The following is a 69,915-nucleotide window of genomic DNA, read 5'->3' on the forward strand; positions in this document are numbered from 1 at the left end:
ATTGATACTTGTTTTTAGTCAAGTCACCACACGTATGATATTGTTTATTTCCTGTTTAAACAAGCAAGCAAAGCAGTCAAACATTTCATTATTTTACACAACTATTTTACAACAATGTACCGAATGATATGAATAGCCTCTGCTTTGTTCTGTTGGCGACCTTCTTAATAATGACTCGTTTTATAGTTTTGTCTTTAGTTGAGAATTTTTCCTTGGTATCTCGTTGTCTGTCTTGGTACCATTGGGATGAGTGTGCGTCGGGAGCGTGTTGTACATATTTCCACGAGAAAAAACACTGCTCGTTTGGGTTTGGACCTGTGCCGAACAATGACCTGGTCAATAAACTCTCTCACTTTCATTAATATTTTTCCAAGTAAGTTTCTTCCTCTCCATTCGGATGGAAATAAAATGTTTGGATCGTGAACAGATAAGCCAACACTCAAACATGTATAGTATGGACTGGCCTCCACAAAAATTTTAGGATAATTTTGAATGAGTGCTTTTTTCAAATCCTCTGACTGGCTGTACTTGACCCACCCTGTCGTACAGCGATCGAAAGTGGTATTTCCCTGCGTGGACTTCATCAGTATCAGTTTTTTGGGTCAATGAAACATGATATTGACATCATGAATGGTCAGTAATTGACAATTAAAGGAGAGTGGTCTCGTAAGGCGTCTATACAATATATCTCAACATTTGGTACATATCAAGTTTGGACCCGTGAAGATCCGGGGTAGGATAGGTCTTCAGCAACCTATGTTTGCCGTAAAAGCCGGGTGACTATGCTTGTCGTAAGATGCGACTAACGGGATCGGGTGGTCAGGCTCGCTGACTTAGTAGATGCATGTCATCGTATCCCAATTTCGTGGATCGATGCTCATGACATTAATCACTGGATTGTCTGGTCCAAGCTCGATTATTTACAGATCGCCGTCATATAGCTGGAATATTGCTGAGTGCGGCGTTAAACAACAAACCAAAAAACAACAACTTGTCAAATGTTATTTTACGAACAACGTCACAACTGAGTTCATCCATGTGCGGTGATTTAAACCTCTCACACCTTTACCTAGTCTCTTCTGTTCAAAAAAAAAATAAAGAGTCTAATATTCTATTAGCCGTGTCAACATTAGTCTGTCTTACAGACCCTGATACAAATATATATCAAATACAGCCCATGCAAGTCTATAATGTTTGGCAAGTCTAGATCACTGTAGTCTATGTCAACATCTCCAAAGGTACATGCTTTTCTATAGCGTTCCTGTCAAAGTGTAAAGTCATCGCTTCTCATCTCTTGATGCCACTGCTGTGCAGGATATTCTACATTGGATGAGAAACTCTCTACATCTTCCGCTCGCTATACCACCTTGGGACGTAAAACCATATTTCGACGCAAAACATCGGAAAGTAAAGAATGTACCAAACAACACACATCTAAAATTACTACGCATGAAGATCCGGGGTAGATTAGGTCTTCAGCTGCCCATGCTTGCCGTAATAGGTAACTATGCTTGTCGTAAGAGGCGACTAACGGGATCGGGTGGTCAGGCTCGCTGACTTGGTTGATGCATGTCATCGTATCCCATTTGCTTTAATCGATGCTCATGATGTCAGCCCATACTCGATTTACAGATAGTCGTCATACAGCGGTAATATTGCTGAGCGCGGCGTTAAGAGAGTTACCCCCCTTACACCATTGACAGACAAGACTGTGTGGAACGTGGCCAGTGAATTGTTTGCAAATGTTGCAATAATATAACGAGATTCACTGGGTGGTTATATAGGTAACATATAATAAAAAAAACATATTAGGCCCACCTATTGTTACATTTGTACCCTGAACAAAGTCATCCTGTCACTTCCATAATGGCTTAAATTCCGAGGTTTTGTCAGGCTCCCAAGAGACGAGTCACTCCGACGACACTGGTACACCACGAGGACCCTTGGTGTAAATGTTGAACGTTTAAAACTTGCAGGTGTTTGACTTTATTCGTCTTTCTTAATTTGATTATTTCTGTCTTGACGATAGTCGTGCTTACAAATTGCAAATGAAAAAAGGAACTGTGTTAAAGAATTGAATTTATGAAAGTTTTGTCTTGTTATTTCCTTTCTTACAAATGGGCGTGGAAACGTGACCACATCTTTGGTAAAATGAACCATCATGACAAGGGTACCTTGAAACCAATGATCGGTTTCGCGGCACCCCATGTCATGGATGCTGCCGAAGAAGGTAAGCACGCGCTGTTGTGCTAACGACAGATCGGTTGGGTCATGTGCTGATTAAATGAGGTCCTCCTAAACACTGATTTAAAATAAATTACCTTTCATGTTACAATGTTTATAGATATTTCGTTTTGTAAGATTTGCGTGGTGCTATGCTGAAATCCATTCAATAACATCAAGCAAATCTCACAGAACGAAATGTTTATCTCCTAAATGATGCATACAAATTATACTTATTATAAATTATAATATGTCAAACTGACATATTAAATATATGGGGGAGTATTTCTGTATTTTATACAAACCTATACTCAGATAAACGATGTTCAATAAAGAACCATGACATCCCTGTCTGGTAAGATATCTTTATTTCGGTGTGACTGTCTGAAGCTTTTGTACCGCAAGAAGAAAATGGAACACCTGACCAATAAATTAGATATGATCCGACGAGGTTCGAGGATATCCAGTTGCCGACTTCACTCATAATTGGGGTCCCATGAAGATTCCGGTTTAGAATTGGTCCTCAGCAAACCATACTTGTAAGAGCCGACAAACGGGATTGGATGGCCAGGCTCGTTGACTTGGTTGATGCATGTCATCGTATCCCAGTTGCGCAGTTCGATGCTCATGATGTCAATCACCGGACTGTCTGGTCCAGATTCGATTATTTACAGACTGCCGTCATATAACAATTGTTATATTTTGGGAAAACGCTTTCTGAGTAAAGTACATATTCTCGTTCGGATCCTGGACGGGACTCAACACAAAAAAGTACGAGAGGCTGTACTTTACTATGAAAGTGTTATCCCAAATATAATATATGTTAGATTTAACCTCTACCTATATAGCATTGAGTGCCGTCCTATAGCTGGAATATTGCTGAGTGCGGCGTTTAACAACAAACAAACAAAAACAAACACTAAAGATGGTATTAACCATGAAATCGAAAAATGAGCCCCAAGCAATGAATCGAAGTCATTTGTTGATAATGTATCCGTTCAGAAAGTCACGGTATTACGCTAACATCTTGTCTTGGTAAGCTTTTTGAGAAAAATCTACTAAAAAGATTAGAAACGCGGACATCCCGAAATGCCTGTAATTTTCCCGAAATGTTGCAGTACGTTTAGCTTTAGGAAAGAGCACGGTGCTGTCATGTCGCTATTTACCCCCATTGAATGTGTGCAAAGTTATGTTAACAGGGGATCATGTATAAGTAACGAGAAAGCTTTTGATCGAATATGGCACTCGGGTCTCTTCGTAAAACTCTATCATCTTGGTATTAGAGGCAAAATGTGGTCTCTGTTACATCACTGTTGTACTTCCATGTATGTACTGAACACAACGTTCAGTATAACGGCGAGCAATCTGATGTATTTGCTGTTAGATAAGGTATAGGTCAGGGTAGAGTTATCTCAGCTTGGCTTTTTCTTGTGTTCATAAATGACCCCATAACTGAGCTTCGGCAGTTAGATACAGGATGCTGATGATACTACTCTTATCAGTTCCAGCCCCAAAGGTCTACAATCAGCCTTAGATACAGTTGTTAATTACGTATCCAAATGGCGATTAACCTATAATGCATCGAAAAGTAAAATTGTTGTGTTTTCATAAAAAGAAGCAGTTATTGTGTAAGCATGCTTTTCACTTATGAGATTATGACATACCTTTGTTTGATAATGTAAAATATGCGGGTGTTGTTCTGCAAAGTAAAGCGTACTATTAATTCTCTCCTCTCTGTTGGTCTAAATAGTAGAGAATTACATCAGTACGCAAGTATTATTATATGGAAAAGAATGATTTTACCAAGGTTTTTATGGACGTTATTTATTACCGCCTCTGCACAGTAAAGATTTTGAATCAGCTGAAATCACCCAGCGTTACTTTACCAGGATTGTACAAGGTTTTGACAACGTTCTCCCACTGATGCCACTATTGCTAGGACTCTGGAGCATGGTTGGCTATATAGATAAATGTAGACTACAACTTCTTGGGCGTCTCTCCAACAATTCATGTGTCTCAATTTGTAAAACTGCGCCACTGGGTCACTCTATTATTTTCCATAACAATAATTTGCACAGTTTATGCGGAATGTTGCTTTCAACAGCTGAGAAATTTAACCTATTTCATCATGTATTTCACAACGTTTACACAGGGGAATTCCCCGCGAAGAATAAGGTTGTATTAAATGAAACAACTACCCACGAGGAAGAAGTATTGAAATATAAACTATCATGTTGAGCTGACCTGTTTCGATATTCTAAACTTACACTTACTCCTCATGTGTTATACAGCATTGTAATAAGATTTCCTGAATTGAGAGAAAAAATACTGTATGTAATAAGGATTGGATCCAGAAGCAAAATATCTAAGGAATGTACATAATGGAATAGTTTTGCTCTTGATTATTACTATCATGTCATATTAAACTCTGAATGTCTACTTTCAGAGAGAGGTGTATTTTTTTCCACTCCAATTGATAACCGTGATGGTCTGTGTGGGGCTCAGAACATTTCAATCAGCTCTCCTGTACATATTCCACAGAGTTTGTGGAACAAATGCCTTGTGGAGTTCACGAAACCTGCTTATTTAAGGAAGATCCTACAGACATGTGTACCAATGTACAGTTTCACTTTTCATAATATTTTATCTCAACGGTTTTATTCCAAACATCTGGCCAGTTGACATTTAGTTAGCTGTTGCAGTTATTGATCCGTTCTTGCGTTAAGCAGATCATGTGACCAACTTTTTTTTATGACTGACTGTTACATATTGTGCACACAATTTCACATGTAATGCTGAAGACCTTTTTAATTCTGTCGTAGACATATAAGACGGAGATGGCCATAGATGGACATTTATTTTCACAGCAGACTTGTTTCAGACCACCGGCTCTGAATAAAACCAGTTACCTTGAATTGGCACAAACTTCTAGTTGTTTTCTCGGACTCCGAGTAGTTATTGATAACAGAACCTGCATATGCTATGCTCGATTTTATAAATATCGTTTCTCCATTGACAAGCATATTGATGAACAAAGACAAGTGAGTGAGGACATACAGATACAATCATGGCGATCCTATGTCAGGCACACACACACACACACACACACACACACACACACACACACACACACACACACACACACACACACACACACAGACGTATACACTAACCACTAAATTACATTTCAGCTTTCAGTTTAGAAAACAAACTTATGAGATATTTACACGGGTCTTCATATATCCAAGAATTATGAATTGAGTTAATCCTAACATTACAGGTACACTGGTGAATTATTCGTGTCACATACAACGTTATACATATTCCTGTAAACTTCACGTTTCATATCGTGATGGCAAATTGCAATAGGATCGATATACCACCATGAATCATGTTTGTGATAAATATTGTTTTTCGTGTTTTTATGGAAAAACAGTGTCAACAGTGTATGTGTGTGTGCTTCAACTTTATACTTGAAATTAAACGTACCTATTACCCGCAGCTCACTATAAACACTTGGACAGGTGGTGCCAACTGATGATTCACAATCAAACTCCTGCATCTACAAGTGACAAAATCCATTACTGTCAACATCAGGCCCGGGAAGGCACTTCTATCTACGTGATTTACCATCACGAGTTCGCCCACTCAACAACGCCATCCTATCCGTTATGTTAGGCATATGGCATCTAATGGCGTTGTTGTTTTTTTGCTTAATGCCGCACTCAGCAGTATTCCAACTACATGGCGGCGATCTGTAAATAATCGAGTCTGAACCAGACAATCCAGAGGGACACATGATCCGCCTACAGGAGGTCTGAATACAATAGTCAATCAAGTGGTAGGTATTCTTTTGGCCAAACTTGGGAGTAATTGAGCTGGGTTTAACGCCAATTTAAACAATATTCCAGTGATATCACAGCCCATGATCTTAATGTAGAAGGAGAACCCGAAGCGATGCAGGTCTGTACCACTTTGGTAAAACCCACCAGCATGGATATGGGGCTGACAAACCAAGAAACATAATCGGGGCGAACAGGGATTCGAACCCAAAATCAGGCATAATTATTTTGAATACGATCTTGCTCACTTTCTTAAAATTGGATCAGATATTTGATGAAAGAAACACCATCCAAATTTCGATATCTTACTTGACAAGACGACCTGGTGAGATGGTCCAAAATAATACTATAATACCAACAGAAACACAGAGTACATCCAATTTTGTTTCCGGGCTATCAGTCGTCCCCATACACGCATGTTTAATAATATGATTTCCTAATGTATGAAACAGCAATATGTATGGTGGCCGAAAGGGAACATCGCTTTCTCTCTCGCTCTATCACTTTCTCGCTCTATCGCTTTCTTTGTTGCATTAAGTGTTTAAGAGGTCGCCTCCTGCCTAGGCAATTTCGGATGACCTGTCCCTCTTTGTGTGAGTAGGGTACACATATCTATTGTGAGTTTGGTGTTCACATAATTTCTGTTTTTGTATTGATATGATTTCTATTTTCTTATATTGAAATGATTTATAGCAATATTCCCTCTTGGCCACTATATAGGTCGCATGTCTTATGTGTTTCTATACGATAAAAAGTATGTACGTAAAACAACATTAATGAATTGTTAAACCTGACCTCAGTGGGCGGAGGCTGATGTGGGTTTTAATCATAAAAGAGAGCTGAGATTTTTCCAGTCACATTTCAATGGAGGGAATGTTGAAATTTTTTCACTATCTACTTAAAGATAATTTAACTCTACAGACGTGGGTGCTTTTATAACAATCTACGGGTTGCTGTGTGAAAAAGAATTTGATTGATTTATGGCCCTAGTTAATTTTATTGGATCCTCCGCACCAGGCCAAGTTATCAAAACAGCAAATAACACCGCGCATGAGCGCTGAGTAGTACGTACTTCCTTAAAAAACAATAGTGTTCTCCTGAAAACAAGGTTTAGGTTATATGAATGTTTATTCTGTTTACGGAGTAGATGTCATCAAAGTGGAAGTCCTCACCCAAGCTATGGTAATACTACCGGATGTCCATTATGTAATTTCTAGTTTTTGGATGAGAAATTGTGCTCAGTAACCATAACGTGGAAATAGATAGTTGATTGGTTTTATATTCCAGTTGGTATTTCCGCTATTCAAAGTGTGCAGTGAGGCCGTCTTATCAACAGTCATTTCTGAGACATAAATGCAAAGTTTAATTAATTAAGTCTACTCTCACTTTTTTGCATTTATATTTAACTCTAACGTTAATTTCAAGATTTACAGTACATGCTATTTAAAAGAAGTTAAAGAACACCCGATTCTTTCATATGACTATGGTTAGTCGATAGCGAAAGCAATAGAGCGAGAATGCGAGAACGCGATATAGCGAGAAAGTGATATTTCCCGTAATGCCGTACATTAAAACAGTTTTTGCTGATATTTAGTGATCTATTCCTGTAATTCTCACCGCTATTTTTTTAACATCTTTTAGTAGATAAATATGTTACAAATACATACATAACATTTTCTCGTTTAGTTTGTATATTCACACGTGTTTATTTTCTTGTAGTGCAGACAACAACAGAATAGTAACTGTTCATATTTTCATTTTGTTCATAATACCCCCCCCCCCCCCCCCCCCCCATCAATATCTTAAAACTGATGTAAAAAAGAGATCATATATTGACAAATAGTTGTCAGTTTTATCAGCCACTGTTTGTATTGTTTGCAACGTTCCAAAGAAATACTTTGTCGGTCATTAGATTTGGAGTTGAAGCCGAATATGTGCTCGTCCGATTTGGGGATCACAATTATATTGATTAAGATGCATGTACATTATGCAGACAAAAGTTATACATGTACACAGTTATATTTCCCTTACAAAATACAGAGGGACTAGACATATGTCTCTACCTTAAGTCACATATACGACTTTCAAGAGCGTCATTATAATTAACCCGTAACCCCATTCCTTGGACAAAAGAAATGTAATGTGTTGTAAATATTAATATTTAAAAACAACTCGTTTCTTATAATTACTTTCGATCAACTGACTTCGGGAATTAAATTTAATGCTTAAGTGCTTGTAAAATAAAGTTTAACTTTCCCGCCAGGGGAGACAGGAATATACATATTTATGTACAATTCTCTATCCATTTAAACTGTATGGTTAACAATTGTGCGTTCTGATGTGAGTTATGTAGTTATCTACTACATGTTTGCACAGACAATGAGTCAGACATACACACAAACAAATTTTTGACAAAACTATACTTAAGATATACACAATATCTTACAATGATAGCTGATTTAACATATGTTATAGACAATCATAGTAATGCATTTCTTATTGTTATCAACTTTAACCATGTGGCCACACTGATTAATATGTCTCTCCATATGTGTAGTTTACACAAGTACACATATCAACTGTGGTAACACCACAGCGATGGGAGCGGTGGAGTAGCCTGGTGGTTAAAGCGTTCGCTCGTCACGCCGAAGACCCGGGTTCGATTCCCCATATGGGTACAATGTGTGAAGCCCATTTCTGGTGTTCCCCGCCGTGATCTTACTGGATTTTTGTTAAAAGCGACGTGAAACCATTCTCACTCACTCACAGCTGTGTTTATCAAATTACTATATGCAAGTACATATACTTGTAGATTTGCACAAGACAAGAGACACAATTCAAGTTAAACATACATCAAATTTTAAAAAGAATATTTACGGACAACAGTATGACACACTGTAACATCATATTCTACCGAAAATAAGTTATAGAACACCCAAAATTATTAGATTGTATTTTTTATTTGCAAAACAATCAGCCATGACTAATTAACCATAGTCTTCTTAACTTCTTTTGAATAGTACATTATTAGATTTTAACCTGATTTATTTAGAGCGTATTGCAATAATCTGCTTCGCGCTTTCGGCGTGATGGTCACATACAACTGAATTGGGCTGTAAATCAATTACATTTTACGCAAAACTCTGTGGATTGTTTTAAAATCACCTACGTCTGTACAGTTAAATTATCTTGTAAGTAAATAGTGGGAAAAGTTCAACATTCCCTCCTAATTGCAGCAGATTTCACATGCGGACCCCATAGTGGTCAAGAGGGGATATTTGCTTAACCGCGAGAAAGCGAGAAAGCGATGTCCCCTCTCGGCCACCATAGATATGCACCACGACATCATATACCCTGTTGTATTGATCAGTTCCTGCACTGACAACACAGCTTGTATCGGATGCAGGTGAAATAGAGAATTCAGCTGTTGAAATATCGATTTATCACCTCGGGGTTCAAAAATGTTATGTTCTTGTAAAAGTATAATATTCTATCCCAGACCAAAACTGAATAACATTGTTAAGTGAACTAAAAGTTGCATTTTGTGAGAAAGATTCGGTTTCTTCACAACACTAACAAAACGTTTAAACGCCTTCTCCTTTAGGCGTTTTGCTTAGCAAAGAGGAAGGTTATCATCCTGGACCTCCTCAGCACAGATCACAAACCCCTTTCTCACCTCCTTTATATGAATGACCTTGAACGTCTTGCCAAAGAAGAATCTCCTCCAAGAAACCAGGTCCTCCTTGTCGAGTCCTTTTCTAATGATATCGGCATGTCCTTTGGACTCGACAAATGCAACATTCTTCATCTGAAACGTGGCAAGGTAGAAGAGGGACGATCAATCAGTTTACTTGGGGGAGGGTTAATGGACCATCTCGTGGAAGGTCAGACCTACACTTAGTTAGGGATGCAGATTAGGGACAAACTCCAGAATTCTCATATCAAGGGAAAACTTCGGGTAAATCATTTTGGTGTTGTTGATTGGACGAGACAAGAAATTCACGGTATTGACACACACGAAGAATTATGTCAGATGATAAATCCCACCACCCTCGCTTTTCCCTAAATCGCTTATATACTATCCAAAAAAAGAAACGCATAGGTGTTCCTGACATGTCAAAACGAAAATAATACCTATTGTATTCATATTATCGTCAAAATATGTATCAATATTGGTAAGAGCATCAATTAACACACTTCCGTTTGCAACAAATCGATTTTGCTTAAAAATGTTGACTTTGATGTGATTTTTTGAGAATGAGTAAGAAATGCATCGCCACAACGCAACAAGTGGCATCTTGCACGTTGAAATTGGGCAGGAAAAGCATGCAGTGTTTGGCAATAAAAAGCAAGCTTGCTTTCTGAAATAGGTATTCGTTCAGAAGGTGTTTCCAAGCCAAATGAACATGCCACGTCTTGATGCTGCCACAAGGAACATCGCCATTGGAAGACTGCAGGCTGGAGAGTCCCAATCTTCTGTTGCCCGACGTCTGAATGTTAGCCAAAGCACAATATCACGGCTTGCAGCTCGCTACAACCAAACAGGCGCAACAAATGACCGTCCCCGTACATGGAAGACCTAGAGTCACCACACCAGCCCAGGATCGCTACATCCGGGTCCTCCATTTGCGTGACCGTACTGCTACGGGTGAGAGCACTGCAGCCAGGTCGCCAGGACTCAAAGGGTATCAGGGCCAGAATGCCGAGAGAAAATGGACTGAGAGCCAGGAGACCCTACGTCATGAACGTGCTACGTCGTCACCATCGTGCTCATCATCTCCGTTGGTGTAACAACGTGACTGCCTGGAACCTTCGCAAATGGCGACGCATTTGGTTAGGCGATGAGTCCAGATTCCTGTTGCAGAGACGAGATGGTAGGAACCGGGTCTACAGACGTGTTCATGAACGTTATGTCCCTAACTGCGTGCGTCAGATTTGGTGGAGATGTGGTGGAGGGAGTGTGATGATGTGGGCGGAAATATCCTACACTGATCGTACCGATCTTGTCCACGTCCAGGGAAACCTGACGGTTGTACGTTACAGAGACACCATCCTGCTACCACACCTCCTGTCAGTCATTGACGTCCAATGTGAGATTTTCCAGCAGGACAACGCCCGGCCCCACACGGCACGTGTCACAATGACCTTTTTCGCTGCTAACAATGTCAACGTGCTCCCCTGGCCGTCCCGTTCCCCAGATCTTAACCCAATAGAGCACCTGTGGGATGAACTTGATCGCCGTCTCCGTCAGCGTCAACATCAACCCCAAACTCTCCAGGCACTAGCTGCATTTCTGCGTAGTGGCGGAGGATTCCCCAGGCCGTTATCCAGCGTCTCATCCATTCCATGACAAGGCGTGTGAGAACTGTTATTCGTGCACGTGGTGGGCACAACAGATATTGATACTCCATTCACGTTTGAGGAATATTGTGACTGCCTTACCTCAAGTTATAGACATCATTGTATAGACATTGATCTCTCCTAAACGGATGTAAAATTCCATGTACTCAAGTTCAATTCCTACCAAGTTATTCATGTTTGAATATACAACATTTTCTCAGCAATTATGAGGTTATGCGTTTCTTTTTTTGAATAGTATATTTACCAAAAATTAATAGGAGGGCTGGTTTGATTTAACGAGGAGGCTCTTCATGAAAAAAATGCTTTGTGCACGTTTGTACAATCTGACAATCTGGGTAATGCAGAAGGCTGTAGTGTTGGGGAGTCCTCACATTCTCTGAAAAGTTCTGGGTGGGTTAGATCTACTAGGCAGCGATTCCTGAGAGAAGTCCAATTCGCTGTCTGGGTTGCGTGTAGAGGGGGCAAGGGCCCTGAGATGAAATGAGCCGGTCTGTGCCAGGATCACCCAAATCCTCTTTTCTGTATTTTTTGTTATAATCTGTACATAATAATAACAATCATAATAATAATAACATCCTCATTATGCAATTTTGAATCAAAGTGTAAATATGAAATGTAGATTATGCAATGAATTCACGTTGTCGCTGGATGTCTTCAGCGACATAATGGTGTGGCTTTAATTACCGTCATGCTTTGTGATTTTGACTCAAGATCCGTTTATGATATGATCCAGAATATGTAGAGGGCGTCATGGAAAATGATAATTCTTTGGAATAAACCCGAATACAGCCTAAGCCCTTTTCAGGCCAACAAACCTGGTCTTGTCCTTTGAATCCAATGCTCTGTCCCTTTTTACACTAATGTGATTGACAAGAATCAGGAAAACAGTGTAAATATGAAATGTCACACTTGCAAACCAAGTACCAAGTTGTCTGACTCCCCATTGTTCTCGGTGCCTTACGTTTTGTACCTCCCAATCTGTTGACTGACATAAGGAGGTTTGCTGGCAGGAACACAACCCTTCTGACACTCTGGGTAATGCAGAAGGCGGCAGTGATGGGGAGTCTTCAGAAAGTTTTTGGTGGGTTGGACTGGGCAGCACATCCTGTGAGAAGTCCCATTCGCTGCGTGTGGAGGAGGCAAGGGCCCTCAGCTGATGATTAGTCTAACCAGCCCGACTGTGCCGGGATCACCCATATATTGAACCATTGAGGCCTTGTAACCCTGATCAAACAAGTTTTGAGCAAGAATCGTATGACGCTCTTTAGAAGATTGTACCTTAAAAGTTGTGAAGTATAAACACCAAAGGCTGTAGCTGCTGGAATATTGCTTGACATGAATGAGTGAGTGAGTTTGGTTTTACGTCAATTTTAGCAATATTTCAGTAATATGATAGCTGGGGACATCAGAAATGGGCGTAAAAGACAAAAAATCAGTGATGACACCAGGTGTTCGCAAAAAGGGCCCTGCTCTACAGGATGCACCTGCCACTCACACAATTTGCATAGGAAAGTTCTCCTGCAATGCAACATCCAGACAACCAAGTGATGGACTATAATTGACGATATGTCAATTTAAATTACGTCTGCTGTGTACACGTGCAGATATTCTGCTGCTTATTAGCAAAGAAAAACACGTTTAAGAAATATGTTGGTGCCTTCAGTTGCATATTCAGGGGATTAATCATGATAGGCGTTACTTGTGTGTACCAGAAGCTTATCTCTCTTGGTACCTTTACCTTGCTTATTGAAGTGAACATCACTTTTAGACATTACTTTAATCAGTCTGGTTTGCAGATTTTGATGCAAAATCAATAAACTGGACAGGATGCTGACATACTCTTATTTCCTTGAGACGAGCTGTATAGATGGAAAACTTCAGAGCAACAGCATGCATGTTTGGAGTATGAATCATCACAGTCATGTTGGACACACTTTTCATTGGATAAAGACATCTGATGAGGAAGTAGGGGAACTGCTTTAGTCAGTGACAATCTTCTTGTCTCAACTCTGGCCAACATAAGGATGTGAGGATCACCATATTAATACATAATAGATTTTGATAACCATCATCAGAACTCATGTACAGTCAGCCTGGGTTCTTATTCCAGCTGTTGATCAAGATAGTACAATCTGTGTGTATCTCTGGAAGTACGTGGAACAATACGAGCATCAAATGCCATAATAGTGCCAAATGCCGTTGGCACTTGGTTGTGGCAAAAAAATCGCTATGGCCGTCTGTTAATGTGTTCGAATTAGTTCTTCTGTCTTTGCATAGATGATGATGTATAAGACGTGGTATGTATGAAGGATGAAATTCTTCAACATTGGGATTCAGTTGCCGAATCAAAACATCAGTCTGATTACCTTCTCGACCAGATGGAAACATCCAATACTCGTGGCCTAACATTGCCACTAACTGGACTATCAAACACGTAAGCCTGAACATCAAAGACAGTCGGATAATCAGGGGTGTATTTGTATTTCATGTCTGTTTCTGCTACATCAGAATATGCCCTTTCCCTGGCTTGCATTCTGGTAATTTCAATGTCCGGCTTAAGTTCCTGAACTTTCTTAGATTGTTCCAACATAGATTTCTCTACAAATAGTTCGCCTGAGCTTGCTTGTTCCTTAGCACAAGCAAATCTAGTTGAGCTAATAGAATTCCGAGATGATTAAGAGTTCCTGTGAGAAACATAATCTATGATTCTCTGTCCGTCTTATCAACTGTTCCACTTTATGGAAGTCGCTCTTCATGTCGCTTATTCTCAGCATCTCGCTTCTGCTGTAAAAAAAAAGCTGATTTCGCTTCCTTGTGATAGCTGCAAGAACACCTCCCTTTCTATCCTTTAGCATGCGTATTCCCTCTAAGCTTGTCCCTTTTCAGTTCGTGTCCTTGTACGAACTGACCTTCTCCATAATCCGATTCTGGAGTGTGTGATTTCAGCACTTTCACTTGGACATTCAAATACCTTCTACGAATATATATTTGCAACAAAAGCGCAATCCATTTTTCACATTACTTAAAGTTAAACTTGTTGGCAAAAGCGTTCGCTCGTCACGCCGAAGACCCGGGTTCGATTTCCGACATAGGTACAATGTGTGAAGCCCATTTCTGATATTGCTGGAATATGGCTAAAAGCGGCGAAAACCATACTCACTCACTCACTCACTTATTGGTCAAATTCCTTGGTTTTGATTCTGCCAATTCTACATTCAGACTCGAGTAAAGAAACAGCCCAGTAAATGGGGCGCAATTGATGCCAATGGGGATACTGACTTTTTGCCTAAATGTCCTGTGCCTAAATTTCACTTAGTTGGTACCTATGAGGAAGTGCTGCCTTTCACATATTATTTCTCAAACAAATCCTTTGATTTTTTACAATGGAATGGTATAAATTCCACTTGTCTAAAAAACTCTCTGTGAATAAAAAGAAAGTCCTTGAATTGATGTGTTTAGGATTATTGTGAATCTTTCACCTACGTCTTTGTTTAGGCTGTGTGGTTTCAGAGTTTTGATCAATGTTCTTTGGTCGTGTCTAGTTTGCATTATCATCATCGCCCTGACAATCAACTGACATGGCAGAAACACATGTTGTGAAGAGTCACACTAGGTATGGGTAGTAAGCAGTAGGCCGGGTGACATCAAAAGTTATGAACGTTCTTATGTATTAATGTGCCACAGTGAATAGAATCATGAGAATAGAGAAAATATGCATCTATTCGATTGTAAAATGGTGCGATTTTAGGGTGTGTAAGAAACAGATTACCCCACTTGTGCCTGTCAGATACCATTTATCTAACAAATCGTTGTTTCAAAACGTAGCTAACTCGTTTATGCAGATAAATGGTATCTGACAGACGCTCCTGTAGTAATTTCTATGTTTTTGGTTCCTAGAGTCAAGTAAAACGTTGACTACCGCTACATGGCTTTGGCAGATTTATTAGTTAACATACTGGCTTTATACATGTATGTGACAATATCTGAAGTGTTATTTCAACCAAGATGTTCGATGAAAAAAATAATGATGGTTACATTTCTAGGCCCTAATGGAAGGAACAAAAACAAACGCACCATGTTGTTGTTGTTGGTGGTTTGTTGTTTAACGCCGCAACTATCAATATTCCAGCTATATATGACGACGGTCTGTAAACAATCGAGTCTGGAACAGACAATCCAATGATGCATCCATCCACGCAATTGGGATCGATGACGTGTAAAACAGCAAGATTTTGGATGAAGTTGGTTGGGAGAGAATAAGTTTATTCCAATTCTGTTTCCAATTGCTTCATTTTGTGCATTCTGCCAATGACAACATCACAAAACAAGGAGTGTTCATGCTACGTTTGCGACAGATGTAGATTTAGGCGTGATTGAATAACAGGTGATATATAATTTTACAGCTGTGTGTCAACTATTGCACTCTTACAGTACACATTCACACCCGCCTTAAATTCAGTCCATTATCCAGTTCACACTTATGCTGTATAAAATAAGCATTCAAATAGTCTTGAATCATAGCACTTGGTACAGGGCCGCACAAGGTAAATAAATTGGCAAAGATGTTCTTTCATATTATCTTATGATACATGTATGGTATGATTGTCCATCGAAAGAAACTTGTTCTCTGAAACTATTCTACTAGGTATAAGGTTCCACTAAGGATTAATTATTATATCTTTAAGTAACATTTTAGAACCTGCAGTATCAATGAAAATTAAAGCGATGAAACCATTTCCAAATTCATAACAAATGTCTACTTTAAGCTGAGTCCACTGAACTGCCTATTTGACCAGATGACATCAGAATACCTATATAATCTATATACCTGAAGCTTAAAGGTCAAATACCCTTGTTCTGACCAGTATGCTTACAGAAACAGATCAGCAAAGAAGAGAGCACAATTGAAATCAATGGAGATGCATACTTCTTGTCTAAATCTCCTATCCACAAATTTGTCCAGCCTTTATACTGCAGGTTTAACGCAAGAATGACATCATGTAAATAAAGTACATTGAGAAGAATACAAAATATTTAGAAACGCATGTAATATGCATGTGGCACGGTGTTCAAAGGTTTGCACACGAGATGAGCACCCGTTGAGCATCCATGTGCAACGAGTGACCACCGGGCATGCCATACATGTAACACTGGACCGGGTTTCGGTCGCATTTGACAAATAGAACAATGAACAGTGAGATGAATCGGAATTTTGTGCATGAAACCTTAAACATAAGGTCGGCCCGTCTTAATTAGGTTTTGCTTGCTTGACTAAATACATGAATGATTCAACTAGGCTCCAGACGGTGTCGGCCCGGTTGAGCCACATATGGTATTCAGGAGGAAAATTCATGGTTGCGCTCCCGGGACCAGTAAGGGCGTAGTCTTCACGGGCATAGGCGATCGGCATCCTCTGCATAAACCGAAACACTGTCTATTCCATCTTCTATGAGTGTTATCAGATATCCCTTCATCAATAAGTAGCCCTTAGGTCCAGAGGACACTGATAGCCTCTTTCTTCATTAGACACACTGGTACATATTCCTCGTTTAATGTTCTGAGGTAAACTTCTTTTGGTGTGGCTGGGATGAAAGGGGGAAAACTTGAGGTACTGGTACAGTATCCACTCTAGTGTCATTCTTCATAATCTCAGTGTCAAGATTTAATTTGAATCCGTTGTTTAGCAGTGTCCTAAATGTATCTCAATTGTCATGAGTTGGATGCTGCCGCTTGTTTGTGATTCTAAAAGGGATGCAAGGTTTTGCAAGCATCTATCTAACACACATCATGAAAACTTTCCAAACTCTTGAACACATTTTTTAGTCACAACATCTGCAAACCTTCTTCTTGATATCACAGGACAAATGTTACACATGTTGGTGCCATTTTCGAACCCATTGCAGCCCCTTTAATCTGTTTGTAGATATTTCCTTAAAAGTAGTAAGTATTGTTTTGAAGTATAAATTCAATACTCTCGAAGTTTCAATTTAAATCATAAATAGACAGAATGTGTCAAAAGTATGTTCAAGGGAACGTTTGACACTATATCTTGTGGGTCAACCCCTTAAAGAATAGAGGCACCAAATTCCCACATGCCTTCCGTGAAAAGTGTCAATGCTGGTCGTAAGAGGCGACAAGTGTGATCAGGCTCGCTGTCTTGGTTGATGTATGTCATCGTATCAAAATTGCGTGGATCGATGCTCATGATGTCAATCACTGGGTTGTCTGGTCCAAACACGTTTATTTACAGACCGCCGTCATATACCTGGTGTTTTTTGTTTGTTTTCTGATTTTTTCAAGTTTCATTAATTGATTCACAAGTAATTACCGTTGCGAGGGACACTGGTGACTTTGTCCTCTTGTTTATATACTAGTATACGGTGGGCCTTAGCATTTACAATATATTTATGAATTGGCTACAATAGAATGTCAACAGGAATCAGCTTTTTTTCTTGTCTTCCTTGCTTGTTTAGAGTCCTTATTAAAGAATGAGGTATGGTTGTGTGTATTTGCAGAGGATTTAGAAATATACTCAATGACAAAAGTTCCCGTGACACCAATATTGTAGTGTATTTTTCAAAAAAAGTAAAGTTAGGTTTTCAATATTGTAGTACGTGTATGGAATCAAGTCACAAAAACGCAACTGCTACAGAAAAGCATGCAGTTCATGCAAAAGTTGACTTTTATGCAAGCCACATGCATTTCACTACCCACGAATAGGTATAAAAACATGTGCGTTAACGTGACTCCATATGATTTGTTTAGCATCGTGCTGACAACAACAACTCAGAAAAACAACAACATTACGCAATTATTCAACATTACGAAATGCGTCTACGAGCCATATGCTTGAAGCAGGATCGAGTCAACGTGATGTTGCAAGACAATTTAACGTCCACAGAAACGCCATTATTAGTTGGGTGCAGTACTACAGGACCGCTCCTGGCTTCTGATTGGTCGAGAGGGCCACGTGACCTCTGATGACGTCACTTCCGGTTTCGGTTTGGTCACGTGACTGCGCATGCGCGCAGGGCATGATGGGTCCTGCGTGCGCTTCCAAGGTGGCGGCACATCCGTTTCCGGTGGCGTGCGCATCCAAGATGGCGTCGCATCCGTTTCCGGTGGCGTGCGCACTTCCAAGAGGGCTGCACATCCGTTTCCGGTTGCGTGCGCCTCCAAGAGGGCGTCGCAGCCGTTTCCGGTGGTGCGCGCCTCCAAGAGGGCGGCGCATCCGTTTCCGGTGGCGTGCGCACCTCCAAGAGGACGTCGCATCCGTTTCCAGCGGAGGAGGAGGGAAGGGAAAAAACCCAGAGAAGCGGTCGTAAAAGGTGAACAAGATCGACAGTGTTGTTCTTAATATAGAAAAGGCAGTGGTGGTGGAGGGAGGAGGATTGAGGAGGGAGGAGGAAGAGGGAGGGAGGAGGTGGGTTCATTGTTTGGGTTTGAGAGTCGTCAAAGCAAAGGATGAAAGCGTTCTTTCGGGAGAGATTGGTGGCCCTGGAAAGGGCCGTTGGAAAACAAACTGGAAACCGGAAACGGCAGGAAACGGTAGGAACACTGGAAAAACTGGAAACGATGGGAAACTTGAAAAAACAGTGGAGCAGCATGCCCCCATGCGTTAGTCACTTTGCTCAGATGATCTATCTTCTTCATCCTCTACCACCATCTCATCCTCGGACTGAAGGTGTCGTCGGCGCTTTGAAGAGTGTTTTCTTGAGGGGCTTCTGTCCCGTTTTCTTTTTACTAGGCGTGGTGTGATGCCCACACGGAGTTGTGTGAGACATTCTTTTAGGTCACCTCAGGGTGTTGACTAAAGAGCCTCGGGCGGTAGCGGGTGTCGGTATAACGGGCTCCCAACGACGTGCCCAGGACGGGATGAGGTTCTCCACGCTCAGTCTTGTGACATGCCTTGCACCCATGCCAGAAACAGCCCAGGAATTCGTAGATGGTGCCTGTCGCTGGATCGTAGCCATCCACATTGTACCGATGTTTGCCCTCTCCACACATGAACTCTTTTTCACCTGGCGTGCTGGAGGTGCAGATGGGGGTCCGTTTCCATCAGATAATTGAGCCAGTGCATTCAGGCTTGGGAATAGTTTCTCTTGGGTTGGTAGCCTTGAGACGGAAGAATGGCAATGGTATTGGGTTTCAGGTCGTGTTTTCGGAAGGATTTCATGGTGAACGCAGCTGCTGTCATCACTTCTACAAAGGGATCCATGCGAACCGAGTTTATCACGTTCTGTCGGAAGTCAGCGCATCCTCGTCTCAAAATGTCCACATCGCTCTGGCAGTAGGTTAAAAGTTCTCCTTGCAAGTCAAACAAGGCTTCTTCTTGCACTTTTTGGGTATGCCACTGGAGGAAGGCTGTGCGTTCTGCGGGAGACATGCCATCGGGATCGTATATGACACCTGGTGGATAGGGACCTCTGTAGGTCTGGTTGACTTCGGTATTTAAAAAGTGCGGAAAATACCCTTTCTTTAGTTCTTTCAGCCCAAAGCTCTTTGGAAATGCTTTCAGTGGGTAGGGTATGAAATTTAAGTTTTCGAAATCTTCGAAACACAACCGTCCCAGGGTGGGGAGTTTCACCAGGAGGGGGGACAGACCCTTCAGGATCAAGTGTAAATCATAGGATCGTACATTATGTGCCATCACTTAAATGTGGTCCTCCTTCTGGACTTCCAAGGTGGTGGTGGTGTTCTTGTTCTTTGTCTTCTTTGTCTTCTTTGTCTTGACATCTTCCCCCTCCACCTCTTCCGTCTCCTCCTGCTGGGGTGATGAATGTTGTCGACGTTTTGAAGAGTGCTTTCTTGAGGGGGTTCCATCCCGTTTTCTTTTCCCAAGGTGTGCTGTTGTCCCCTTGCGTGTGCTGCCCTCGTCTTCCTCTTGGTTCTTCTTCTTCTTGGGTTTTTCAGCCAGCTTGGTCAACCACACACACACATCATGTCGCGTGGTGGGGCCTCGAAACACGATCTCACGGCGGGGACCATACCCTTCTTCTCTCCATGGACAGTGTTCGCACAAGTCCTTGCTCACTTCACTGATGCATCGTCCACATCCTAACTGCACCACGCACAAATTTGGAATGTGTTCCCCCGTGTCTTTCATGCATTCAAAATCATAGAAGACGTATTGGATGTTGTCTCGTATGTGATGTTGTTCCTCTTCCCCCTCTTCCTCTTCCTCCCCCTCCTCATCCTCGTTTTCTTCACGGAGGGGCGTCATTTAACAACGATGGCCTTGGGTCATGGGTTCTCGGCACACCAAGCAGGGATGTTCTTCATCTGAGCACTCGTGGTGAACCATGGGGGTCTCCAAGACGTGGACCAGCTGAAAACAGGTCGGGCACCTATGAATAGATTGACAGGCGCTGGGTTTTCCCTCTGACGGTGACTGGAGATGTTGAGTGTAACACTGTTGATTTGGGAACCAGCGTTGACATGTCAAGCAAGGGATCCCGTGCGCTTCCTTGGGTCAACAATAGCTAGAGTAGAGGCAGTGGTGGCAGTGGTATTGCTTGGTGCAGGGATGAAGTTTGGGAAGGTCGTCACGTTGGTCGCAGCGTTCGCAGTAATGGTTAGACGCATAAAAAGCTGGCATGGAAGTGATGACATCATAGTGCTGATCATGATGGTATAAATGCAGAATGGTGGCGTTGGATGGAGCCTCATCACACTTGTACAACAGTCTCTGGTCCACCTCTTGACTGTAGACTTTCAGTTGATAATTCAGGTGGGCCAAGGCGCGTCCCACGCGTGCTAGGTCGTCGAGGCCCTGACAGGGACCTTCAGGCAGGCCGAGGCGTCGAAACAAGTCCCGTGCCCGTATGCCTTGAACGTCGACGCGATCCGTTCTCGTCAGTCTCTTTCGCTGGGTTTCCCATTCTGGGGTCAAAGGGTGGGGCTTCTGGGCATAATGCTGTGCCACCACCAGGGCCCGTGCCAAACAGGATTGATCTTCGTTCTTGATCCGTACAATACCCCTTTTGCGTGTTAAAAAGGTTTCAAGTCCAATCACGTTTTTCAGATGGTGGCCACCACTGCCCGATCCTAGCCTGTCGGCATCTGTTACATGTACTAAAGTCACAACCATGGTGGCATCGATGTTCAGGGCTTTGTTGGACTGTTGAACTTTTTCCACGGCATGCAAAATATCTAGCCCATGGAGATCTTCAAAGCGACGAAACGGAATCCGTATGGGGGTGTTCAAAGCGGGATGATCGATACCTAGACCAATACGATCTCCCTTCTGGCCTGACATCTGTTGATAAAAGTCATCGATCACTCTGTCAAATAAAGCAGGCAGTTCCATGGGAACGCGGTCCAGTGGTACGGTGTCCAAGTAGTCTGGGTTGAAAGTCAAACGATACGTATGGTTAGCAGTTCTTAACCGTCTGGAGCGTGTGGTATCTTTCCTCTCCAAATGATAGGGCATACTTTGGTTGCTCGTCATGATAACGATGCGTGTCTGATGAACGTCTGTACTCTGAGATGGACTGAACGTCTGATTTATAGACAACCCTTCCCCAAAACAGGATCGAAACCTGACCAATCCAAAGCCTGGGTTGTCGACGAATCAGAAGACAGCACCGACCAATCAGAAGACAACACCTGAGCCGAGTTGTGCTTTCTCTCCCATGGAAAAAAACATTTCCTATGGAAGAGAAACACAAGGGTCGGGTCGTTTTAGAAAACTGAGGTTCCAGCCAGGCACCAGCATGGTCCAATCAGTGCGTTGCGTTTTGGACCAACCAAGAAGCAGCGATTTTCGATCCGGTTCTTCTAGAAAACAAGAGAACAACCATTCGATTGGGTCAGTGTCACTTGTGAAATTTATTTTAAAAAGCATCATCGCATCAAGAATGGCTGAAACAAAGAAGAGTTGTACGACGACGCGTGACGGAGACGTGGTGACGGATAGTGCAGATACTCGTGGATGTTGGAGTAAGAGTATGGATGCTGAGGATGGGATGTCACCGCTCAGTAACACGCCATCGCCCTATTATCTACGCTTTGAAAGAAGTCTCGCTTCGTTTGAGAGGTGGCCAACGCAAATGAATCAGACTGCTGAAGAGATGGGCCATATGGGCTTTGTCTACGCCGATGGCGTGTACTGTGGTGTGCGGCTGAGACGATGGGCGTCCCACGACGATCCTTGGGTGGAACACCACAAGTGGTCCCCGCACTGTGACTACCTCAGACTAACCGGTCTGGTGAAACACAAGAAGAAGCTACAGCTACATCTCTGCAAGGAGAATGTGAATCAGAGGAACACGAATGGCGTAGCATGACCGGCTGTCTAGGAGAGCGTTTCCCATTACCAAGATGGCAGCAAGTACCGCTTCGACAATCCTTGTCTTGTCATAAGCTTGGACATGATGATTCTTTTCTTTGACAGCAGCAGAAAAGTTTTTCTTCCCCCAAAACGGCCCTTTTCAGGGCCACCCATCCCACCCAAAAGACAACTTTCATCCTTTGCTTTGCCAACCCAAACAACAACAATCCAAAACAAAGAACCCACACCCTCCCACTAGACCTCTTGGAGGCACACGCCTACGCGTGACACCACCATGGTACGTCTCAAAATAAACAAAATATAAAATATATATAAATAGAGACACGTAGTACATCACGTTGGCATGGAGACACGAGTCAAACATCACGTGTGCATGGAAAAACGTGTCACAGTACATCTGTCGACAAACACGAGTGTCAACACCTCGGTATAATTAAATAATAATAATTTGAAGACACACACATGACACTACCTTTGCATGAAGACACGGGTGAAACACTACGTTCACATCGCGACACGAAGTACATCACGTGTGCAAACGTCACGTATTTCTATCGATCTTTCTCTATCCATCTAAGTACTAAATAAATGTTTGTAGTCACACACACACACACACACACACACACACACACGCACGCACGCACGCACGCACGCACGCACGCACGCACGCACGCGCGACACCACGTTTTGCATAAAGACACGTGTGAAACACCACGTGTGCCTGGCAACATGACATACATCACGTAGGCATGGCATCACAATCCTATGGATCAACGTCAACGTCTGTTTGAAGACACACACACATGACATCACGATTTGCATGGGGTGCCACAACATACATCACGTAGGCATTCCCACATCACGTTCATGCCAACCTATGACGGTCAACCTTTAGCATTCAGACGACCGTCCACCTAAAATATACTAGCCACATAAAGAAACTGTGCACGGAGAAAATATATTCTGGATTGAAATACAACACAGCAAGAACAAAATGATGCAGACGCTGTAGCAGCTGAATGATCGGACCATAAGAAAATGTCAACGGGACCTGAACAACATCTGTTACGATGACGTCAGAAGATCAAAATGGAGTAGGGGTCAAACGACAAAGTCACAAAGTCAATAACGGGTATGACCATCCTGTGCGTGAATCACAGCAGTGCATCGGAGACGCATGGAGTCCACCAAATGGGCATGGAAGGCCTGGGGAATGGCCTGCCATATCCTCCCCAAATCCTGTGCCAAGTCACGGACGTTATCTGGAGGATGTGGAAGACGACGCAGACGGCGCTCCATTTCATCCCACACATGCTCTATTGGGGAAAGATCTGGAGAATTTGCAGGCCATGGCAGTAACATGACATTGTTATGGTGAAGGAAATCCATTGCGACCCTAGCCGTGTGAGGACGAGCGTTGTCCTGTTGAAATGTCAATCCCGGGCCATGACGTTGCAGGAAAGGAATGACCACAGGCCTAAAAATCTGATCTCTGTAGCCAACACCGGTGAGATTGCCCTGAACAACCACCAAAGGGGTTCGGTGCCGTGCTGTTATCCCACCCCAAATCATCCCAGAGCCACCTCCAAAACGATTCTTCTCCACAATACAGTTGCGTGCATAACGTTCTCCCAAACGCCGGTAGACACGTTGGCGCCCGTCACTGTGGGAAATGTTGAATCTCGATTCATCTGTAAAGACAACATTTCTCCACCATATTCGAGGTTGGCGAACATGATTTCGACACCATCTAAGACGGTCAGGATGGGACGTATTGCAGGGCGTCGTGGTCGAATCCCGTACTGACGTAAACGATTCCTGACAGTGTTGGGATGGATACGGCGCAGTCCAGGAATTGTCTGGGACGTCGTTACTGCCGTTTGGAACCTGTGTCGGAGATGTGTAACTCGAATCCATCTGTCCTGTCTTGGCGCCGTTACTCGGGGACGTCCTGAACGTGGGTGGTCGGCAACGTCCTTTGTGTTCTGACAACACCTCACCAATGCCGATATCGTGTTACGATGGCATTGGAAATGTGTTGCCACCTGTTGTTGCCTCATTCCCGCTCGGATCATTCCAATGGCTTCATGACGCTGTGTAGCTGTCAATCTTGGCATGATTTGCTTGTGATATGCTTGTGTCTGCGCCTGAGAAGTTTTGAATTTTTGAATGACCACATATCATGCTTTCCAAAGTGACAGCGTATTTTGAGTTGCACATGCTGTACATCTGCACAGGATGCACGTGCATGGCTCGTGCATGAGCGTTTGAATGTCTCCAAAAATTGCTGTGTTCAAACCTATATTTCATATATGGACGGTGTGCCCTTATATCTATATTTTCTCCGTGCACAGTTTCTTTATGTGGCTATTATATATCAAGACTACCCAAGAAAAAATAAATGGATCGAAATCTGACCGATCAGAAGCCTGGGTTGTCGGCCAATCAGAGGCCGCGCTCGGGCCATGCTGGGCTCTGATTGGTCGAACCGGGGTTGTGCTTTCTCAGCCATGGTAAAATCCATTTCCTATGGAAAAGAAACACAGGGGTCGGTCACGTTTGGAAAACTAAGATGAAAGTCAGGCATAGGAACGAACCAATCGGAGCTGCTGCCTGACGAACCAACAATTCGAGTGGATCAGTGTCACTTGTAAAATTTATTTTAAAAATCATCATCATCAGCAGCAGCAACATGGAGAAGAACTCAGAAAACTGAGATTTGGAGCTAGTTTCTACTGAGATGGTAACATCACCAGCATTGCCATCGCTACCTCCATGGCAATGCGGCAGGTGCCAAGGATGCCTGCCAGTCTATGCCCTTGGCACAAGGGCACGGGATGGCACTTTCCAGTGCATCTATTGCAACACTGTCCTGAAGGACACCTACATGCGGCGACTATGCCACACAAGTAAGTGTCCTGTCAGGAGACAGGTGTCAAGCCACCCGTGCCTTTGCACCACTGCGTGTATGTGTATGTGAAGAAGTGATCTTCCTCAAAACGGCCCTTTTCAGGGCCACCCATCCCTCCCGAAAGAACGCTTTCATCCTTTGCTTTGACGACCCTCAAACCCAAACAATGAACCCACCTCCTCCTCCCTCCACCACCACCGCTTTTTCTATATTTATAACAACACTTGTTCACCTTTTACGACCGCTTCTCTGGTTTTTTTCCCTTCCCTCCCCTAATCCTCCGCCGGAAACGCTTGAGACGTCCTCTTGGAGGTGCGCACGCCACCGAAAACGGATGCGCCGCCCTCTTGGAGGCGCGCACCCCCGGAAACGGATGCGACGCCCTCTTAGAGGCGCACGTCACCGGAAACGGATGGGCAGCCCTCTTGGAGGCGCGTCGCCACCGGAAACAGATGCGACGCCATCTTGGATGCGCACGCCACCGGAAACGGATGTGCCGCCACCTTGGAAGCGCATCATGCCCTGCGCGCATGCGCAGTCACGTGACCAAACCGAAACCGGAAGTGACGTCATCAGAGGTCACGTGACCCTCTTGACCAATCATAAGCCAGGAGCGGTCCTGTAGTACTGCACCCAACTACTACCATTTGGTGTTTATGGCAACGTAGGCAACAGACGAATGCAGTCAGAGATAATCGACAAGACGACTGGATTCGAACAACACACCTACGAAATCGATTCCAGCCAGCAACAGTGACTGCAAGAAGCATCCCTGGCCTTCAACGAATATCTTCACAAACCGTACGTCGCCGCCTCAGATGTGCAGGGATTGTCGCCAGAATACCCGCCAGACGTCCAATTTTGACAGGAAACCACTGTCAAACACGTCTACAGTGGTGCAGACAGCGTCTACGCTGTCATGGCCATGCAGTGGGGAAGTTCTATTCACTGGCGAGTCTCGTTTTCACCTCAGCCACAGCAATGGAGGGATTCGAGTGTACCGACGTCGAGGTGAACGTCGAGGTGAACGTCAATCATTGTGTCATTGAAGAAGATCGGTTCGGGGGCGGCAGCGTTATGGTATCGGATGGGATTACAGCAAGACTGAGGACCCGTTTGATAGTGGTAGAGGGAAATCTCAATGGACAGCGTTACCGCGACGAGATCATCGGCCCTGTTGTTCTATCGTTTTTGCGTCGTCATGGCCCAAGCATTACTTTTCAACATGACAACGCCCGGCCTCATATTGCTCGACTTGTTCAGGATTCTCTTCAACAAAACAACGTGAATGTCATCCCCTGGCCGGCTCACTCCCCTGATCTCACACCAATGTGGGATGAAATGGATCGGCGCCTTCGAAGTCAACCATGTGTTCCACAGACACTCCAGGAACTTCGAAACATGTTCCGGCAGATATGGACAGATATCGAGATATGTGCGACGCCTGGTCCATTCCATGAGACGAAGGTGTGTTGCTTGCATCGCAACCAGAGGTGGACACACACGCTATTGATTTGTAAATTAACATTTTGGCATGTTCATGGTTTTTTTTTATGAAATCAGGCATTTCCTGAAGTCGGTATGGCAAATTAAACCATTTGAACACTTACAGAGTCTTTTATTTGTTGCAAACCGAAATTGTTTCAGATTTGGTAAAAAACATAACTTTGCATTGAATCTTATCCAATGTCACAGGAACCTTTCTTGTTCAGTATACATGCGTCAGCTATTTTATTCAGTCCATCAGAGGAAAGATTGCATGAGATCAAAAGCGTCAGTATAAAGACTAAGTGTAATTTTCGGAAGACAACATTTCTCTTTTGAAAAGTTTCATCTTGTTAAAATGTCTCTTCAACATACTGCCCTCATCATGGACTGACCATTCGAATTAAATAAACAGATCTGAGTCTATAATTGACAAATCAGAAGAAGAATATGGTCCCGTACCGGAATGTAAATATGTGCTTGTATCATTATTGTATGTACATAAATCGTTGTTCGACAATAATAGTACCAGCCCATTTCTACAATTTTTACAGAGATAGAGTTGAAGTGGGGTGTTGGGGAGAAGCAACACTATTCCTGGCTCAACCATCAAACTCCTTTCCTCCACAGACACAGGGTGTAACCCACGACAAACAAGTTGCCTCTTATGACTGGCAATAGGGTCATGGCGACACATGTCACCCCAGGTACACACATGGTATCTAAAAGTAGAACATTTCTATTGTAATATGAATATTTGACGCAACAGTTTGGCAACTCCTGAAAAAGACACTGTTGTCTAATAGCCTACAGTTCAGAGTTTAGAGATATTCATTTAAGTGTTGACAATATTCGTGGAGTAATTTCTGCCTCAAGACATTACTTACTTTTTTGCACGTTTACAGATGCGTCTGCTGTACACGTGGTGTGCTCTGGCCTGTGTGCTACTGTTGACCGGGGATGCAGCTGCCTTTTGGTGGAGACGGAGACAGCACCGGGCCCGGGTCTGTGATTGCAACCGTTTCGTCAATGGCTGTACATTGCCTGTCAAGTGGTTACCCTACAAGAAAACGTTCACGCCTGCTTGTAACAAACATGATGTTTGCTATACATGTGTAAGTGTTTCAGATATATTTTGTCATTTGCAATTGCCATTGATTGTGCAAGATGCTGTATGGGGACCGGTTCAACATGTCAAGTTGACTAGTTTTCGGTCACTTCGAACAAAACTGCTTATTGGGGTTTGGCTACATATGGTGTAAAAAATGCTTTTATACCATATAAAAATGCTTTATTATACCCAAAACACTCGGCCCCTTAAATTGAAGAAAAAATTAGAATCTTCACCTCTGCATAAGCCTATAGTCAGAGGCAGAGGCTGTATTCTTTCCCAACGTTCACTTTTCAGAACGTATCGCGTCTGGAGGATTGAGGTTACTGTTGGTGTTTCCTTAATTCAAATCGACCACCTACTAAAACAGTGGACTATTGTTGTTATGGTTGACCGTTTATATCATAAAGCAATATCGACCCGGCTTTGAGAGACATCCTACTGAAATCCGATATCCTACTGAAAGCCATAAATGTGTAACAGGTAACAATAATGGGTAACAATGCCTTCGAAACTGACAATAATGGCTATTTTCTATAATGAAGAACCTGACCTTAAACTTTTGACTGACCACGAGTTAAAAACAAGCTCACTGAATGAACTGAACGGGAAGGCCGTGTGTCTGCTGGAAGAACTTATTATGCCACTGGTTACCCACTACTAATCAGACATCTTTGTGACCAGCTTTGAAGAATTTAACCTAGCCACATCCCCCTACCAGCCAGCCAGTCTTGGGTAGAGAAATGTTGACGACGCCTTCGCCATATCCTTGCAGAAAACTAAGTTCCAACCACCCTTTTCAACCACCTCAATAACCATGGTAACTCACTAAAACTCCCGAATACCCTTCCTTGACATTTTCTGTCAACGTCTCTGAAGTCATCACCACCTGAGTATACATGAAACCCCATCTCACAGATCAGTACATACACTACCTATCCAACCATCTCCCCTAGATTACAGTGCAATTGTTGCAACTCTCACCAGTGGAGCCAAGTCCGAATGCAGCCCTGAACACCTCCAGCCAACTCTTCAACATCTCAACCTCACCTTGCAGGCATACGCCTTAAAGAACCCAAGTCATCCACCCAGAAAGAAGACATGAAATCAGCCCTGACAAACATTCACAAACATAGGGTGGTGTGTGCAATAAATGTATCCTCTTAAAATAATAAGGGCTCATGAAATAGAAAAGTTTGTAGCGCCACACACATGGCTGTAGTGTCATTCCTGATTTTAAGTTAATTTTAAGTTATTTCCGAGTATCCGCTACTTCCTTTGAAGAATGCATAAGTCTTTCTATGATCTCTGGCTTCAAACGTATGCTTGCAGCAACATTTGACTTTAAATCAAACACAGCGTTCATATTACAGAACTACAAAAAATACACCCATGGGGTTAAAAGCCATCCACACCATCGCTGGTTGCTTCCTGCTATAAAAAACCAGCTGGTTTGTCCTCTTTCTTGAGGTTATTTGAATACTTACGCTTTTGATATATGATTTGCACAATGGAAATTATTGCAACATGTCGAACTGACGATTAGTCAGGAGCGTTTAATAAATATCAGTTATAATTCTATACACATTCTACACTAATGTTACTGTTTTCACAGGCTGCAGCTTATGGAATATCAAGGGCAACATGTGATAACAAGTTTTACCACAATATGAGGGAAATTTGCGGGAGACGGTGGCTTTGCAAAAAGGCGGCTAAAGCTTATGTTTGGGGAACGAAGAAATACGGAAGAAAATATTTCAATCAACGAGCTTCAGCCGGCTGCCGTGATCATTGGGTGAAACAGTGTCTGTGATTGTGTGTTATCACATCACGCCATGCATTTCATGCATTCAATAAAATGATATTGGCATCAATAGTATGATTGTTCTTCATTCTATGGTGTTATATTTGGCGCTATTTTTGTATGAAAAGAAAATTCGTTCAAATGTGACACGAATAATACGTAGAAAAGATTATACCCTGACGTCATTTACACGAACGTGTAGATACCCTTCTAGCATATAGCACTTGCATTTCGCGCTCGCTCACACAATAATCAATCATTTTGAGAAATAATGTTGGTACACAACCATTGTATCATGCAAAGCATTCATAGTTACCGAAGTTTAATTTAATTTATTCAAGAAATAATGTGAAGTCTACTTACTCAATTTGGGTGAACTCTATCGATATCTATAAAAGTCTTCTGGAAACTGGTCTTAGACTAGTTTTAGTTTTGGTCATGTGGCCTGTTGATTCGCTACAACCGTTGGTTTAGGCTGGTTTATGTGTTGACATTTGACATCCTTTCTGAAAAGAAAGACATCTGAAAACCAACCATATATCTTTGGTAAAACATTCTTACTTTGAACATCCCTTTTGACATCGTCGTTGTCAACTGACTTTTCTTACCATCGTATTTAAACCGTCATTAATATTAAAACATGTAGTTTTATTCTGAACCAGGGTTTAGCTTCCTAGGTATAAGAAAATTGTCTATAAATAGGCGATCTGCGAATTCCATGACTAATTAAACGTCCAACTTCAATATACTTATCGATAGAATTAGATGCATAATCAATGGTACGAATATACTGCAGCTCTTATCAATAAAACGTTAATTAGTCAAAGAGTTATACTGGATTTTTCGCCATGAACAATATTTTGCCACGAATGTGTTGCTGAAATTAATATTAGTGTGCAACAACAGTTATGGATGCCTGGTGACAGTAAACGCTTAATGATGATTTGAATTTTTGTATGAGGATTCTGGTGCTTGAAAGAAAAGACTATGTATAAGAGCTACAGATGGCTGAGAAAGTTATCATTTTAAGCCAAAGTAAACTTTTCAAGTTTTAATCTATGTCTCTCTATTGCAAACAGTTTGTAAACTGTTCAGCAAAAGTAAAGACAAGTGTTAAGTCACCAAGGCAGCATGCGTCCTGAATATCCCAATCATAAGGGAAGTCAGGAACTGGAATCTTGTCGGATGAGAGCCAGGTGTTCCATATTCTTCTCGCGGTACAAAAGCTTCAGACTGTCACACCGAAATAAAGATATCTTACCATACCGGGATTTCGTGTTTCTATATTGAACATCGTTTATCTGAGTATAGGTTTGTATAAAATACAGAAACACTCCCCCATATATTTAATCTTTAATTTAGAGAAACAAAATCTTAGAATTTCATTTTGAAATCGTCGAATTCTTAATGTCTTTTACAGGAAATGTGTTTTCAATTATCCCAATTTGACAAATTTTCAAGAATAATTTATCGGCTTCATTAAGGAGATAAACAATTCGTTCTGTACGATTTGCGAGATGCTATGTTGAATTGATGAACGGAGCTTTTCAGTACATCTAGTCAGCATAACACCACGCAAATCTTAGAAAACGAAGTATCTATAAACATTGTAACATGAAAGTTATTTGAAATCAATGTTTAGGAGGACCCCATTTAATCAGCGCATGAGCCAACCGAACTGTCGTTAGCAAAACGTCTCCTCGTGCTTACCTTCGGCACCATCCATGACATGGGGTGCCACGACCGATCACTGGTTTCAAGGTACCCTTGTCATGATGGTTCATTTTACCAAAGATTTGGTCACGTTTCCACGCCAATTTGTAAGAAAGGAAATAACAAGACAAAACTTTCATAAATTCAATTCTTTAACGCAGTTCCTTTTCTCATTTGCAATGTGTAAGCACGAGTATCGTCAAAACAGAAATAATCAAATTAAGAAAGACGAATAATATCGTTGGACCCCTATCCAAGATAGTGTCATCTCGCCTGAAATGGAGGTGGAGACAGACACAAGTAAAGTCAAACACATGCAAGTTTTAAACGTTCAATATTTACACCAAGGGTCCTCGTGGTGTACTATTCAGTGTCGTCGGAGTGACTCGTCTCTTGGGAGCCTGACTCAAAACCTCGGACATCAAGCCATTATGGATGTGACAGGATGACCTTGTTCAGGGTACAATTGTAAGAATAGGTGGGCCTATGTTTTTTAATGCATGTTAACTATATTACCACCCAATGTTACGATTAACTTTTAAGATTTTGTAAATTTCCTTATATTATTGTAAAATTTGGCCACGCTCCACACTGTCTGTCAATGGTGTAAGGGAGGTAACTCTCATTAGAGTTAGTCGTATATGCGTTTGTTTGTTTATTTGATTGTTTAACGCCATAATAGCAATATTGCAGCCATATGAAGGCGGTCTGTGAATAATCGAGTCTGGACGAGACAATCCAGTGTTTGACATTATGAGCATCGAAAAACGCAATTGGGATACAATGACATGCATCAACCAAGTCAGAAAGCCTGACCACCCGATCCCGAGTGTCGCCTTTCACGACAAGCATAGTCGCCTTTTACGGCAAGTATGGGTTGCTGAAGATATATTCCACCCGGATCTTCATAGGAATATAGACAATAATCGGTTTCAGAGCTTAAACAGCACCAGCAAAGACCTTCAATTTAATTTTCTAGTCAAATGAGAAAACATTTTCTGTACGAGGAGGTCAACAATATTCTATTTTCAACTTACATGTCTAATGCGGTACAACGTAGCCCCATCCCTCTGGCTTTAATCTGTAAAACACTTGCTAAATACAAGTCCTATTCCTGTAAATAAAAGCGAGACAAAACATTTCCATAATCATTCCGACAATATTGAAAGCAAGGTTTTAAGTACTTTCGATTTAATGACATCATTTCTGGTTTCGGAAGACAAATGCCCATTGCAGTACAACTTTTCACCTTCTGTAGCAACTTTAATAAAAACGTTATAATCACTTCCGGTGTGGGAAAACACATATCTAATGCAACACAACTTAGGAACAGAAAATCTTATGCCCCAAACTACGTAAACCTTAATCAGAACGTTACATAAATATGAAGTGAGATGAAATCGAGTTTAAGGTCGCGTGTTGACATAAGATTGTTTGTTGTTTAACGCCGCAATATTCCAGCTATATGAAGGCGGTCTGTAAATAATCGACTCTGGACCAGACAATCCAGTGATTGACATCATCAGCATCGATCCACACAATTGTGATACGTTGACATGCATCAACCATGTCATCGAGCCTGACCACCCGATCCCGTTAGTCGCCTGTTTGACTATAGATCTCAAAACGTTTTATGGTAGACATGTGGAGGACATTCCATATTTGACGTTACACTGACAAAATCATGAACAGTGGATAATGCAATTTCTTTCAGATGAATAATTGACTTGGATTTGCATGTGTTTGTGACGGGTGATACTGGTGGGGCAGCGTACTCTCACCTCTACGCAAACTCAAGTTTCATCACTATTTTATACTTTGGGAATAACAAGCCATACTGTGTTTCCAGCTTTTTCGCAGAATATTTAACCTATATTCTGATACTGTGTTGCAAAACGAACATATATCTTAAATATTTGTCTGTAGTTAAATGCAGGAGAATCTCTGCACTTGTATACAGCAGTCGTAATTAAGGCTTCTTGCACTACACTTCTACATTAAAAGCCTACTGGATATGAACCAAGCCCTACAAGTTCATATACAGCTGCTAAATTTTCCCGGCATGAGACCTTACACTAAAAGTTGTCTAATTTAGTTAAATTGTCTTAAATTTAGTTTAATACAGCAGGTAACTGCTGCATTTGAAACTCGAACGAGACAAACATCTTTCATATTGGATATACAGTAAACTACGGTTATAACGAACACGCTTATAACGAACTGACGGATATAACGAACTTACTTTTTGGTCCCGACTACTTGCTGTAGTTATGCTGTGTATATGCTTATAACGAACTACGGTTATAACGAACTAAAATTAGTAGTCCCTTTGAGTTCGTTATAACCGTACTTTACTGTACTACATTTTCATGACTACATTTCCTATCTTAAACCGACATTGGGTAGTATCTAGTGTATGGAATCACCTGCTCATCTACCCACCTAACCCACCTAACCATCACCTATCACCATCGATATTTACTTTATACTCTTAATTATCCAATTATAAACATGAATGAAGTAAGTATTTTTGCTTGGACCTGACTAAAGGAGGAAAAACAGAGCAACAACAGTTTCTAAGGGAGAAAACGTGTTCTATCTACAATAGTTAAGACTTTCATACACCCACCTAATTAAATACTCAACAACAAAATTTCCCGTGACACCAATATTTTAATGTATTTTTCAAACAAGTTAAGTTTGGTTTTTTAATATTGTAGTGCATGTATGGAATCAAGTCACAAAAACGCAACTGCTACAGAAAAGCATGCATTCCATGCAAAAGTTGACTTTTATGCAAGCCCCATGCACTTCACTACCCAAGAATGGGTATAAAAACATGTGCGTTAACGGGATTCCATTTGCATTGTTTAGCATCGTGCTGACAACAACCACTCAGAAAAACAACAAAATTACGCAATTATTCAACATTACGAAATGCCACGCCTGTCCTAAAACGAGCGTCTGCGAGCCATTGGTATGCTTGAAGCAGGATCAAGTCAATGTGATGTTGCAAGACAATTTAACGTCCACAGAAAACATTTGGTGTTTATGGAAACGTTGGCAACATACGAATGCAGTCAGAGACCATCCTCGGAGTGGCAGGCCACGTGTAACCAATAATCGTCAAGACGATTGGATTCGAACAACACACCTACGAAATCGATTCCAGCCAGCAACAGTGACTGCAAGAAGCATCCCTGGCCTTCAACGAATATCTGCACAAACCGTACGTCGCCGCCTCAGATGTGCAGGGATTGTCGCCAGAATACCCGCCAGACGTCCAATTTTGACAGGAAACCACTGTCAAACACGTCTACAGTGGTGCAGACAGCATCTACGCTGGACGGCCATGCAGTGGGGAAAAGTTCTATTCACTGGCGAGTCTCGTTTTCACCTCAGCCACAGCGATGGAGGGATTCGAGTGTACCGACGTCGAGGTGAACGTTACGTCAATCATTGTGTCATGGAAGAAGATCGGTTCAGGGACGGCAGCGTTATGGTATGGGGTGAGATTACAGCAAGACAGAGGACCCGTTTGATAGTGGTAGAGGGAAATCGCGACGAGATCATCGGCCTTATTGTTGTACCGTTTTTGCGTCGTCATGGCCCAGGCATTACTTTTCAACATGACAACGCCCGGCCTCATATTGCTCGCGACTTGTTCAGAATTCGCTTCAACAAAACAACGTGAATGTCATCCCCTGGCCGGCTCACTCCCCTGATCTCTCACCAATCGAGCACATGTGGGATGAGATGGATCGGCGCCTTCGACGTCAACCATGTGTTCCACAGACACTCTAGGAACTTCGAAACATGCTCCAGCTGATATGGACAGATATCCCGCAGGACTTTGTGCGACGCCTGGTCCATTCCATAAGACGAAGATGTGTTGCTTGCATCGCAATCAGAGGAGGACACACACGCTATTGATTTGTAAATTGACATTATGGCATGTTCATGTTTTTTTTTTAATGAAATCAGGCATTTTCTGAAGTCAGTATGGCAAATTAAACCCTTTGAAAACTTACAGGAGTCTTTTATCTGTTGCAAACCGAAATTGTTTCAGATTTGGTAAAAAACATAATCTTGCATTAAATCTTATTCAATGCCACTGGAACTTTTGTTGTTCAGTATATTATAATTACGCCGTTATATGGCTGGAATATTGTTATTATGGCGTTAATCAATCAATCAAACAAACAAACAAACGCATATACGACTAACTCTAGTGAGAGTTACCTCCCTCACACCATTGACAGACAGTGTGGAGCGTGGCCAAATTTTACAATAATATAAGGAAATTTACAAAATCTTAAAAGTTAATCGTATCATTGGATGGTAATATAGTTAACATGCATTAAAAAACATAGGCCCACCTATTCTTACAATTGTACCCTGAACAAGGTCATCCTGTCACATCCATAATGGCTTGATGTCCGAGGTTTTGAGTCAGGCTCCCAAGAGACGAGTCTTTCCGACGACACTGAATAGTACACCACGAGGACCCTTTGTATTTTATACAAACCTATACTGAGATAAACGATGTTCAATAAAGAAACAACAATATCCCTGTCTGGTAAGATATCTTTATTTCGGTGTGACAGTCTGAAACTTTTGTACTGCGAGAAGATTATGGAACACCTGGCTCTCATCCGACAAGATTCCAGTTCCCGACTTCCCTTATGATTGGGATATTCAGGACGCATGCTGCCTTCGCTGACTTAACACTTGTCTTTACTTTTGCTGAACAGTTTACAAACTGTTTGCAATAGAGAGACATAGATTAAAACTTGAAAAGTTTAATTTGGCTTAAAATGATAACTTTCTCAGCCATCTGTAGATCTTATGTATAGTCTTTTCTTTCAAGCACCAGAATCCACATACAAAAATTCAAATCATCATTAAGCGTTTACTGTCACCAGGCATCCATAACTGTTGTTGCACACTAATATTAATTTCAGCAACACATTCGTGGCAAAATATTGTTCATGGCGAAAAATCCAGTATAACTCTTTGACTAATTAACGTTTTATTGATAAGAGCTGCAGTACATTCGTACCATTGATTATGCATCTAATTCTATCGATAAGTATATTGAAGTTGGACGTTTAATTAGTCATGGAATCCGCAGATCGCCTATTTATAGACAATTTTCTTATACCTAGGAAGCTAAACCCTGGTTCAGAATAAAACTACATGTTTTAATATTAATGACGGTTTAAATACGATGGTCAGAAAAGTCAGTTGACAAAGACGATGTCAAAAGAGATGTTCAAAGTACGGCTGTTTTTACCAAATATATATGGTTGGTTTTCAGATGTCTTTCTCTTCAGAAAGGATGTCAAATGTCAACACATAAACCAGCCTAAACCAACGGTTGTAGCGAATCAACAGGCCACATGACCAAAACTAAAACTAGTCTATGACCAGTTTCCAGAAGACTTTTATAGATATCGATAGAGTTCACCCAAATTGAGTAAGTAGACTTCACATTATTTCTTGAATAAATTAAATTAAACTTCGGTAACTATGAATGCTTTGCAAGATACAATGGTTGTGTACTAATATTATTTCTCAAAATGATTGATAATTGTGTGAGCGAGCGCGAAATGCAAGTGCTATATGCTAGAAGGGTATCTACACGTTCGTGTAAATGACGTCTGGGTATAATCTTTCCTACGTATTATACGTGTCACATTTGAACGAATTTTCTTTTTATACAAAAATAGCACCAAATATAACACCATAGAATGAAGAACAATCATACTATTGATGCCAATATCATTTTATTGAATGCATGAAATGCATGGCGTGATGTGATAACACACAATCACAGACACTGTTTCACCCAATGATCACGGCAGCCGGGTGAAGCTCGTTGATGGAAATATTTTCTTCCGTATTTCTTCGTTCCCCAAGCATAAGCTTTAGCCGCCTTTTTGCAAAGCAACCGTCTCCCGCAAATTTCCCTCATATTGTGGTGAAACTTTTCATCACATGATGCCCTTGATATTCCATAAGCTGCAGCCTGTGAAAACAGTAACATTAGTGTAGAATTTGTATGGAAATTATAACTGATATTCATTAAACGCTCCTGACTAATCGTCAGTTCGACATGTTGCAATAATTTCCAGTGTGCAAATCATATATCAAAAGCGTAAGTATTCAAATAACCTCAAGAAAGAGGACAAACAAGCTGGTTTTTATAGCAGGAAGCAACCAACGATGATGACAGACAGTGTGGAGCGTGGCCAAATTTTGCAATAATATAAGGAAATTTACGAAATCTTAAAAGTTAATCGTATCATTGGGTGGTAATATAGTTGACATGCATTAAAAATCATAGGCCCACCTATTCTTACAATTGTACCCTGAACAAGGTCATCCTGTGACATCTATAATGGCTTGATGTCCGAGGTTTTGAGTCAGGCTCCCAGGAGACGAGTCACTCCGACGACACTGAATGGTACACCACGAGGACCCTTTGTATTTTATACAAACCTATACTGAGATAAACGATGTTCAATAAAGAAACACGACATCCCTGTCTGGTAAGATATCTTTATTTCGGTGTGACAGTCTGAAACTTTTGTACCGCGAAAAGAATATGGAACACCTGGCCAATACATTAGATCTGATCCGACTAGGTTCGAGGATATCCAGTTCCCAACTTCCCTCATAATTGGGGTCCCATGAAGATTCCGGTTTAGAATTGGTTCTCAGCAACTCATACTTGTCGTAAGAGGCGACTAACGGGACAGGATGGCCAGGCTCGCTGACTTGGTTGATGCATGTCATCGTATCCTAGTTGCGCAGTTTGATGCTCATGATGTCAATCACTGGACTGTCTGGTCCAGATTCGATTATTAACAGACTGCAGTCATATAACAAATGCTATATTTGGGAAAACACTTTCTGAGTAAAGAACAGATTCTCGTTCGAATCCCCGACGTGACTCAACACAAAAAAGGACGAGAATCTGTACTTTACTCAGAAAGTGTTTTCCCAAATATACCAGGCATCCATAACTGTTGTTGCACAATAATATTAATTTCAGCAAAATTTATGTTCATGGCGAAAATGCAATATGACTCTTTTGACATATATATCCGAATACGAATATACTCATTAATTAACGTTTTAATCATAAGACTGGCAATGGAGAAGAAGTTGTTGTTTGTTTGTTGTTTAACGCCGCACTCAGCATTATTCCAGCTGTATGACGGCGGAGTGTGAATAATCGAATCTGGACCAGACAATCCTGTGATTAATATCATGAGCATCGATCCACGTAATTGGGATACGATGCCATGCATCAAACCAAGTCAGCGAGCCTGATCCCGTTAGTCGCCTTTAACGACAAGCATAGTCGCCTTTTAAGGCAAGCCTGGGTTGCTGAAGACCTATTCAACCCGGATCATCACAAGTACATTTGTACCATTGACTATGCATGTAATTCTACCGGTTAGTACATTGAAGTTGGACGTTTAATCAGTTATGGACAATTTTCTTACACCCAATAAGCTAAACCCTTGTTTAGAATAAAACTACGTTTAAATATTGATGACGGTTTAAATTCGATGGCCAGTAAAGTCAGTTAACAAAGATGATGTCAAAAGTCAGTATGTTTACAAATATATATGGTTGGTTTTCAGATGTATTTCTATTCAGGAAGGATGTCAAAGGTCAACACATGCCATATTTAGTCAAAACCAACGGTTGTAGCGAATCCACAGTCCAGATGACCATAACTAAAACTAGTATTAGACTAGTTTCCAGAAGACGTTGATAGAGTTCGCCCAAACTGAGTAAGTAGACATTATTTCTTGAATAAATGCTAATAAGGCATATGTAAATACAAAAAAACACTTCGATAACTATGAATACGTTGCATGATCCAATGGTTAAGTACTACTTAAGTTCTCAAATGATTGAATTTTGTGAGTGTGTGCGTGCGCGAACTGCAACTTGTAAATACTGTTTTGTTTATATGTTGTTTAACGCCGCACTCAGCAATATTCCAGCTTTATGACGGCGGTTGTAAATACTGGAAGAATATCTCCCCGTTCGTGTAAATGACGTCAAGGTCACAGTCCCTTCTACGTATTGTATGTGTCACATTTGAAGGAATTTTCTTTTAATTAAAACATAGCACCATATAACACTATACAAAGAAGAACAACCTACATTATTGATATCAATATCATTTTATTGAATGCATGGCGTGAAGTGACATCACATTTACAGACACTGTCTCACCCATGGATCACGACAGCCAGGTAAAACTGATTTACTGAAGTGTCGTCTTCCAAATACAGCTACTCCGAAATGATAAACAAACGACGTCGATCGGCAATTTCGAAGCCTGGATCTCGAACAAATCTGTCTCATACTTCGCAGAAACCTCCGATCACATGTTGCTTTTGATATTCCATAAGCAGCAGCCTGTAAAAACAGTAACAACAGTGTAGAGTGACATTGTGTTGAACTTATCAGGGACATGCTTATTTTATCCTCCTGACTGATCTCCAGTTCGACCTGATTCAATACGTTCCATTGTGAATACTTTCACGCCGCACTCAGCAATATTCCAGCTATATGACGGTGGTCTGTAAATAATCGAGTCTGGACTAGACATCCAGTGATTTACATCATGTACATCGATCCACCCAATTGGTATACGATGACATGCATCAACCAAGTCAGCGAGCCTGGCCACCCGATCCCGTTAGTCGCCTCCCAAGACATAGGTTGCTGAAGGCCTATTTTACCCCTGACCTGTACGGGTCCCTTGGTCCTTGGTAAATGGCTTCTCTTACCATATCAGATGTCAGTAGGATGTCTCTAACAGGCGAGAACATTACTAAAGGCATTGTTTTTTAATTTGCAAAAGTCGTTGTACCTTTGCCTTATGAGATAAACGTACTGTGTTTTCAATCAACCATAAGAATATAGTTTAGATACAAATCGGCTTGAGGCTTGTTCTTGATGATTTTTTAAACAACGCCTGGGTGCATGACTATCCACGCGACAGTGATGCTATCAGCAACGTATCGAGGTGTCAAGTACATGGTACCGATGACGTATGTACTCCTGACTAAGCATAATGCTTAAGCATCCTGCACTCAACTTCTGGATATGTGTAATTGCAATTGCAAATCATAAAATATATCTAGAATACTTACACAGGAATAGCAAACATCATGTCTGTTACAAGCAGGTCTGAATGTATTCTTGAAGGGTATCCACTTGTAGGGCACGGAACAGCCATTGACGTATCTGTTGCGGTCACAGGTTTGCCGGGCAGTTGCATCCCCGGTCAACAGTAGCACGCAGGCCAGAGCACACCACGTGTACAGCAGACGCATCTGTAAAGGTGCAAAAAGTAAGCAATGTCTTGAGGCAGAATTTACTCGGATATTGAATACTCTTAAATGAAAATCTCAACAACTCTGAATTGTAGGCTGTTAGAGAGCAGTAACTTTTTCAAGAGTTACCAAACTGCTGAGTCAAATATTCACTAGAAGTGTTCTACTTTGATGTACCCTGTGGGTACCTGGGGTAATATCTGTCATAAGATGTGCCTCTGTGTCGGTGGAGGAAGGCGTTTTGCTGGTTGATCATGAGCCAGGAACGGTGTTTCTTTTGACCAACACATAACCTTTACCCCAATCCATCCAGACACGCCTTAGGATGTTGAACATGAATTCTTAAGAAGAAAAAATCACAATACATAATATTTTAACACAGAACATTATGATCAAAATAATTATGTACATACATTTTGCCTAGATTACTTTGCCAGAAGAAAGGTGGCTCGTGGGACCTCTGTTCTTCTTTATGAACATTTCATGGGTCAAACCGGCCTGACACATATTCTTTTCAATCTCATAAGTTTTTGAGGGGATTGGGTAGCCTAGTGGTTAAAGCATTTGCTCATCACGATGAATACCCGGGTTCGATTCCACACATAGGTACAATGTGTGAAGCCAGTTTCTGGTGTCCCCCGCCGAGATGTTGCTGGAATATTGCTAAAAGTGGCATAAAGACATATTCACTCACTTACTCACTCATCAACTTTTCCAGACTATATAATATACTGGAACTTAACACCTTTGTATCCCTGGCGTTACAGGCACTCATGAAGAGCAACCTCCACGTGGTGAGTGCTGGGTAACGCTAATCGCTCTTCCCCCGTGTGGACCCGGGGTAGAATGTGTGCTCAGCACCCCATTGCTTGTCGTATGAGGCGACTAAATTCGGCAGCCCGTTTGCCGTGGGTTGAGTCTGGTACTCTTCAACAGGCTGATCTTCAGAATCTCTATGAACAGTTACCAAAACCCTGTATCATCATGGGCGGTTTAAAGGGGCATAACCCTCTATGGGGAAGTCCAAATACAAACAGTAAGGGAAAAGTGCTTGAAGACTTTATTTCTGTGTTTACATCCTGTTCCTGGTACATATTCAGCACTGGATCTGTCAATCACAGATTCAAACCTTGACAAGTAATTTGAATGGTCAGTTCATGATGACCTTTGTGGGAGGGGCCAGTTCCCTACAATCCTTAAAACTGTTAACCCTACTGACCATCCTACAACAACACGGTGGAATTTTACAAAGGCTGATTGGTTATTATATGAATTATTATCCACCGAAAAATTAACACATTTTTCAACATTCAACATACAGTTGTTTTCGGACATGCTGAATGCTGAAACAATTCCCAAGACCTCTGCAAATCCACATATTCGTAAACCATGGTTTAACAACGTATGAAAACAGGCACGAAAATATAGGAAGAAAGCGGAAACATATTTCCGCCGCCATCATACAGTCCATAATTCAGAAAAGGTTAAAACTACAAATGCCAAGGCACGACGTGCTTTTAAACAAGTCTTGGAGGAACTATGTCTCCAAAATAAATTTCCGCACGCCTATATCCAAGGTGTGGAATATGATACAAAAAATAAAAGCCAAAGGTTCAAAATCATCTGTTAACCATCTTAAGAAAGGTGACACGTCGTTATTAACGGATAAAACTGATATTGAAAAAAAGCTTGGAGAAACATTAGCAAAACATTCTTCAACGTCTAATTATGTCCCGGAGTTTCAAACAATTAAGAAACAACAGGAAAAGATAAAAGTAAATTTCACTTCTGATAAAGGTGAAGACTATTATGTAGTCTTCTCATTACATGAGCTATATACCGCCCTTGGGTTAGCTCATGACACAGCAACGGGAGCGGATAACATACACTACCAGCTTTTAAAACATTTACCTGAATCATGTCTGGAGACACTTTTAGATATAACTGATCCAATATGCACATAAGGGAATTTTGCTTCTTCGTGGCATAATGCCATTGTAGTCCCAATACCAAAGCCTGGCCGGGATCATACAGATCCCTCTAACTATCGACCTATATCCTTAACCAGTTGCGTGTGTAAAACCACGGAACGAATGGTGAATAATAGATTAATTTGGTAATAAAACCAATAATCTGATTACAATTATCCAATGTGGTTTCCGAAAAAATCGAAGTACTATCGACTATTTAGTACGATTAGAACCCTTAGTTAAAAATGCTATTGTAAACAAACAACATGTAGTGTCAGTATTTTTCGATCTTGAGAAGCCTATGATACTACTTGGAACCATGGCACTCTAAAGGATTCACATGATTATGGTTTGAGAGGCCGTTTGCCTCATGTTATATCACAGTTTTCAACAGACAGACAATTCCAAGTCCGAGTGGGCTCAACCCTGTCTGACCATTATGATCAGGATCAGGGTGTCCCACAAGGCAGAACTTTGTCTGTAACACTGTGTAGTATCAAGATAAACAGTCTCTCAAAGGTTTGGAATGATTCAGTTGATGGTTTCTTTATTTGTGGACGATTTTAACATTTCTTGTTGCGGGAAAAACATGCACACTATTGAGACAACTGCAATTGTGTCTCAATAAAATCCACAAATGGTCGCTCGCTAACGGCTTTAAATTTTCTAAAACTAAAACTAATTGTATACACTTCTGCAGAAAATATGGACGGCACAAAGACCAAGAACTATTTCTAACTGACACACCCATCAAAGTTGTTGAGGGACCAAGTTCTTGGGGCTTATTTTTGACCGCCACCTGACGTTCTTGCCACATATAAAATATCTCAAGGCAAAGTGTCTGAAAGCACCAGACTTGCTGAAAGTCGTATCGCACTCTAAATGGGGTGGGGATCAGACAACCCTCCTCCATTTGTTCAGATGTTTGATCCACTCAAAATTGGACTACGGTTCCATCATTTATGGTGGAGCCTGAAAAAGTAACCTGTTGATAGTCTGTATGTAGAGGCTGATGAGCCTCCGTTGAAACAACGTCGTTTAAAACTTGCACAACATTAAATATCACAAAATTAAAATCAAACCCGTCAAATCCAGCATTTGATTGCATTTTTAATCCTCTCTACGAGGAATTATTCCAAACTAAACCGAAGCTTGTTCCACCTCTGGGGATCTGATTAAACCGCATATTACAGCAGCTCATACTGACCTTGATATTATTGCAACCTACCGATTACTGTCTGCGCCTCCTTGAAAATTAGTCAAACCAGAAGTAAACCTTACACTTACTAAATTTATAAATTCTGATACAAACCAGCTAATTTTTCAACAAGAATATATCTAAATACAATTCTCACCGCTCCATCTTCACAAATGGATCGAAGCATATTTTGCTTGACTGTACAAACTTTTCTCTCACAAGGGATACCTATTATCATTAAACTTCTTTTAAGGATCTTTTTTAACTATAAATGCTCGTTTAATTCTCAATTTGTTAAAAGAAATAGATTTATTTGATAAATTTTGAATTTTGAATTGTTTTAAATTAGTGTGATGTTATTAACAACTGAGATTATTTAAGGCATAATGTTTAAAAAACAATTCATGTAAATCCAAGGTATGGAACATGATCCGGAAGATCTTAAGAATAGGGATTTATTATTAAATAATTTATGGCATATTGCAACAAACTTTGTGAAACATTGGAAAACCATTCTTCCTCATCAAACTTTGTACCTAAATTTATTTAAAAAGTATTGATTTTAATTTTTGGATAATGGGTACCAAATAAATTGAAATATATTTAATCCACAAGGCATTTGGAAAAACTCGTGATTCTGCTACAGGAGCTCAGAATATCCATACAAACTATTATATGGTCTCTGACGCGTGTAAGGGGAATGACTCTCTAGGCAGTAGTGTATTACCATTTTACGGCTGTAGCATAATACATGTATTTCTATATAATTCATTTTCGACTGCTATCGGGAGAACCATAGCTAAATTCAGCCAAAATAACTTTAAAAGAGCTTCAAGTAAAACTACACTGGGAAATGACGTGCAAACATACTCTCGAATCTAGGCTACCCAGTGACTTAAACATGTGCGAGTGCAGCGAACGATGTGAATCCTAGAAAGCTTAATTCATCACCTCTCAGGACGCATCATCAGACAGAAGAGTTATCGTTCTTGTTTGAGGACGTGCCAATATGGAATACATTGAGGGTGTGACCTTCAATTCAGGTTGTCCGAAGTGGCACAAGTAGTTCATGAATAAATGTAAACGTTATGTACAAGTACAGGTGTTGGTTCATGAAGTTGAAGTGTGAGCGTGTTGAATTTGCCACTGATTTTACCATTATTACTAGCCATATCGCTCTCGGATAATGAACTATTTGCCATCTTTCTAACAAGCCTAGTGAAAATCATCACAGTATTTGAACTTAGTCAAAGGTCACACGAAGGATACAATTCAAATTAAGAAAAACGGATCACACAAACATAAAACATGCGTACCTTGGTGCCAAGTGTCATTCCGACAAATTGGAAATCGGGTTAGAACCCTTTGAACAATTTTAGGCTTCATTATGTCATGCCAAAGGAATAAAAAAAATTCTTTATATACTTTGCAAGATACTTTTAAACTTCGGAAGGCATTTAACATGATATCATTCCTTCGCCAAGCCAGAAGTATGAATGCTCGGCAGATAACATCTCAGCCGTAGGTCTTCAGCAACCCATGCTTGCCGTAAATGCGACTATGCTTGTCGTAAGAGGCGACTAACGGGATCGGATGGTCAGGCTCGCTGACTTGGTTGATGCATGTCATCGGTGCCAATTGCATGGATCGATGCTCGTGATGTCAATCACTGGATTGTCTGGTCCAGACTCGATTATTTACAGACCGCCGTCATATAGCTTGAGTATTGCTTAGTACGGCAAATAAACAAACAAACAGATAACATCTTTGTGAAATTTGTGGATAGAACATTTAGACAAGAAGTAGGCATCCCCATGGGCATCAATTGTGCTCCCCACCTTGGTGATCTGGTTTTTTTTAGCACACTGGTCAGTAGTTGCTCGGATCGGCAAAATCAAAACAAGGGAATTGACCTAAAGGTGTAACTTCATATTCAGGTCTATCAATGTTTTGATATCATTCAATACTCGTCAAATTGTCATTCAGTGGACACTGCTTTTATAGTAGAGATTCTTATGATTATGGAAATAGTATTGCCTCCGCTTGTATTCTCATCGGTACTGCAGGTTCTAATATGCCACTTAAAGGTATAATAATGCATCCTTGAACGACCGCCTCCGTGGTCTCGTGGTAGAGCGTCCGCCCGGAGAGCGGAAGGTCCGGAGTTCGGTCCCCGACCGCGTCATACCAAAAGACGGTAAAAGATGGTACTTGTTGTTACCCTGTGTGGCGCTCGGCATTAAGGGGCTAAAACAAGGACTGGTCGCCTTGGAGTCAGTATACTGTGTCTGAGTGGGGTATTCATGTTAAACTGCGGCATGGTATCTCAGTGAGCTAGCACTATAAATCGGCATCAGTCCGGACTAGTACACGCAGCCGTACATGCACGTCGCTATATAAGTGCAATAATCTTGGACGCGACGTAAAACGCCATATCACCTCACCTCCTTGATAGAACGTTTTACCAAGTTTCAGCAACACAAAAAGAATAGTTACAGAGAACACGTTTTAGTCGATGGACAATCATAACTTACATGTATTAACGAACATAAAATCTGTACCAATTTACTTACCATGTGCGGGGCTGTTCCAAGTGATATGATTTAGTTGTTTTCGAATGCATATTTTATACAGTATAAGTGTGAACAGGACATAGACTCAATTTAAGGCGGGTGTGAATATGTAATATGGGAGTGTAATAAAGTTGACATGGCTGTAAAATGATAATGTCACGCATTGTTGATTCACACATAAATCTACGAGGTCTGCTGCAGGCGACCAATGGAACAGAAGACTTTCCTTCCTGTTCTGTGTGTGATCTTGTCACTTGTTGAATGCACCAGCTGAAAAACAGGAAACTGAATTGAAATAAACTTATTCTGTCCCAACCAACTGTCATCCAAAGTTTGGCTGCTTCACATGGAAAGTTTGTATTTGTACTCACCATTAGGACATCAAAAGACAAAACCATCACACATTACATCACACGAAGCGACAGTGGTTACCAAATGTATGCATGTTAGGAAATCAACGTGTCATCCGAGGCCCATATGACCACCGTTTGAAATGTAGGTATCATTTAGCCGCCAAACTAAATTGAAATTTATTTCGCAGGTCATGAAACAAATAACTTTTAAGTAACTATGAACATATATGACGGAGGTCTGTGAACATGGCCATCGTTTTCATGTATTTTCTAACGTGTGAAATAATCGTAAATGTCGTTCATGGATGACATGATTCCATTACCCTTGACATCGTGTGTGGCAGACCCGTGAAGATTCCGGGGTAGAATAGGTCTTCAGCAACCCATGCTTGCCGTAAAAGACGACTATGCTTGTAGTAAAAGGCGACTAACGGGATCGGGTGGTCAGGCTCGCTGACTTGGTTGGTGCATGTCATCGATCCCAATTGCGTGGATTGATGCTCATGATATTAATCACTGGATTGTCTGGTCCAGACTCAATTATTTACAAACCAACCAACAAACCAATCGGGTGTGGCAAGGTTAAGATTGATCCTGTTTTAAACGCTCCTGGTTGTTCGGGATTAGATAAATGGGAGATTACCATATTGACAAAAAAATTAGCATTTATTTCAATGGTTCGATAAATAACTGCGTTTTATTACCAGTATTGCCTCATTAGTGTGCAGCAACCACGTCAGTGACGTAATGAGGTTATTAGTGACATGGCGAGGATATCCACTTTACCACAGACCATTGAAGTTTCCTAAGTATTTGTTAAACCAGACGCACTGCATTGAGTTGCTATCAGGTTTAAATTTAACAATGGTTTAAATGGAGTATAATGAAAAGGTTGTGAATATGACGTGTGTTTGTCCAGACCATATCTCCAAAACTGATAGGTATTCTTTCATGACACTTTGCACATAAAGACCAGTTTGCCTTTTGCTACTTAGGGGTGTTCAGAAAAAAACGACAATTATGTTTCCATGGCAACAACTTTGATTTTGACTGTTCATATTGGTGTGTATCTGACATAATAAAACAAAGTTCCGAATCCCACTTCCATGGAATTGTTTTGATAGCACAATAACTACTCTTTTATACGGACAGACAGATTAGAGAGAAATACTCTCATCAAGTTTGACTTTATGTGACAGTCAGATGATTTGTGCTTTCGAATCTGTGGGGGCCGGGGGATTGTCATCTTCTGATGACTTTTGTTCGTTTTGGGGAAGATTTCGCCTGTTTTACGCTATTTTCTCATTACCAATCTAATTTTGGTCAAGTATTGTGGTAGTCGACTAGGGCCGCGAACGGTGGGGCCGAGCTTGTCGGCTCAAGCAAAGACATATATCTATATACGTCTTTAGATCAAGTCTGTGCTGTTGGAGGACCCCAACTGAGATCATATATGGGACCTCTATACATGAAGTCTAGAATTTGATAGACAGGACTAAAATGGAAATTTACCCTATTTACGCGCCGCTTTCAAAGTTTTGAATACTATATTTGGACTCAGATTGGCATTTTTAGAATTTGATAAGTAGCTGTGAAGACAAGATAATTTATGGATGACAACTTTTTTATTCTATTATGATGCGATGTTCCTTAATATATCCTTATACCGTTGACAAACAAGAGAGTCGAGGGTATAAGGATCTGTACCGAATAGAGTAAAGAAGTTGTCATCCACAAAGTATCTTGTCTTTGCTGATATTTATATTAACAATGTGCACGATCCAATTCTGTACCTACTCATGAGACTTGCTCTTTGAGCGTCAGATATATTGATGATCACCAATTTACCCACCCATTGAAGAGATCAGTAACACCGCCTCATCTGTTTACTATTCAGAAGTATGCATATTGTTTCAGGGTGACACGAAACGTACTATTCAGAAGTATGCATATTGTTTCAGGGTGACACAAAACGAACTATTCAGAAGTATTCATATTGTTTCAGGGGGATACAAAACGTACCACAAGATGGTGTGACATGAGGGATGACTTCAACTTTCCCTTCATATCGTGTCATGCCGAGGGCCCCGGCTCGATTTCCCACATGGTTAGAATGTGTGAAGCCCATCTCTGTTGTCCTTCGCCATGATATTGTTGGAATATTGCCCAAACCACACTCACTCACTCTCCCACTCCCTCCATGTCGAGCAATATTCCAGCAGCTACAATCTTTGGTGTTGACACTTCACAACTTTTGAGATACATCAGGCAGGCATGCTGTTTCCACGAAGATTTCAATAAGCATCGTATAATTTTTACTCAAAAGTTGTTGGATGAGGGTTACAACATTCAAGGCCTTAGTAAAGCTTTCAAAATGTTTAATGCTAGACTTCTGGGGGAACATATCCATATATGACATATCAGTCACCAAAATTATGTCCGAGGCCATTCCCCATTTTGTCTCGTACCATATGTTCCCGTGGTTTTTCAGGTCAACACTTGACTTGCCTTTGCATGTGTTTATGCCAGTTTGTGCAGGATGCGCTCGCCACCAGGTATCATCACTATCTGATAGTGATGCATGAACACATGCTTATGAAATAGTCGGAATTGTGCAATGGACTCTGCTTTCAGCGGATATTTCTGATTTCTGATTCTGGAAAAGGGTTTTGTAATCTTTGTTTAATAATCGATATTTCAACTGCTGAATTCACATCCACACCCTTTTCAAACTGTGGGTGGTCAGTGCATAATCTGATTAATACAACAGAGTATATACATAATGTCGTAGCGCATAATGCTGTTTCACGCATTAGGGAATCAATCAGTTAAACAAGATTGTTTGTGGGGGATTCATAGCTCCGAAACAAAGCTCATTACCCCAGAATCCCAGCCTAGGCCTGTCTCGGAAGCTTGAGTACTGTTGAGTAAATATATACTATTATCACAGCCTGTTGTTATCCATACTGATCACTGCCATCATATTATATATTACCATTGAATATTGTACTACCACTCTATTGTGTACTGCCATCGTAATTGCTGTGCAGTAATTTGTATTGATTTGTAAACTTAGTGAATTTTGTGATACATTTGTTTATTGTATGGTTTCACACTGATTTCTTTTACATACAGATTTCTGGATTAAGATATTATTTCAATTTCGACATGTAGCAACTGTCATCTGTATTGTGCGGTGTTAAACAACAATAAAAAAATAACAATAAAAACTGCCTGGTTAGTATAACGTAGGTGTACGCGTGATGATGGAACATGTAGATATTACAGCCTTCGCGGACCTAACGCTCATGGTAATCGATTTTGTCACCTGACGGTTGGCTGTCAAATCATCAGTTGGCACCATCTGTCAAAGTGATTTAGTAAGCTGCAGGTAATAGATACGCTCCCTTTCCAGTATAATGTTGAAGCACACTAACAGATATTGTTGACACTGGGTTTTTTTCCATGTAAACACGAAAAACATAACATTTATCACAAACATGATTCATGGTGGTATATCGATCCTATTGCAATTTGCCATCCCCTGGTATCGATATGTAACGTGAAGTTTATGCGAGTATGTATGGCGTTGTATTAACACGGGTCTTCATATATCCAGGGTGCCAGTAATGTAATTATTAACTCAATTCCTGATTCCTGGATATATGAAGACCCGTGTTAATATTTCATTTGGGTTTTTATTCTAAACCAACAGGTGGAAATATAACCTTATTGATATGTACGTTTGTGTTTTTGTGTACCTAATATGTGACCGTCATGCTTGTATCTGTACGTCCTAACTAACTGCCCATCAATATGCTTGCCAATGGAGAAACGATATGTATGTATTGAATCGAGCATCGTATATGTAGGTTCTGTTATCAATAGCTACTTGGAATCCGAGAGAACCACTGGAGCTTGTGCCATAACGTGTTTTCTCTGTATCATATGTTGTGCTGCTGATGTGACAGCCGTGCCAGGGCGGGCGTCCTCTTCGAGGTCCCCCCTGCCACGATTATACCCTGCTGCTTTCCTCTTTGTGGTGGCATCTGAAGGGGCATCCTCTTCGAGGTCCCCCCTGCCACGATTAGACCCTGCTGCTTTCCTCTTTGTGGTGGCATCTGAAGGGGCATCCTCTTCGAGGTCCCCCCTGCCACGATTATACCCTGCTGCTTTCCTCTTTGTGGTGGCATCTGAAGGGGCATCCTCTTCGAGGTCCCCCCTGCCACGATTATACCCTGCTGCTTTCCTCTTTGTGGTGGCATCTGAAGGGGCATCCTCTTCGAGGTCCCCCCTGCCACGATTATACCCTGCTGCTTTCCTCTTTGTGGTGGCATCTGAAGGGGCATCCTCTTCGAGGTCCCCCCTGCCACGATTATACCCTGCTGCTTTCCTCTTTGTGGTGGCATCTGAAGGGGCATCCTCCCCTGGTATTCTACTCACATCTTCCTGGGTGTTAAGCTCTTTTTCTGCAAGTACTTGATCACTGCAAGTTACTCGAGTGTGTCAACTTCCTCAAGTTTGTCAAGTTTGTTATAGATGCTTTTTTTTAATTTACTGACTTGACTCACATTTACATGCACTTGGGAAGCTTGGATGTGTACCAATAACACCCAGAATTGCTAAATGTGTGATGATACGTGCGATGGCATAGTTCAACACCCATAACTATGTTGTACAGCCTCAGCTAAACTGAGGAACCCCTTTATGAACATATATTCGACATTCCCTATTGTATACGTGAGCCTGGGTTGAATCTGTGTTATCCGTATCAAGAGCAATACGCTCCTGGAATCTAAGATCTCGATCTATCTATGGATAATACAACGAGTCTTACCATTGTATGTTTGTTGTTTAACGCCGCACTCAGCAATAGTCCAGCTATAGAGAGTCGGTCTGTAAATGATCGCGTCTGGACCAGACAATCCAGTGATTAACATCATGAGCATCGATTCAATGACATGCATCAACCAAGTCAGTGTGCCTGATCAGCCGATCCCGTTAGTCGCCTCTTACGACGAGCATAGTCGCCTGTTCTTACGTTCATAGTGATGTACAACGCTATATCTGTACACAGACAACATACTCCTCCTGACACTCGACCAGAAGTAGTTTCACAGCAAATAAATACGAAATACGTCATCTGAGGAATGTGAGAAATGTATCTTTATCTATCTTATACAACAGCAATGTCACAGTATGTCACAACTGGTCATTTTGACAGCATGTAACAATAATAGGTGTTGGAGAAACCGCGTTGGAGCATTCACCATTTTTGACAATGTCGTTATCGAGTGGGCCCCTGGTGTGTATTGGTTAGCATAAGTACCCAGCAACCTCTGCCGGAAGATGAATTGGGTGTGGGCTCGGTATCTTGGTTGATCATTGCAACCTAACGACGTGGAACTTATATCATGATATAGATTACGTCACATTTTTCCTTATTTAGAAAATATATTTAGACATCTTCAAACCATCGACAACGGGCATGGTGTTCAGAAACGGTGAAACATAATCATATCCACATTCAAACTCACAGCGAAATGAGGAGCCTTAGACGACTGGGTCCCGCGTGCCCATATTGGTGTAGAATGGGAACGTAATCGACAGTACAATTAACGCGGATGAGAAGGAGCATTCTGATTTCCTCACGATGTTGCTCGCTCCAAGGCTCACTTAGGGTCACAAGTCAGATTACATGACGGCTCTCTTAGGTCAAAATTATCTGAGGCGATAGCTCGATTATAACTGATATCACGGTGCCAATGTTTTTGGTCATTTCATTTGTTGCCTACAAGCTAAAGAACTTATTTCAAAACATAAACAAGTGTTCAGAAAAATGATGAACTTATGGCAAAAGCCGGTAGTGACCACCGTTATATTATGTTACAAGTTCTTTCTGTGTCTGCATGCGTATTAGTCAGTTGGCAACCAGCGGAAAAGAGGCTTAGTTCAAATTTTCGTTCCCACATTTTCCTGTATACCTTAAACCTTTTCTATTGCATAAAGGAGGTATCTGTACACAATGTTCATTGGGGAGTAAGCTTGCAAGTGTGTGCGTGAGTTTTCAGGGGGTCAAAATTGCATAACTTGAAGGAAAAATGCATAATTTGACAAAATTGGCTGTAACATTTTTATTAAGTCATTAAACTATCCAAATTATGTTTTTGATTACAGGTAATGTGTTCGGTTATCTGAATTTGGCAAACATTTTGTTTCATTTAACTGTTATTCTCATTCTCAGTGGAAACATTGATTAACAGTTAACAGTTAAATGAAACCAAATGTTTGCCAAATTCAGATAACCGAACACCAAAATACAAGCATACACTTGCAAGCCTACTACCCAATGAACATTGTGTACAGATACCTCCTTTATGCAATAGAAAAGGTTTAAGGTATACAGGAAAATGTGGGAACGAAAATCTTGTTTTCCCCCCTGGCCAACTGACTATTTATGGTTACATAAATATGTTTGCTTCAGTCAGGGTTGCTCAGATGAGTATGTCTATGCCATTCTGTTTTTGTTAAGATCAATCCAAGACTGACAATAACAGATGTTAAAGTGTAACAGTGCTGCATTTCTATTTGTAAACAGTAGTTCATCTTTCTTTCACCTTTTCAGAATGCTTTTCTCTGTAGAAGGTGACTGTCACAACAGGGAGTAATACCAAAGCCAGATAAGAACTAATAATCAATTTGCGAGCCAGCATCTTTCATTCACCTTTTCAGAATGCTTTTCTCAGGTTTCTCAGGTGACTGTCACAACAGGGAGTAATACCAAAGCCAGATATGAACTAATAATCAACTTATTTACCCTTGCTAGACCGCCTCCGTGGGCAAGTGGTAGAGCACCTGTACTGAGACCGGAAGGTCAGGGTTTGATACCCAGCCGCGTCATACCAAAAGACATTAAAAGATGGTACTTGTTGTTACTCTGTCTTGCGCTTGGCGTTAAAGGGCTAAAACAAGGACTGTCGGCTCGGAGTCAGTATACAGTGTCTGAGTGGGGTATGCATGTTAAACTGCGGCATGGTATCTCAGTGGGCTAGCACTATAAAATCGGACTAGTATAAGAGCGCGCGCGCACGCACGCTCGCACGCACGAACGCACATGCACAAATACACACACACACACACACACACACACACACACACACACACACACACACACACACACGTCGCTATATGAGTGCAATAATCTTGGACGCGACGTTAAACCCCACCTCAACTCACCAATTTACTAACAAAATATTCACTCACACTAACTGACTTCAGCCCACTGTTACTCTGCCACACATATCATACACACGCATACGTTCACTTACTAACCAATCACTTCGCTCCTTCCCCTCAACCCTCCCCCCACTGATACATGTTGATACTAAAACCACACCAAATCATAATGTAAATCATCAATCAATACAGCAATGCATATTACATCAGGTATCAGGTTGGTGATGCAGTCTAGCATACACCACACACAGTGTGTTATAGAACATCACTGTCACCCTCAAGGTGAATCCAGCCACTGCGGTAATGCTATACTGTTTCCACAGATGTAACTCCAACTCTCACAGTAAACGTCTCACATCGGCTCTATCTTTCTCTCATCCCTATAAAATACTGTTTTGGCTAAATTTCGCGTTCTCGCGATCTCTCATTCTCGCACTTTGGGCATATTTAGCTCGTTTCCTAAGATAGAGATGGCAAGAATGCGAGATCGCGAGAATGTCCCTTACAGTATTCCATACATCACAGGCGTTTGCCGGGTCTCGGTCGTCATCACTTCCTCGCTTTCGATCACACAGTCCAGCTGCCTTGCTCACATTAGGCTTCCCTCTGATCCGGACACTATAGAATCCAATGTAAACACCTCAGTACACACTACCATTCATCCTCCAATGTAAGCACCTCAGTACACACTACCATTCATCCTCCAATGTAAACACCTCAGTACACACTACCATTCATCCTCCAATGTAAACACCTCAGTACACACTACCATTCATCCTCCAATGTAAGCACCTCAGTACACACTACCATTCATCCTCCAATGTAAGCACCTCAGTACACACTACAATTCATCCTCCAATGTAAGCACCTGATCAGAACACACTACCATTCATCCTCCAATAAGCATGAATACGCATATTCAGAATGGTTGTACTTACATGAGTAATTCAACACACAGTCGAGCATGCAACTTGGTTAGAATATCTAACTAAGAGATATTGCACTATGATATATGCTTCACATTGCATTCTACAATGTTGGTGATAATTTTACACACGTACAATGACGACAGCCAACACATTGTCATGTATAGCTTACTTCGTGTGAGATGAAACGGGATTTAATGTCGCCAGAAAGAGTACAAACAAATCATTGTCTCTCACACTCTCTCACACATACACTCTCTCTCACTCTCACACTCTCTCTGTCTCACACACGCTCTCTCTCACTCTCTCACTCACACACACTATCTGTCTCACACACTCTCTCTCTCTCACACTCTCTCTGTCTCACACACACTCTTACTCCCTCTCTCACTCACACACTCTCTCTCTCTCTCTCTCACGCTCTCTCACACACTCTCTCTGTCTCACACTCTCTCACACACTCTCTCACTCTCTCTCTCACACTCTCACACACTCTCTCTGTCTCACACACACTCACTCTGTCTCACTCGCACACACTCTCTCACTCCCTCTCTCTCTCACACACTCTCTCTGTCTCACACACCCTCTCTCTCCCTCTCTCACTCACACTATTTCTCTCACTCTAACTCTCTCTCACTCACACACACTGTCTGTCTCACACACTCTCTCACTCTCTCTCTCACACTCTCTCACACACTCTCTCTGTCTCACACACACTCTCACTCTGTCTCACTCACACACACTCTCTGTCTCACACACTCTCTCACTCCCTCTCTCTCTCACACACTCTCTCTGTCTCACACACACTCTCTCTCCCTCTCTCACTCACACTCTTTCTCTCACTCTCACTCTCTCTCACTCACACACACTCTCTGTCTCACACATTCTCTCACTCTCTCTCTCACACTCTCACACACTCTCTCTGTCTCACACACACTCTCACTCTCTCTCACACACGCTCTCTCTCACTCTCTCACTCACACACACTCTCTCACTCTCACACTCTCTCTGTCTCACACACGCTCTCTCTCACTCTCTCACTCACACACACTCTCTCACTCACACACTCTCTGTCTCACACACACTCTCTCTCACTCTCTCGCTCACACACACTCTCTGTCTCACACACACCCTCTCTCTCTCTCACACACACACACTCTCTCTGTGTCACACACACTCTCACTCCCTCTCTCTCTCACTCATGTTCTTACACTCGACAGCACTCACCAGTTTACCAACACTTCGATCATTTGACGTCACTGACAATTACCATAAACATATTAACAACAGTATTCAACCGGCACATAACCCATAGCAATTTGTTTTCAAGATTATTGAAATGTGTGTAGCAAGATTCAACATGTGTCGTTCGTTGACCTTGATCTGACTTTAGCCATTCGAGCACATTCATTCTCTAGAAAAGAACCACTGGACCAATGAAGCTGAACCTTCACATATTTATTCCCATCAATGATGACAACTTAATTATAGGGGTAGATTCTCATTTCTCATGTGGCTTTGATAACGTATTAGAACACGTTCATTTTCAGTAAACATAAAACCCGTGAAGATCCGGGGTAGAATAGGTCTCCAGCAACCCATGCTTGTCGTAAGAGGCGACTAACGGGATCGGGTGGTCAGGCTCTCTGACTTGGTGGATACATTTTGCATAGATCGGTGCTTATGAAGTCAATAGTTGGATTGTCTGGTCCAGACTCGATTATTTACAGACCGCCGTCATATAGCTGAAATATTGCTGAGTGCGGCGTGAAACAAACAAACAAACAAACAAACCAGGAAACATATAGCAATTAGAGTGTAAATAGGTGTATGTCCCTATTTATGAGAAGGTCAATGGTCAAGGTTACTAGTAAAAGACGCTGACAACTGTGTATAGTGGCATGTCTTCGAAAAGTATAAATATTTTTATCACTACACTTGATCTCTACCTTGACCCTGCTACGAAAGTATATTTATGAAATACTGGCGAGTGAAATATGATCATACTTTCTGTGGATTGTCTTTAATTTGATGAAAATGTATTCAGGCATAAAAAAATTATCGTTTATGAATGAATTGGAAAATAATGTATTGCACTTATTCACTATAAGAACAGATTCAAGTTTAAACCTTGCGTTAAAGGAAATTAACAGTTGTGTATTGCAACAATCCTGTATGATATCGAATGTTTATTGTTGCGAATAAATAAACATGAAGTAAACATGTAATCAGCTTAACTCTTTTCAGATTTGTCCACAACATCTACAATATTTGTATTCCAAAGCTGACAGCATCTTTGAAATGACTCTTCTGACATTCTAGCCGGTTGAATACCTAGCCAGGTGAGCTACCTGTAGATTGTCGTTGCACTGTTATTTTCCTTTTTCGAAGGTAGAATAACTTTCGAGGTCATGTTCAAGTTTAATATTGTGTTCATATTACTCACGAAGAGTTTACTATAGTTGGATGATTATATCCTATCGGATCGCCTCCGTGGTCTAGTGGTAGAGCGTCCGCCCGGAGAGCGGAAGGCCCGGGTTCGATCCCCGACCGCGTCATACTAAAAGTCGTTAAAAATGGTACTTGGTGATACCCTGTCTGGCGCTCGGCATTAAGGGGCTAAAACAAGGACTGCTTGGCTCGGAGTCAGCATACTGTGTCTGAGTGGGGTATTCATGTTTAACTGCGGCATGGTATGTCAGTGAGCTAGCACTATAAATCGGCATCAGTACAAGCCTCATACACACAAGCATGCGCGTCGCTATATAAGTGCAATAATCTTGGACGCGACGTTGAACCCCATTTCATCTCACCTCACCATAATAGCCTGTCGTTTTCATGAACACATATGCAATCGCAGACTGTACTTGAGAACTTGCAAACGATTTCAAAATTTCAGTCTAAGCTAAACGCCTTTTGGATTTGTTACATATTAGGATGTCGGCTACGATCAAGGGTATAACATGGCTACATCGTGTTATTTGGAGATACATAACATCTTTAATATAAAACGTCATCCATCTGAGAATAACCTGTCTCATTTATCCGCGAAACAAATTCCTTTGGGCGTAAAAGGCGGTGAAAATTGTATGAAGAATCACCGAAAATCAGTGATGACACCACGATGTTCGCGAAAAGAGAAATAACAGCGAAAAAACCCTATCCAGATTCATAAAAGAACTGTGCCAAAAGCAGAGTCGATTGTACATGTACGATTCCGACTATATCATGTGTTTGTGAATCACTATCGACCAGCGATGATACCATGTGCGAATTGTCTTTGAGTCTACTGAAGTAAGACAAAACTTCAAATACATTTTCTTTTCAGTATACAGACTGTGTTCAACGTTAAAGTTCATTTTATTGCTTTATTAGAGCTTAAATGTGTGCATTTACATTTGAATTCAGTTATAAATGAGTGATTTGGTCACCCCAAGGCTACCTCGCCCTGCACGGCCCCAAGTCTCCACATCGATACTGACAATGTTATGAAATTAAACCAGCTTTACCAGATCGCCATGTAATGTATATTTCATAAATCTCGAGTTGACTAATAAATAATATTTAATATGAATTTCTAAAACTATTATAAAACAATTTATACGTACATTGTATGCGTCAAAAAATGCGTGCCATGGATTATAAATTAGCTTTTGCAAATAAACTCTACAGTTTTATTAGTATACTTAAACATTTTGTTTTATAAACATTATATATTGTCATGTATAAATTATGTTATTTTCATGCATTGAAATATAAAGGCTCCCCCTGTTTGTTCATTCCATACATTTCGCCGGTGAACAGCTCGCTGTAGGTGAGTATTTACATTTCTGTAATAATCACTGATTATAGATACAGATTCATAATGGTTGCAAGGAGATCTAGATAAGCAATAGCATGTGGGTGTCTTCTATATTTGTCGTCAATTTAACAAAACCAAATACTCATTAGAACTTGAGTTTTGTCATTCGATACTCTATACGGGACGGTGGGGTAGCCTTGTGATTAAAGTGTTCGCCAGTCACGCCGGAGACATCAAGTCACGGCAAACCTGTACCCTTGTGTTCCCTCGTCACGCCGAAGACCCGGGTTCAATTCCCCACATGGGTACAATGTGTGAAGTCCATTTCTTGTGTTCCCCGCCGTGATATTGCTGGAATATTGCTAAAAGCGGCGTAAAAACATATTCACCCACTTACTCACTCATAACTTTTCCAGACTATATAATATACCGGAACATAATACCTTTGTATCCCTGGCGTTACATGCACTCATGAAGAGTTCACTCACTTTCACTCTAGCGCCATCTGATTCATCAATGCCAACTGATTTTTGTTCTTCCTGAAGTGATATGTTAAATATGATCTACTGATATCAAATGTTAGTTTTCCTTGTATTGTATTTGCTTAGTTAAAATCCATCTTGATATTATCGTTCATATACTATACATACAGACTATTAATTATTACTGAATTGGAACACAGACGTTGTGGCATGTAGAGAGTTGGCTGGTGAAGGTTTGGACATTTTGAATGCAATGCTAAATTATTTATCATTAGAGGTAAGATGGTCATCTTGATTGCAGTTCCAGACCATGAGGGTGTCGGTGTTTGTGTGCGCGTTGGCATTGATGACCTTTGTCAATGTTACTGCTGCTGCCATGTCTCCCCAAACAGGAAGCGACCTGCGTACTTTCTTGAAAACACTTGCACCTGTGTATGCCAGATATGTTCTTTGCTCCTTGTGCGTAAGTTCCTTTAAATGAACATTGCTAATTTCAAGCCTAACAGGACATTAAACCTGTTAATATCAGTAATTATTATAAAATGTAATATATTTTACAATCTAGAACAATAACAGGAAATACACCATGTATAGCTATAAGAGTGCAGTGCAGAACGAGGCGTGGTTTATTTCAGGATGAGACATTGTTCTATCCTGACGTCATGAGAACATGCGCTCGCAACTTGTTGAGAGGGAAATGACTGTTTATTAGTTAACGACGCACACAGCAATATTTCAGTATATTACGACGGTCTGTAAATAATCGAGTATGGACCAGACAATCCAGCGATTGACATCATGAGCATCGATCCACGCAATTGGGACACAATGCAATGCATCAACCAAGTCGTCGAGCCTCACCCTCAATAACGGAACTAACGGTAGTTGCCTCTTACGAAAAACAAAGTCGCCTTTTACGGCAAGTATTGGTTGCTGAAGACCTATTCTACTCCGGGTCTTCACGGGCTGATGAGTTGTTCCACATAGATGTTCCTGGGCAACGTTTTGGTTTGTTGTTTAACGCCGCAATATTCCAGCTATATGACGGCGGTCTGTAAATAAAATCGTGTCTGGATCAGACAATCCAGTGATTGATACGATGGGATACGATGACATGCATCAACTAAGTCAGTCGCCTCTTACGAAAAGCAAAGTTGCCTTTTAAGGCAAGCATTGGTTGCTGAAGACCCATTCTAATCCGGATCTTCACGGGTCTCCCGGGCAAAGTAGATAAACCCAACAGCTGGGGAGAGATGACAATCGATATTGGTAGAAAACGGTACCGATAATCGACGCATAAATTGTGAGAATATCCGGGAAATACAAACGTAACCCCCCTGTTCATAAAATGGACTTGTCCGACATTGCGTCATCATTATTCAAATACGGGTAAATATTTGTAAAGTTTTTACATTTTATTAACATCCTGAAAGAGGCTGTCCATAATGTTGATATCTCATTTGAGAAATAAACGACGTCCATCATGGTTAATTGTACGATAAACAACTCCCACTCGTCGTTTAATTACTAGATATATATACACCTATCGATGTTAGTGATACTATATCTATCTGTCTTTATTTTAGGGTGCGCGGTACAATATGTCCAAAAGCCAATGCGACGATGCTTTCAGGAAGACAGCAAACCAGTGGGGCGAAAGGTTCTCGTATTGGTTCACACCTAGTAAGCGGACAGACGCCATACGCAAGGCTCTCACGGTGAAATACAGGACTAAGCCAGGGGATTGGTGCGACCGGAAGTGGGTCAAGAAATATTTCTGAACGAGATGATTGCATTTGTACATCTTGGTTAACAATAAATGCAGATTAAAAAATTGTCGGATTTGTTCTTGCGAACGCCTGGAGTCATCACTGATTTTTTTTACCCATTCACATAATTCTCACAAATATTTTGCCTTTTATGCCACAAAAGTCCAATATTTTTTTTTTGATTACCAAGATTGGTTATTCTCTGGCGTTAACGTTTTATTTTTACAAGTGTTTGAGAAGGCATCTTTGGTTTATGTGTGAGCATGCTGAAACATGCTGTCAAGAGTGCTCTTTTAGTGGGATGCATTCGTTGCTAAGTAACATACATATGTTACATAGACACATAATATGTATTATGATGATTTGTTTGTTTGTTGTTTATCGCCGCACTCAGCCATATTCAAGCTATATGACGGCGGTTTGTAAATAATCGAGTCTGGAACAGACAATCCAGTGATTGATATCATGAGTATCGATCACGCCAATTAGGATACAATGACATGAATCAACCAAGTCAGTGAGCCTGACTACCCGATCCCGTTAGTCGCCTCTTACGACAAGCGTAGTTGCTTTTTACTGCAAGCATGGGTTGCTGAAGACCTATTCTACCCCGGATCTTTGGTAAAATAAACCATCATGACAATGGTACCTTGAAACCAGTGATCGGTTTCGCGGCACCCCATGTCATGGATGCTGCCGAAGAAGGTAAGCACGCGGAGAAGTTTGGCTAACGACAGATCGGTTGGGTCATGTGCTGATTAATTGAGGTCCTCATAAACACTGATTTAAAGTACCTTTCTTGTTTGCAATGTTTATAGATATTTCGTTTTGTAATATGGGTTGCTGAAGACCGCTATTGCTATTCTACCCCGGATCTTCAACAATACGAGTTGGGTGACATAAATGAGAAAAAATACGTGTTCATGTAAGTATGGTTTGGGCTTTTTCTTTTGTATGGTTCTGAAGTATGGGGATTTCAACGTTATGACTGTTTAGAGAAGGTTCACTTATTAGCATGTAAAAAGTTTCTTTGTGTCGGATCTTCTACACCAAATTGCATGGTTTATGGTGAATGTGGTAGATACCCATTATATATTAACTCTCAGATCAGATGTTTAAAATACTGGTTTAAAATTCTTCATATGCATGAACAACGTCTCCCCAAATTAGCTTATAACATGCTTCTACATTTAGATAACACGGGAAAGAATACTTGGACATCGCATATAAGAACTCTTTTATTTTCGCATGGTTTTGGTTTTATATGGCTATGTCAGTCAGTTGGAAATGTATATATGTTTCTTAATGAATTTCGGAATCGGTCTATAAATATGTTCTACCAAGAATGGCACTCCACTTTAGAGGATAGTTCACGTTATGAATATTACAAAACTTTCAAGACTTTACTTCAACCAGAAATACATTTATCAGTACTCACTACTGAAAACTTAAGAAAACAGTTAATTAAATATCGACTTGGTTTGCTAGACCTATTTGTAAATGAAGGAAGAAAACTGTCCATTGAAAAAATGAAAAGAATTTGTTCATTGTGTAATCTAGAGATAGAAAATGAAATTCATTTTGTGTTTGATAAACGCCTTTGTAGTTATGCTGACGACAAAGAACGAATCAAATATATTAAATCTTTCTCTTTATATTAAGCATGCATTAGCCAAAAGAAATGAATTAATCAAACAACGTGTATATTCCAATGTGTAACATATATGCTTGTATCTACATGCATAACTCTTTCTTGTATATGGGCCGGTGGCCTTTTGTACAATAAACTTCTTTGACTTTGATTTTATACCTACTGGATATGAAACAAGCCATATATGATGCATTATGTTAGGGACTGGGGTCTGATATGTATATGATATGTGAATGAAGTTCATCTTTGCACAATCCGTTTTATATGGTTATGGTGTCAAGGGACATGCTATTTTTTTTAAATTTACCAGCTCTCTTTGAATTTGTATTGATGTCATCACACTGGAGTGTGTTTTTAAAAATACAACTGTTCTTCATTCAAATGCTCTCTCCTATGTAACATTTTTGTAATGCGTTTTTCCAAATCTGAAATCCAAGAAGTTGTCTTGAAACAGTTTTTAAGATAGTCCTTACATTGATATTAATACAATGTGTAGGCTGATATGGAATTTAGAGTAGGGTCATCACGAATGAGACAAATCCATTTGTTAATCACAAGATCATCTCTAACTTCTGACAGTGCTGTATTCATGTGTTGATGTATTCGACCTGGGTTTTTGGACAAGTCACCACACGTATGATATTGTGTCTTCCTGTTCAAACATGAAAGCAAAGCAGTCCAACGTTTCATTATTTTACACAACTCTAACAATAATATAACACAGTTTCAGCAAAGATTTTATGTACCGAATGATATGAATAGACTCTGCTTTGTTCTGTTTGCGACGTACCTTCTTAATACGGTCGGGTAGCCTAGTGGTTAAAGCGTTCGCTCGTCACGCCGAAGACCCGGGTTCGATTCCCGACATGGGTACAATGTGTGAAACCCATTTCTGGTGTCCCCCGCCGTGATATTGCTGGAATATTGCTAAAAGCGCCGTAAAACCATACTCACTCACTCACTCTTAATAATGACTCGTTTTATGGTCTTGTCTTTAGTTGAGAACTTTTCCTTGGTATCTCGTTGTCTGTCTTGGAACCGTTGGGATGACTGTGCGTCGGGAGCGTGTTGTACATATTTCCACGAGAAAAAACACTTCTCGTTTGGGTCTGGACCTGTGACGAACAATGACCTGGTAAAATAAACTCTCTCACTGGTATTAATATTTTTCCAAGTAAGTTTCTTTCTCTCCAGTGGGATGGAAATAAAATGTTTGGATCGTAAACAGATAAGCCAACACCCCAACATTTATAGTATGGACTGGTCTCTACTAAAATTTTAGGATAAGTTTGAATGAGTGTTTTTTTCAAATCCTCTGACTGGCTGTACTTGGCAAATGGACCCATGAAGATCCGGGGTAGAATAGGTCTTCAGCAACCCATGCTTGCCGTAAAGGGCGATTCTGCTTGTCGTAAGAGGCGACTAACGGGATCGGGTGGCCAGGCTCGCTGACTTGGTTGATGCATGTCATCGATCCTAATTTCGTGGATCGATGCTCATGACATTAATCACTGGATTGTCTTGTCTAGGCTCGATTATTTACAGACCGCCGTCATATAGCTGGAATATTGCTGAGTGCGGCGTTTAACAACAAACCAACAAAAACAACTTGGCAAATGATATTTAACGAACGACCCATGTTCATCCCATGTGTGTTGATTAAAACCTCTCACACTTTTACCTAGTCTCTTCTGTTCAAAAGGAAATGAAGAGGCTAATATTCTATTAGCCGTGTCAACATCTCTAAATGTACATGCTTTTCTATAGCGTTCCCGTCAAAGTGTTAAGTCATCGCTTCTCATATCTTGATGCCACAGCTGTGCAGGACATTCTACATTGGATGGGAAACTCTCTACATCTACCGCTCGCTATACATCCTGGGGACGTAAAACCGTAATTCGACGCAAAACATCGGAAAGTAAAGAATGTACTAAACAAAACCTAAAATCAAGATGTACTAAACTAAAATTCCTACGCATGTATGAAGATCCGGGGTAGATTAGGTCTTCAGCAACCCATGCTTGCCGTAAAAGCCGACTAAAGGGATCGGGTGGTCAGGTTCGCTGACTTAGTTGATGCATGTCATCGTATCCCATTTGCTTGGATCGATGCTCATGATGTCAGTCATCGGATTGTCTGGTCCATACTCGATTTACAGATCGTCGTCATACAGCGGGAATATTGCTGAGCGCGGTGTTAAACAAACAAACGCATTTACGACTTACTTTAGTGAGAGTTACCCCCCTTACACCATTGACAGACAAGACAATGTTGCACGTGGCCAATGAATTGTTTGCAAATGTTGCAATAATATAACGAGATTCACCAAATCTTAAATGTTAATCTTAACATTGGGTGGTTATATAGTTAACATATATTAAAAAACATATTAGGCCCACCTATTGTTACATTTGTACCCTGAACAAAGTAATTCCATAATGGCTTGATGTCCGAGGTTTTGAGTCAGGCTCCCAAGAGACGAGTCACTCCGACGACACTGAATAGTACACCACGAGGACCCTTGGTGTAAATATTGAACGTTTAAAACTTGCATGTGTTTGACTTTCCTTGTTTCTGTCTCCACCTCCATTTCAGGCGAGATGACACTATCTTGGATGGGGGTCCAACGATATTATTCGTCTTTCTTAATTTGATTATTTCTGTCTTGACGATACTCGTGCTTACAAATTGCAAATGAAAAAAGGAACTGTGTTAAAGAATTGAATTTATGAAAGTTTTGTGTTGTTATTTCCTTTCTTACAAATTGGCGTGGACACGTGACCACATCTTTGGTAAAATGAACCATCATGACAAGGGTACCTTGAAACCAGTGATCGGTTTCGCGGCACCCCGTGTCATGGATGCTGCCGAAGAAGGTAAGCACGCGCATTTTGGCTAACGACAGATCGGTTGGGTCATGCGCTGATTAAATGAGGTTCTCCTAAACACTGATTTAAAATAAATTACCTTTCATGTTACAATGTTTATAGATATTTCGTTTTGTAAGATTTGCGTGGTGCTAGGCTGAAATCCATTCAACATAACATCAAGCAAATCTCACAGAACGAAATGTTTATCTCCTAAATGATGCAAATTATATATTATAAATTATAATATGTTAAACTATGATAATTAAAAACACATTTCCTGTAAAATAAATTAAGAATTCAACGATTTCAAAATGAAATTCTCAGATTAAATATATGGGGTGGGGGGGTGGGGGTGTGGGGTGTGGGGGGTGTGTGTGTGGGGGGGGGGGGGGGGTGTGGGGGTGTGTTTCTGTATTTTATACAAACCTATACTCAGATAAACGATGTTCAATAAAGAAACACGACATCCCTAGCTGGTAAGATATCTTTATTTCGGTGTGACTGTCTGAAGCTTTTGTACCGCGAGAAGAAAATGGAACACCTGACCAATAAATTAGATATGATCCGACGAGGTTCGAGGATATCCAGTTCCCGACTTCCCTCATAATTGGGGACCCATGAAACTTCCGGTTTAGAATTGGTCCTCAGCAACCCATACTTGTAAGAGCCGACAAACGGGGTTGGATGGCCAGGCTCGTTGACTTGGTTGATGCATGTCATCGTATCCCAGTTGCGCAGTTCGATGCTCATGATGTCAATCACCGGACTGTCTGGTCCAGATTCGATTATTTACAGACTGCCGTCATATAACAATTGTTATATTTTGGGAAAACACTTTCTGAGTAAACTACAGATTCTCGTTCGGATCCTGGACGGGACTCAACACAAAAAAGTACGAGAGGCTGTACTTTACTATGAAAGTGTTATCCCAAATATAATATATGTTAGATTCAACCTCTACCTATATAGCATTGAGTGCCGTCCTATAGCTGGAATATTGCTGAGTGCGGCGTTTAACAACAAACAAACAAAAACAAACACTAAAGATGGTATTAACCATGAAATCGAAAAATGAACCCCAAGCAATGAATCGAAGTCATTTGTTGATAATGTATCCGTTCAGAAAGTCACGGTATTACGCTAACATCTTGTCTTGGTAAGCTTTTTGAGAAAAATCTACTAAAAAGATTAGAAACGCGGACATCCCGAAATGCCTGTAATTTTCCCGAAATGTTGCAGTACGTTTGGCTTTAGGAAAGAGCACAGTGCTGTCATGTCGCTATTTACCCTCATTGAATGTGTGCAAAGTTATGTTAACAGGGGATCATGTATAAGTAACGAGAAAGCTTTTGATCAAATATGGCACTCGGGTCTCTCCGTAAAACTCTATCATCTTGGTATTAGAGGTAAAATGTAGTCTCTGTCACACCACTGTTATACTTCCATGTATGCGTGTGTTCAGTATAAGGGCGAACAATCTGATGCATTTGCTGTTAGACAAGGTATAGGTCAGGGTAGAGTTATCTCAGCTTGGCTTTTTCTTGTGTGCATAAATGACCTCATAACTGAGCTTCGGCAGTTAGATACAGGATGCTGATGATACTACTCTCATCAGTTCCAGCCCTAAAGGTCTACAAACAGCCTTAGATACAGTTGTTAATTACGTATTCAAATGGCGATTAACTTATAATGCATCGAAAAGTAAAATTGTTGTGTTTTCATAAAAAGAAGCAGATATTGTGTACGCATGCTCATCACTTATGAGATTATGACATACCTTTGTTTGATAATGTAAAATATGCGGGTGTTGTTCTGCAAAGTAAGGCGTACTGTTAATTCTCTCCTCTCTGTTGGTCTAAATAGTAGCGAATTACATCAGTACGCATAGCATGGTTGGCTATATAGATAAATGTAGACTACAACTTCTTGGGCGTCTCTCCAACAATTCATGTGCCTCAATTTGTAAAACTGCGCCACTGGGTCACTCTATTATTTTCCATAACAATAATTTACACAGTTTATGTGGAATGTTGCTTTCAACAGCTAAGAAATTTAACCTATTTCATCATGTATTTCACAACGTTTACACAGGGGAATTCTCCGCGAAGAATAAGTGCAGAAAGGTTGTATTAAATGAAACAACTACCCACGAGGAAGAAGTATTGAAATATAAACTATCATGTTGAGCTGACCTGTTTCGATATTCTAAAATTCACACAACACGTACTCCCCATGTGTTATACAGCTTTGTAATAAGATTTCCTGAATTGAGAGAAAAAATACTGTATGTAATAAGGATTGGATCCAGAAGCAAAATATCTAAGGAATGTACATAATGGAATAGTTTTGCTCATGATTATTACTATCATGTCATATTAAACTCTGAATGTCTACTTTCAGAGAGAGAGGTGTATTTTTTTCCACTCCAATTGATAACCGTGATGGTCTGTGTGGGGCTCAGAACATTTCAATCAGCTCTCCTGTACATATTCCACAGAGTTTGTGGAACAAATGCCTTGTGGAGTTCACGAAACCTGCTTATTTAAGGAAGATCCTACAGACATGTGTACCAGTGTACAGTTTCACGTTTCATAATATTTTATCTCAACGGTTTTATTCCAAACATCTGGCCAGTTGACATTTAGTTAGCTGTTGCAGTTATTGATCCGTTCTTGCGTTAAGCAGATCATGTGACCAACATTTTTTATGACTGACTGTTACATAGTGTGCACACAATTTCACATGTAATGCTGAAGTTCTTTTTCATTCTGTCGTAGACATATAAGACGGAGATGGCCATAGATGGACATTTATTTTCACAACAGACTTGTTTCAGACCACCGGATCTGAATAAAACCTGTTATCTTGAATTGGCACAAACTTCTAGTTGTTTTCTCGGACTCCGAGTAGTTATTGATAACAGAACCTGCATATGCTATGCTCGATTTAATAAATATCGTTTCTCCATTGGCAAGCATATTGATAAACAAAGACAAGTGAGTGAGGACATACAGATACAATCATGGCGATCCTATGTCAGGCACACACACACACACACACACACACACACACACACACACACACACACACACACACACACACACACACACACACACACACACACACACACACGTATACACTAACCACTATATTACATTTCAGCTTTCAGTTTAGAAAACAAACTTATGAGATATTTACACGGGTCTTCATATATCCAAGAATTATGAATTGAGTTAATCCTAACATTACAGGTACACTGGTGAATTATTCGTGTCATATACAACGTTATACATATTCCCGTAAACTTCACGTTTCATATCGTGATGGCAAATTGCAATAGGATCGATATACCACCATGAATCATGTTTGTGATTAATATTGTTTTTCGTGTTTATATGGAAAAACAGTGTCAACAGTGTATGTGGGTGTGCTTCAACTTTATACTTGAAATTAAACGTACCTATTACCCGCAGCTTACTAAAAACACTTTGACAGGTGGTGCCAACTGATGATTCACAATCAAACTCCTGCATCTACAAGTGACAAAATCCATTACTGTCAACATCAGGTCCGGGAAGGCGCTTCTATCTACGTGTTTTACCATCACGAGTTCGCCCACTCAACAACGCTATCCTATCCGTTATGTTAGGCATATGGCATCTAATGGCGTTGTTTTTTTTGCTTAATGCCGCACTCAGCAATATTCCAATACATGACGTCGGTCTGTAAATAATCGAGTCTGGACCAGACAATCAAAAGGGTGACACATGATCCGCCTACAGGAGGTCTGAATACAATAGTCAATCAAGTGGTAGGTATTCTTTTGGCCAAACTTGGGAGTAATTGAGCTGGGTTTAACGCCATTTTAAACAATATTCCAGTTATATCACAGCCCATGATCTTAATGTGGAAGGAGAACCCGAAGTTATACAGGTCTGTACCACTTTGGTAAAACCCACCAGCATGGATAT

The 69,915-nt window shown here is 41.0% G+C and overlaps 1 protein-coding gene and 1 long non-coding RNA gene across 2 annotated transcripts; one reads left to right on the forward strand and one right to left on the reverse strand.

Annotated features, from left to right (window-relative positions):
• The first annotated feature begins 28,136 nt into the window (after positions 1-28,136).
• On the forward strand, positions 28,137-30,102 carry LOC124147314. Its single transcript, XR_007222887.1, has 2 exons — positions 28,137-28,230; positions 29,842-30,102. It is a non-coding gene; the product is annotated as an uncharacterized LOC124147314 (long non-coding RNA).
• Positions 30,103-39,937: 9,835 nt separating this feature from the next.
• LOC124147315 (conodipine-P3-like) lies at positions 39,938-46,884 on the reverse strand. Its single transcript, XM_048402531.1, has 3 exons — positions 46,856-46,884; positions 40,932-41,114; positions 39,938-40,191 (listed from the first exon to the last, which is right to left on the reverse strand). The coding sequence occupies exons 1-3, from the start codon at positions 46,856-46,858 to the stop codon at positions 39,988-39,990; spliced, it is 390 nt and encodes a 129-aa protein (XP_048258488.1). The 5' UTR covers positions 46,859-46,884; the 3' UTR covers positions 39,938-39,987.
• Between the last annotated feature and the right edge of the window lie 23,031 nt (positions 46,885-69,915).

This window comes from Haliotis rufescens, unplaced genomic scaffold (assembly GCF_023055435.1).
Source record: "Haliotis rufescens isolate VD_foot unplaced genomic scaffold, xgHalRufe1.0.p SCAF_26, whole genome shotgun sequence".
NCBI lineage: Eukaryota > Metazoa > Mollusca > Gastropoda > Lepetellida > Haliotidae > Haliotis > Haliotis rufescens.

Excerpts from the sequence above, each read along its gene's own strand:
- LOC124147315 (XM_048402531.1), bottom strand. Across the intron at positions 40,192-40,931 it reads ATGATGTTTGCTATTCCTGT|GCTGCTGCTTATGGAATATC; the intron begins GTAAGTATTCTA and ends CTGTTTTTACAG.